We start from the raw sequence: 72,089 nt of genomic DNA, 5'->3' as shown, positions 1-72,089 counted from the left end.
TGGGGGGGGGGGGTGGTTGGGGGGAGGGGTGGGGGGGCGGGTTGGGGGGGGAGGTGGAGAAAGCTACAAAACAGGTATACTCTCAAACTGTCACCGAATTTCAGACTTTTCCAAGTGTAGGAATAGAAGTTGAGGGATATTGACAGAGAGTGGAAGAATGTAGAAGAGAGTGAGATGGTACAGAGAGACAAAGGGAGACAAATATATAAGCATACGAAGGTAGACACTGAAAACAGAAGCTCTCCATTCAACGTTGTTGCTCATGGACAGAAAGGAGAAGATAAAGGTAATGAGTAAGGCCAGACTTTCACTAACGCAGGAGAACAGCAACAGCATTACAGCCGATATGACATTTTTCATTTTACAGATGACGTATGTCAGCTAATGAGAGATTCTGATATGTATACTGATTCGTGAAGTGAAACTGGCAATTAGCCTGGAAGTAAAACAATAAAATGCACAAGTAACCTGATTCTGTCGATAGGAAAAAATAAATCTTTTTGTCTCCACGGATGCTTTCAGGCCGGCTGAATTTGTCTGTCAATTCCTGTTGTTGATTCAGATTTCCAGGATTCACACTTATTTGTTTTACGTCAGTCTGAATCGTGTTTGTGACAAAACTCCATCAATTGCCAGCACCATACAACATTCCCTGCTTTGGGAAGGCTGTCAACAAGATAACCGGTCAGAGGAAATCTCCCATTGCCACAGCAGTAAGAGTACTGAATCCTTACCACGAGACTTCCAGGGAAATTGAAATATGGTGCTGTATGTTTCCTTAATGAATCCCCTTTTATTTTTTCATTTGTGATCATTTTAGCTGCACATCAATTTCCTTCTTTCTTCCATTTCTTTCAGCGTGGAAAAGGCCTTTCCGCCTATCTGCAGTGCAAGAGACTGGATATTCATCTACTCTAGTCCCAGTTTCCATGATGAGGCACTTAACCTTACATGTTCTGATGTTTCCAGCGTAAATTTCAATGAGATACTCCCTGTGCTTTAAATGATACAATCATAGGACTGAACTTTGACGTGGTCACACTGTATGGTAATCGCCCTGAGGAAATCATCCTCATTTTCATCCACACAGGTGGACAGACAGACAAATCCCGCGAGAGCAGGAGAGATGTCAGGATGAGACCAGTTTAACGTGCTTCATATCTGCCAGTTTCTCTGACCACCACACCGCAGCATGTCAAAGATTTCTGCAGCACAGAAAATGCACTTCAGCTGAACAAGTTTGCACCATTCGAACACAAGTCCCTGACTGTTCTCGTCTCATTTTCCAACAGTTGCCTCACAGCTTCAAACGCAGTTGGTGGTAGAAGTGTACATATCAATGCGTCTCAAATTTCTCTAGAAATTGCTGCTTGCTGCACCCTGACAGGCAGTGGGTTGCAGATTCCCACCATGCCCAATTTGCCTGTTTTTGTTGTTAAGCTGACTATTCCAGTCGAAGTCCGGGAGCAATTTCCCTTCGCAATTATTGGCATTTCTCCATCAACATCAGTAGGATTCGAGACTGCATAGTTTAAGCCATATGTATTTCAATTCCATTGCCTTAACCACTCCTCCAGGACGACAGGACGACACTGTGCAATTCACTTTCCAGGTCTCTTTCCTAGTGGAGATTACGAAGAGTAAATCATTATTGGGTTTGTTTGAATCCAATCATTTCACAGCTTCCAAACGTGTAAAATTTCGGTGCGTGGTGAGGCTGGCTGCATCATCCTGATGGATGGAATGGGCATTCAGTTAAAATAAAAACAGAACTTGCAAGAGAACCTCAGCAGGTCTAGCAGCATTTCTGGAGAGACATTAAGAGGCAATGTTTCAGAACGTCATCAGCGCTGTGTTTTCTCCCACAGGTCCTCCCAAATTGGCTTGTTTCTGCAGCAGTTTCTTTTTGGTTTCAGATTCCCACAAGTTACAGTTCTTGACATTAATCTTGACAGAAATGCTGAAATGTCATTGTGGTTAGTCACACGATAGTGTTTCCATTTGGAGAATACCTGTTGACCTCATTAGAAATTGAAACAGTGCAGCAAAGCAAACAGATGCATTAAGGGCAGCAATCGCTGTCGCCCGCGGGGCTCTTGAATCAGCTATCTTTCATTCAGCAGACTAATGCGCTGACATGTGCAATCGAGCACATCACACGATCCTCCAAAGTAGGCGGTTACTGAATCTCAACTTCAGTCTGCCCTTCCCAGAATGACAACTGTCCTCTATCAGATGCATTTTTCCAAAATAAAGCCTGGGGCGCCCAATATGGAGACCTAGGAACAGTCTGATCCCACTCACTGCAGGCGTACCCATGTCACTGGGAAGCCTCTCACCCACAATCGGGACAGTCTGGGTTCCAGCCTCTCAGTGTTTGTCTGGCCCGAGCTTTTTCAATGTCCTGGAGTCCTCATATACAAAAACGAGAAATCTTTCAATGTCTCAGATCAGTTCGTGTCCAGAGAACATCAGAGTTAATGTCCCGTCCCCTTAAAGAGGGGGAAGCTGTCCTGACAGTTTCTGCTCAGTCCGACAGTTCACCCTTGCTCATTGCCCTCCGATTCCACTTCCCAAAAAGTTCCTGAAGATCTACAAAGCTGGAGACTGGTTTCCATATTTTGCCTCCTTAACATCGTTTCGCTCTCAAATGTCAATATTTCCCCAAAATCTCTTCACTATCCTCTGTCTTTCACCATGTCCGGGGATGAGAATTCCCTTTATGAGGAGAGAGTCCAGAGGCTGGTAAGTTTCACTTTGGAGCGAAGAAGATGAACCAGCGATTTCCTGCGGCAGTTTATAATGATGTGGGAGGCAGCGGTGGCGATGGGCCCTTTGACGAACAGGAAGAAATCTTGCCACCGTCCAGGGTCAGGACATGGAGGACTGTGATTAACGGAATCGAATGTAAAGTTGCACTTTTGCACAGTACATTCAGAGTATACTGCAAAAACTCAATGAATCCAGCAGTATCCGTGGGAAGAGAAACGGTCAAGGTTTTGATCGTGGCACAGTTCTGATTAAGAACTCGAGGTTACAAAATCAAATCGAACAACTGGCATGGTTTGTTGAGATTGTTCTTTTTTCAAGTTTGAGCGCGAAATCGTCCTTTCGGAATCATTGAAAACGTCGTCGGCAGAATTCGAAACTGCGTGGGGAAGTCCCAATGGATATCTAACCCATCACCTTTCCCACTCGGACCCGACTACACATTTAACTCCTGTGCTTAATACATCTCATGAAATGAATTTTTCCAACCTGAAACACCAGTATTTGGCTTGCCCTGTCCGCGGCCTGACCCCAGTATTCGCTGTCCCCCTCTCTTGGTTCAGAACGGAGTAGGATGCTGGGAGATCTAGTTGAATTACACGCGTTGATGAGAGATAATTGTGGCTCAGCAGTTAGCACTGCTGCCTCGCACCACCATGGTCCCAGGTTTGCTTCCAACGTCGGGCCACTGTCTGTGTGCTGTTTGCACATTCTCCCCCTGTCTGCGTGGGTTTCCTTCCACAGTCCAAACATGTGTTCGTCAGGTGAATTTGCCGTGGTAAATTGCCCATAGTGTTTGGTACATTACTCACAGGGAAAGGAGTCTGGGTGTGTTAATCTTCAGAGGGTCAGTGTGGACTGGTAGGGCCAAAGGGCCAGACTGGAGGGAATGTAATCCATTAAAGTGGATGGGAAGGATCCATTTTCATGTGCAGAGAGATTAAAAAAACATAGCAATGGATCAAAAAAATAAAAAACGTTGTTGTATTGGTCCAATGCTTTCATCGCCAGCTGAGTTACTGAGGGTTACCTCAGATTACAACAGGATCTGTACCAGATGGGTCAATTGGCTGAGAAGTAGCAGCAGGAATTTAATTGAGATAAATGCGAGGTGCTGTATTTTGGGAAAGCAAATCTTAGCAGGACTTATGCCATTAATGGTAAGATCCTAGGGAGTGTTGCTGAACAAAGAGACCTTCGAATGCAGGTTCGTAGCTCCTTGAAAGTGGAGTCGCAGGTAGGTAGAATAGTGAACAAGGCGTCTGATATGCTTTCCTTTATTGGTCAGAGTCCTGAGTTCAGGAGTTGGGAGGTCGTGTTGCGGCTGTAAAGGACATTGTTTAAGCCAATGTTGGAATATTGCGTGCAATTTTGTTCACCTTCCTATCGGACAGATGTTGTGAAGTTTGAAAGTGCTCAGAATAGATTTACAAGGATGTTACCAGGGTTGGAGAATCTGAGCTGCAGGGAGAGGCTGATCAGGCTGGGGCTATTTTCCCTGCTGCGTCGGAGGCTGAGGGGTGACCTTCTCGAGGTTTACAAAATTATGAGGGGCATGGATCGGATTAATCGACAAAGTCTTTTTCCTGGGGTCGGGGAGTCCATAACTAGAGGGTTTAGGGTTAGAGGTGAAAGATATAGAAGAGACCTATGGAGCAATGTTTTCACGCAGAGGATAGTACGTGTATAGAATAAGCTGCCAGAGAATATGGTGGATGCCGGTATAATAGCAACATTTAAGAGGCATTTTGATGGGCAAATGAATGGAAAGCGTTTGTAGGGATGTGGGCCGGGTGCTGGCAGGTGTGACTAGATTGGGTTGGGATATCTGGTCGGCATGGACGGGTTGGACTGAAGTGTCTGTTTCCATGATGTATATCTCTATAACTCTATGATTCTATGTGATCTTGAAGAAGATTCGCTTTTGGCAAATCTAATGTGCAATTCATGTCTGTTTGTGTCATCTGAGGTCAAGATATGAAAATGTGCCAAATACTCACAGCTGGTTCTGCATAGTGAAGACCGATCTTCCGCTGTTTATTCTGCTCTGATTTACACCTGGGAAGATGTGGGACCAGTGGGCCTTATCACAGCAGATGGGGTCAAACATGTAAGACTGACGTGAGGAAAATATTCTCTCTTTCGGAGGATAGCAAGTCTGTGGAAATGCATCCAAAAGAGGTCTGTCAAGAATGAGTACATTCAAGGCTGAGGTAGACAGTTACTCAGTCAGCCCGCAATCAAGGGCCACGGAGATAAGGCTGAAAAGTGGAGTTGAGGATTATACAAATAAGCCGAGATATCATTGGAAGCTGTCGCTGACTTGATGGACTAAATTGCTTCTATCTGCTCTAATGTCTTTGCTGTCATTTGGAAAATGCTAGACGCCATTTAAAATGAGTAAAAACACACCGTTAGGAAGACATGTTTGCACTCAAACTGAGTCAACATTATTTATTGAAAGGAAAATCACACTTGCCAATTTGCCGGATTTCTTTGCTACCATGACCAGCGGAGCTGATCAAGGGAGCTGTTCGGTATAGTCCTTTCGAATTTCTGTCAAATAATCAATTAGGAGCGATATAATAGATCATTGCACATTGAGAGAGCTCACGGTGTTGGGTAATAAATCAGCATTAACTGTCCACTGTCTACTCACAAGAAGTCACCGAATCGGGATTATTGAACAGTTTTCAAGTTGAAAACATATAATTAGTGAAATCCAAAATGGTCAGTCATCGGGCTTCAATGATTTATCTGTCTTAATGACTTGAAGGAAGTGGCAGAGTGAAATGTGTCCCGTTCTGCTATCGATAGACAACCAGTGAGCGGGCTTATTTTGATGAGGACGTGCAAAACTGCAAAAAGATAATGATAGTATGAGTGAATGGAGAAATCTTGCAGTTTCATGTGAGTGTGAGGTCATGCACTTTGTTAGGAATAATCAAAAGACAGACTAATATTAATATGGAAAGAAACCCAATAAAAGTGTGGTTCAGATGGTTTCCAAGAAAAGACGGAAACTAAGTCGCCTGTAAAGTAATCGATGACCAAGATATGGCTCGTCTTGGTCTATGGGCGATACATATTTTATTGATTATTGTTCTCCAAACATTCTTTACAATAGAACCGGGAGTGGGAGAGGGGAAATTAAGATCACCCATGATTACTGCCATTTTAGCACTCACACACACTACTTTTTCTTGAACGTCTTATTTCTCACTCTGGTTACTGCTTGTCAACTACACCTGCTGCTGACTTCTTTTGTCACTGTTCCTTATCTCGACACAAAACACATTTTACATCCTTATTTCCTGAATCAAAGCTCTAATCATTGCATAAATATCACTAAAATCTCGGCATTTCGCAAGCCTCTGAATGTCATCTTCCAATATTAATTGATTCTTTACTGTGTTGTAATTGCACATGATAAGAGAAAGACAAAAAAGACATTGGTGGACCTGGGCTTCACACGCGCGTTATTGAAGTTAAAACGCAGATTATTGCCCACAATACGATCATAGAAGCACTCACTTAATCTTCTGGAAGCACAGAATAAGTACAGTGTTGTAGGGCATGTCAAGAGTAGCACCAGAAACACAACAGAAATACTGCTCTGGGCTACTATTTTGTATGTATTTCTCAATGAGCAATAGACTTTTACATGTGTTCCATCAGGAGGTACTTCACACAAGGAAGTAACCAGTGCTGCAGACGGTCATATAATCCCAGTTCCAACTCCCGGGATCAGAGATACTCAGTGTCCTGCATATCGATATGAGGAACAGCTGTCCGTGGCATTTACGGGCTAGATGAACTTTATGAATGCGGCTCGCACGTTGTCAGCCTCTTTCTCCTATATATTGTTTCGTGCAGTCCCTTGGTGGAATCTCGTCAAATACTTTGTCCTGCACTTGATGGGTCTTAGGTCTTGTGTTCTCAAACCCCAACAATCGGAAGCAGAAACTATTGATTGAAACTAATTCAATTCATAACACTCACAGGACCGCAGCGTTTCACATGAGCTTCAGCAGCGCTGAGAATGTCATCGAGAAAAGGAAGGAAAAGGCTGGAAACCTTCTTCACAGCTCAGCTGAAAATTCCAACAACAACTCCGAGGACCGGAGCTTCACATCTTTCTGCTCCAAAACTCTATGGTTTTCTGCCGCAGAGAATTGCACCCTCAACTCCCGCGTGCAAGGTGAGGATACCAAGCCCTACACTATCAAGGATGGTAGTTAGAGCGAGGGCAACACCGGTCACTATCATATGGACAGCCACAAACAAACTCTTTGCATATGGAAGTCCATTCCTTCACTCTCTCTTCATGTTACCATCATCCCAGAGATTATTCTGATAAAACAGCTTTGCACCGCCTCTGTGACAAGGAGACCATTGATTTATAAAGGTCAGAAAGTCTGTCCATAATAGCCGAAATACTGCCTCAACAACACTCCACAACTCCTACACATGATTCATTTTGTAATGAAGGCTGACATTTCATTTCCTGTCCTGGTTAATGGATGCCCTGCATGAATTCTGTTCGTGACGTGTGACCAAGGACATTCCGGTCCTGTTTGATAAAAGCACTTCCCAACCTCTCACCTTCTAATAAATACAACATGAAAAGGAATGTATAAGTTAACAAAAAAGAACAAAGGAAATTTACAGCCCAGGAACAGGCCCTTCGCCCTCCAAACTTGAACCGATCCAAATGTACTGTCTAAACCTGTCGGTTAATTCCCAAGCATCTGTATGCCTCTGCTCTCCATCTACTACATCTGTCCACACGCATCTTAAATGAATCTACCGTGCCTGCCTCTACCACCTCTGCTGGCAACGCCTTCCAAACGGCCACCACCCTCTGTGTGAAGTACTTGCCGCGTGTATCCCCTTAATCTTTCCACCTCTCACCTTGAAAGCGTGACCTCTCGTTATTGAATCCTTCACCCTGGGAAAAAGCTTGTCTCTATCCACCCTGTCTATACCCTTCACGATTTTGTAAACCTCAATCAGGTCCCCCCTCAATCTCCTTTTTATTAATGAAAATAGACCTAACCTACTCAACCTTTCTTCATAGCTAACACCTTCCATCCTCGTAAACCTTCTTTGCACCCTTCAAAAGGCGTCCATATCCTTTTGATAATGTGGCGACCAGAACTGTATACAGATTTCTAAGTGCGGCTGAACCAATGTCTTGTACAATGTTAACATGACTTGCCAGCTCGTATACTCAATACGCCATTCAATGAAGGCAAGCAAACCATATGCCTTCTTGACTACTCTATCCACCTGTGCAGCAACCTTCAGGGTACAATGGACCTGCACTCCCAGATCTCTCTGCCCAACAACTTCTCTCAGGGCTCTTCCGTTCATTGTATAATTCGCTCTAGAATTAGTCTTGCCTACATGCATTACCTCACATTTGTCTGGATTGAAAACCATCTGCCACTTTCCGCCCAAATCTCCAGTTCCTCTATATCCTCCTGCATTCTCTGACAGTCCCTTATGCTTACTGCTACTCCAACAATCTTCGTGTCATCTGCAATCTTGCTGATCATACCAACAGTGTCCTCTTCCAGATCATTTATTTCTTCACAAACAACAGTTGCCCCAACACTGACCCCTGTGGATCACCACTGATCACTTTTCACCATTTCGAGAAACGCCCTTCAAATACTCCTCTCTGTCTCCTGTTTCTCAACCAGTTCTTTATCCACCTAGCTAGAATACCCTGCACACCATATGACTTCAATTTCTCCATTAGTCTACCATGGGGAATCTTATCAAACGCCTTACTAAAGTCCATGTATATGACATGTACAGCCCTTCTTTCATCTCTCAAATTGCTCACTTCCTCAAAGAGCTCAATTAAGTTGGTAAGGCACGATCTCCGCTGCACAAAACCAATTTGCCTATCACTGTAAACCCATTCATTTCTAAATATAAGTAGATCCTATCCCTCAGTACCTTCTCCAGCAACTTTCCCACCACTGACGTCATGCACACTCGTCTTTGGTTACCCAGAATATTCCTACTTCCCTTCTTGTACAGGGGGTCAACATAAGCTACCCTCCAATCCTCCGGCACCTCTCCTGCATTTAAAGATTCCATAAAGATATCTGTGTGGGCCCCAGCTATTTCCCCTCTCGCCTCCCTCAGCAACTTGGGATAGATCCTATCCGGTCCTGGGGATTTGTCCACTTTAATAACCTCTAGCCTACCCAACACATTTTCGTTACTTATGTCAGCATGATCAAGACTAATCAAACTTCTATCTCTAATCTCAACATTCATCATGTTCCTCTCCTCAGTGAACACTGATGCAAAGTAATCATTCAGAATCTCACCCATTCTCTCAGGTTCGACACACAGCCTTCCTTCGTTATCCTTTAGTGGACCAATCCTTTCTCTAGTTACCCTCTTGCTTCTTGTATAAAAATAAAATGCTTAGTGATTCTCCTTAATTCTGCTCGCTAAAGTTATTTCATAACCCGTTTAAGCTCGCTAGATTCCTCGTTTAAGACTTGTCCTACTTTTCCAATATTCTTCCAGGGCTCGTTCTGTTCTTAGCTGCCCAGACCTTATGTATGCTTCACTTTTCCTCTTGGCTAGTCGTAGAATTTCTCCTGTCATCCACAGTTCACGAATGTTGCACTTCCTATTCTTTGCCTTCAACATGCCTATCCTGCACTATCCTTAAGCTACCTTTCAAAGCATCCCACGTCTCAAATGTGGACTTCCCTTCAAATAGCTGTGTCCATTCCACATTTCCGAGCTTCTGCCGAATTTTGATATAATTGGTCTTGGCTCAGTTTAGTACTCTTCCCTTAGGACCACTCTCTTCTGTATCCATGAGTATTCTAAAACTTACAGAATTGTGGTCACCGTTCGCAAAGAAATCCCCCACCGCAACTTCTACCACCTGCCCTGGCTTGTTCCCCAGTACCAGGTCCAATATGACCCTTCCCTCGTCGGACTATTGACATACTGCAGTAGAAAACTCTCCTGGACATTTCTTACAAATTCCACCCCATCCAGACCTCTGACGCTAAGTATATCCCAGTCAATGTTGGGAAAATTAAAATCTCTCATCACCACTACCCTGTTGCCTTTACATATTTCTAAAATCTGTTTACCTATTTGTTCTTCTACCACATGCTCACTGTTGGGAGGCCTGTAATACAGCCCCAACAGTGTAACTGCACTCTTCTAATTTCTCTGCTCCACCCATAAGGCCTCACTAACCAAGACCTCCACAGTGTGCTCCTTTCGCACAGCCGTGATATCATCCTTGACCAGCAATGCAACTCCACCCCTTCATTTTACTTCCCTCCCTGTCCTGTCTGAAGCGTCTATATCCAGGAATGTTTAATTGCCAATCTTCATGCCATTACTTCAACCAAGCCTCTGTGATTGCAATGACATGATACTCCCAGGCACCAATCCAAGCCCTAAGTTCATCTGCCTTTCACACTATACTCCTTGAATTAAAGCAGACGCATTTTAGGCTCCCAGTTTTTTTGTGCTCATCTACTCTCTGTCTACTCTTCCCTTTATGAATGCAATCTTCATAATTCTTACAGTCTCCGGTTTCCACATCACTGCCTACTTGTTTTCTCTTCTGGTTCCCAGTCTCCTGCCACATTAGTTTAAATATTCCCAAATGCATTAGCAAAAAACCCACTAAGGACATTGGTTCCAGTCTGGTTCAGATGTAGACCGTCCATTTTGTAATAGTCCCACCTGCCCCAGAACCGGTCCCAATGTCCAACAAATTGAGCCCCTCCCTTCTCCACCATCTCTCAAGCCATGTGTTCAACCTGTCTTTTTTTTTAAATTTCTACGCTGGCTAGCACGTGGCACTGGTAGTAATCCCGAGATCACTACCTTTGAGGTCCTCCTCTTTAACTTCTCTCCTAGCTCCCTGAATTCTTCTTTGAGTTCCTCATCTCATTTTCTACTTGTATCGTTGGTGTCCATAAGCACCAAGACAACTGGCTGTTCACCCTCCCCTTTTAGAACGCTCTGCAGCTGATCGGTGGCATACCTGACCTGAGCACCTGTGAGGCAACATACCATCCAGAAGTCCCATTCCAGCACAGAACCGCTTATCTACTCCCTTCACAAGAGAATTCCCTGTGACAATGGTCCTACGAGTCGTTTTACCGCCCTTCTGAACAGCAGTGCCTGCCACGATGCCATGAACCATGCAACTGCTGCCCTCCCCTGGTAAGTAATCTCCACCAACAGTATGCAAAACGGTATACCTGTTTTGGAGGGAGATGACGGCAGGGGACACCTGCACTGTCTTCTTACTCTTTTTCTGTCTTTTGGTTACCCATTTACTGTCTCCCTCAGCAATTATAAACTGTGTTGTGACCAGCTCACTAAACGTGCTATCCACGGCATCCTCAGCATTACAAATGCTCCACGTTGAGTCCATCCGCAGCTCCAAAGTCATCATGCGGTCAAATAAGAGTTGCAGCTAGATACACTTCTTGCAAGTGTAAGAGTCTGGAGCGTCAGCCACGTTCCTAAGCTCCCACATCAAGCAAGAGGCACAGGCCACGGGTCTGAGACAAACATTGTTGTTTTGCTAAAAGGTTGACATAATACAGTGGAAGTTTATAGTATCCATTTGCCTAACAGACATCCTTATCCATGGTGTGTCTGTATATGTGTGTGTGTGTGTGTTTGTGTGTGTGTGCTTGTGTGTGTGAGAGAGAGTGACAGAGAGAGAGGGGTGCTGACAAGAATCCTATTGTTATTTTGGTATACTCTAATTATATTCAGGGGTTCAGCCTTTTTTACATGAATGTTCATTACTTCGGTGTTTGTTTGGAACTGAGAATTAACCGGAGTTCAGAATGGTTAGGATCATATAAGTTGAGCAGCTATTTAAAACAAATCTGTATCTGCTCAAATCTTCCAATTATTGACTCACAGTCCATGACTCACGAAGGAATTAATATAAAGCTGACATGACAAAGAAAGGCTAAAAAATAACTTCAGAAGACATTGGGGCGCTATAGAGAAATATAGGTTCAGTGAGTAGTCAAAGGCCTGACAAATAGAGCATTACGTGGATAAAAGTGAAGTTGTCCATTTTGACTGGAAGAAAAGCATTCTGTTTTGATAGAGGGAGATTCCATAGTTCTGACATGCAGTGGGATCAGAGTGTAACATTACCTGAATCACAAAGTGCTAGCAGTACGTAATTAGGACAGTGAATAAATGTTTTCCATTTATCATGGGGGAATTTCATGGGGGAACACAAAAGTAGAGAGCACTGTTGAGCTTGTGTCTTGAATGCTCTAATTCTTATCGGTCACCTTGTTTATGGAAGGAAGTGAATACGTTGGAGGCAATTCGGAGAAAGCTGACCAGAACAATACTTACAGAATGACTTGCCATACAAAGGGAATCCGGATAGTCTAGGCTTTCTGTCAGTTTGTGGTTAGGAGAGGAAGAGGCAAATTAATTGAAACAAGACGTTTCCTCTGACAGAAGGGACGCGAATGAAGGATTGCTGTCTAAATGTCAGTGGTTGCCCATTTAAAACACATCCAGATGATTTGTTTTCTCTCAAAATGTGGACACTCTGGCACGCTATTAAAGCAGACTTATGGAATATTTTAAAGGCAAACATAAACAGTTTATTGTTGAGAGAGAGATGGCGAAAGGTTTTCAGGGTAGGCAGGAATGTGGATTTAAAGTTACAATTAATGAGACATATTCATGTTGAATATCTAACTCATCCCTGTTTGTATGGGATGTGGCAGGTTGATTAAACTGATAAATTGGAGTTTCAATGTAAAGATCCAACAAACAAGTTTATAATGCTGAAATCCTCCATCTTCAGAGCTTTTTCAATGGTTGAATTTTTCAAGTGTTTGTTTAAAATCACTTAATTTGTGCTGTAACACCAATTGCCGATATGGAAACTGTGACACTTCCAAGGCAGAAGAGATTCCAGTAATGAATGCAGTGATCACAAATAAAGTTTTAGTCCAATGCGTGACTTAATTCAGATTCATCTAGAACACAACAATGTGAAAGAAAATTAGTGCCACTTCCTGTAAGTTCTATGGAGGGGCTTCTGTCTTAGTAATGCCACAGCAATGCAACAACACCAACCTACGGCAGTCACATTAACAAAGTTGCTTTAATATGTCTACAATGTTTGCATTTTTCTGAGAGATTAGAGATTTTGTTTGCTTAAAAAATAGTTGCATCAATACAAAACCTTCAAAATTGGTCAGTGGAAAATTGCTTGCCCATACAACATTCAGATTCCAATTTATATTCGAACATTTAGATAGCTGAACTCTGAAGAAAGAATAAATATATTGAACAATTAGGTTTCCTATATCCTCTGCTCCCCTCATTCTGCCTGTGATGACTTTCAAAGCCCCTATGAAAGTTTTAAAGAAAGAAACCTACTGTTTTCCATTGTCCCATTAACTCTGGAAGTTGATCTACTTAATAAATACAGTTGATCAAATAATATAATACTGAATCCCTGAGCATCCAGCAATTTTATACCAGCCATCAGCCAATTGTGCACACAAGACCTAGCTTAACATGTCTTATTTCATGACTAATTTCAGCTGCGTATACTGTGAAAAACCGGGAAATCTAATTTCCCCAGCGACAGTTGCAGAAAATAAGTTTGCTCCAGTTTGTGTGTAAATGATAATTGATTCAGAAATCAAAGATGTGAAAGGATATTGCTGGAGAGCTGCTGTTTAGATTGTTCAGGGGCTTCCTCTTGAAAGCATGTGACAGCAGTGCAACAAACACCTTTGCAGACCAGACCACAGCAATCGCACTAAATTTGCATCCCTAATGCTTGCTTTGTTCATACTGATTGATGCTCTTATTTAACTAGAACAACAGAAAGCATTCAAATAAAACTCGAAAGAACTGCGAATGCTGTAAATCAGAAAGAAAAACAGAGTTGCTGGAAAAGCCATTGCTTTAAAACATCCAAATCTCTTCAGTGAAACGTTTCCCCTTCATCAGCCGGATCCTGAACGTTTTACCTTCCATTGACCTCTCTGGTCTATACTGCAAGGAAAAATTCCATCTCCCCGACATTCTCTGCCTCTCCCCCTACCTGTGCTCTGACTTCTTGCAAACCAGTTATGTAAGTTTGACAAAACAAATCACCAACACATGCAGTCATCCTTCTGCAGTGTGAGCAGTTTTTTTTAAAAAAAAAACAGCTGAATAAGTGCTGTAATACTGAATCCAGATCCTTCAGCCGTTCCAGCAGCTGGCACACAATTGTATATGCAGACAAATGCTGATTTCAGTGACTAAACTTGCCTGTTCAATTGCAAGCCTGGTAAACGTGACAGCCTAAACTGTGATGGAGATGGAAAACCGTACCTTCCAAATCTAAGGCGGTCTCGAAAAAGTATATTTGATACGATATGTGACCATGATTTTGCTTCATTCAGAGTACAAGAAAGTGAAAGTAAGTTGCTGGTGGGCAGGCAGTTATGGTAAGGTAACGTACAGACCCCTCATGAAAACACCACACAGCAGTGCAGAGATTGCCATTCCCGACCATAGCAATCACATACTGCCTCTCCATTACCCACATTGTTCTTTGGGTTGGAGAGTTCTTTTCAAAACAAAAAGTTTTAGGAGAGGACATCAAGGAAGCTTGAATTCAAAATTGCTTGCAAATTTGGGTTACTTATTCCTGATCATTTTAGTCTCTTAAAATGAATATATTCAAAAAATATGTATCCCATCACACACTCACCCTTATCACTAGCTGTAGTGTCCTATGAAAGGGGTTGAAGAATAAAATCAGTATTTGATTGCAGTATCCGTCTGGATTGTAAGAAGTTTAACAAAAGCAGCTGAACTCAAGCTGCAAAAATGAATCTTCAGAGTCTTCAGCCATTCAAGCAGCGAGATTAGATTAGATTACTTACAGTGTGGAAACAGGACCTTCGGCCCAACCAGTCCACACCGCCCCGCCGAAGCGCAACCCACCCATACCCCTAACCTAACTCTACGGACAATTTAGCATGGCCAATTCACCTGACCTGCACGTCTTTGGACTGTGGGAGGAAACCGGAGCACCCGGAGGAGACCCGTGCAGACACGGGTGCAAACTCCACACAGTCAGTCGCCTGAGGCGGGAATTGAACTCAGGTCTCTGGCGCTGTGGGGCAGCAGTGCTCACCACTGTGCCACGTTCTGCACATCAATCATACACAATAGCTGGCACTCAATAGTAGCTGGAGGCAAATGCTAACATAAGGACTTAATTTATCTTGTCTGTCCAGTTACAGGCATGGCAAGTTTGACAATTCAAACTGCTTGGGATATGGAAAATATAGTTCTCCAGGATTGTTTGCAATAAGTACAAAATATGTTTGATCTTTTATGTAATTCGTGCTTCATTTGATATTATATTCTCCATGGCAATTACTGGAGAACAAACAGTTCCTGTGAAGTTATGTAGATATTTCCTTCTGCATCCAGGAACCATGTGGCAGGTCCTAGTTACCACACTCAGTTTAACCCGCAAAATATGTATTACATCCTGAAGTTGGAATTTGGTGTTCTTTCTTACACAAGACCTTTGCAATCATAATTTTATGAATTCTGGTGAAGCCTGCTGATTGAACTGAGAGCTGGATTATAACGCGATGGTTGGCAGTGCCAAGGGTGGCATGGTAATGACCGTAGCTAATACAGAAGTTGCTGCCTGGTCACAAACCATTATTGAAATGGCATGATTCCAGGAGCTAACAGCAATAACAGAGTGAAGGCAGGGCAACGACGTTTCCTTTGCTGCCATTAGTGATGGGTATTGCTGAGCCTGTACTAAAGAGATTTGCAGGCAAAAGCTCACTGTGGGAGATGAGGAGCTCTATTATTCACAACATAGACAGACATGAGTGGTTCTCAAATGGTGCCTTCATTTGCCCACCACTGACAAGATAATATAATGGTGCAGAAGGGATTGGGCTTTGCTCCTGAACTCCCCTCCACTTGGCCTGACTCATCAGAATCTTGGCAAGAGCAAATTGTCGTGGAAAATTCAGCCCTGTATGTCGAGACAGTACCAAAGGTCCTCATTGGAGACATTGGAAAATTGGTTGCCTCGTCTCCATTTGGGCCTGGAGCTCTTTAGTTGAGATATTTTGAGACGTTTCAACAAGTATAAAGTATTGAAGAGATGAATTGGTTGCATCGTATCTCCATTTCTTTGCTCCCACACTCCAGCCTCATTACCTTGTCTTGCAAACAGCCAGTGAGGGTTTTGGGGTAATAAATCACCATCTACTGTAATTGTGCCTTGAACTAGTTTTACAAAACTAGCTGTCCATGGCTTGAAATACTTACTCAATGTTTCAGGTTAATAATGATGATTTTATTGTGGATGTAGATGTACGCTTAAAATGACCGAATAGCACTTTTCTGACTATAAGCAGACCACCTGACAGTCCATAGTACAAGTTCGATGGAAAACTGTACACTCCAAAATCTATCACGAAGAAAGTAAGTTTGAAAACAATATGTGATTAATGTTTTGTTTCATTCAGAGTACACAAAATAGAAAGGAAATTACTTTTCAGGTACTTTTCAGGTAACATGACACAGCAGCGCAGGGAACACCACTCCAGGCAAGAGCATTTGCATTACTGTCTCTCTGTTATCTGCATTAGAATTAGGGATTCAGAATTTTGGTTCAAAAATATTGTATCAGGAGAGGACATCAAAGACACTTCATTGTAAGTTTGCTTGCATTTTGTTATTGAAGTTTCTAAATTCACCATCTATTGCAGTCACCCATCTGGAGTGTGACCGGTTTCACTCAAACGGCTGAATGCAGGCTGCAGTCCTGAATCCAGAATCTTCAGTCTTTCAAACAGCTGGCACACAATTGTGGGATGGAGGCAAATGCTTATTTAAATAACTTCATTTATCTTAATGATGAATTGCAGGCATGGTAAGTGCGACAATCCAAACTGCGCTGGAAATGAAACCTATAGTCCGTCAGGAACAACTGAAGAAATTAAAGAGTCAGTTTGATCCAAAGTGCAATTTAATTCCTGATTAATATTGTATTTGGAATAAAGGTTCTTGCTGGAGAACCAACAATTCCTGTGAAGTTATGTAGATGTTTCCTTCTGCATACATCCGAGAACAATGTCAAATACGCTATTCCAGGCCATAGTTAGCACATGACGGAAACTGCTGGGCTCTGCCTCCCAAGTGTGTATTTATTCTAGAAGTTAGATTGTGGTGGTTTTTCTTAAAAACAAGCCATTTGCAGTAATAGTGTTGTGAATTGTGGTGGAGCCCTGCTGCTTGGACTGAGAGCTGGACCCAGCGCTGCTGTGAATGATGGTACCACTAATGTTGGCATGCTGCTGATGTGGAATGTTGCTGGGTCACTATCCCAAGAAGGAAACGGCCAAATCTAAAGAGCTGATGGATCAATTGGAGCAATAGCAGAGTGGCAAACCTTTCTGTGCCACTATTAATGTTTGCAATTGCTGAGGCAATACCCATTGATGAGGAAAAGTCAATCCTGTATGTAGAACCAGAATCCAAAGCTCTTAAGTGGAGAAATTGTACAGTTAGTTGCCCTTCACTAATTGCCTTAAGCTCTTTATTTGAGACTTTTCTAGACTGTGCAACACGTGTAAAGTATTGAAGAAATGGGTTTGTCACATCCTTCATTTCCATGTTCCAGCCTAACTGTCAGTGGCTTGTAATCCTGACTCTCCTATTCAAGTTTCTAAAAATGTTTTTAATCTGAACGTTAATGTTTGCTTCAATTGACTTAATGGCACTTGATGACCATTTGCAGCTCTGAAAACATCAACTGCTGAAAGTTCAAGGGAGCTGGTGTTTCTGCTTCTCCAGAAACTAAGAAGGTCATTGAAAAGTAAGCTGAACACAATGTGTGACTGTCTACTAACAGCTAGCAGATCTGGCTGCATTTGTGGAGTGAAAGCAGAGTTAATGTTTTTCGTTGAATGACGCATGTTCACAACTTCAGATCTCTCTGAAGAAGGGTCACTTGACTCCAGATGAACTCTGCTTTCTCTCCACAGATGCTGCAAAATATGTTGAGTTTCTCCAGCAACTTCTGCATTTCTTTCAGATTGTCAACTTCCACAGTTTGTTATTTTACATTAAATAAATTATTGACTGGCATGTAATCCTTGCTCTATCGTTAGTCTTGTAAAAAAAACATTTTAGGTGAAGCTTGCAGTGAATGCTGCAGACCTGATGCTGGGAATGAAACCTGGAGGTTTTGGCGTATGCTAAGGATGGTATATTGCCAGCAGTGACCAATGAAGAGATTCTTCATTGATGAAGGGCTTTTACCCGAAACGGCGATTTTCCTGCTCCTCAGATGCTGCCTGACCTGCTGTGCTTTTCCAGCACCATTCTAATCTAAAATGAAGAGATTCTTGCCAGGGTTACTCATCAGTTGACAGCGCAGCTTAGTTTCAAGAGTTGCTACTCCAGTAAGAGGGAGGACAGATCAACACATTTCTGAGCCCTACTGTTCATAATGATCATTGCTGAGGCTGCAAAGGTGGGCACAATCAGGGAAATGAGGGAGGCAGGCTTGAGATATCATGGAGAGTCAAGATGTCAAAGAGAATTCGTCTATGTCAGCATGGCTTAGCAATGAGAAGGTGCCAGAGTCCCGACCTGCCATTTTCTAAATCCTACCACCTCCCAGTTAAAAGCCAGTGAATAATTGAGCATGCATTCACACAAAGTCGTTCAATAATCATTTCCAGACCTTCAATGTTCAGGCCTTCAGTTGTTCACTTCAAAGCACTGGACTGTGCAATGAGGCTAAACATATTGAAAACACATTGACGACCTAACTCTCTGCTTCCCAATAATATTACATCGGCCACCTCCCCTCACCCCATCTCTTCAAAAAGAACTGACCATGGTTGAAGTTGAAAAAAAGGCAACATATATTGCAGTCATAGCTTTTGAAAGTGGCCTTTTTTAACAGAATGTAATGTGCACATTTGTTTCTGGAAAGCAGGAATTTCTGTAAGATTCCTCTTGACAACATCTCCCAGTGCTATCGCAAACACACCATTCTAGACTACAGCCCCTCCCTATTTTTGCATTACTCCTGGTGAGTAGAGTGATTCCTCTTTTAAAAAAAATGCTGTATCAGCTCAATAGAGCCTTTTGATCTCCAGGGTTTATTTCCAAATGTTTGCAAGTTGTTTATAGGTGTAAGCCTTTTGCTTAATTTGTGCTTCATTTTGACGGACCCGATTGTCAGGAGATGGGAATCAAAGTTTGCCAGACGTGAGGGCAACCCTGAGGAAGAAAGCTTGATTTGATCTGATTTTGATGTGGTTTAATTATGCTTCATTTGGAATACAACAATGTGAAAAGGGAATGTTGGAGAACCACTGATTCCTTTGAAATGTTTTGTGCAACGCGACGAATGCCAGTTCAGATAACAACAGCTACATTAAAGAGGCTGATAGACTGCCTCCCAAGGAATTTAATATTAGTGACAGAGTTGTCTTAAACAGTAGTACCACCACCCTAAATGCTGAGAAGGGAAATTACTTGCTGATCAATATTGAGGTTCTGTTTCTGGCCATTGGAGCTATAGTGAAAATACTGAAGAATTGGGTTCCTCTCCTTCACCCCACCTCATCGCTTCTCTTTGTTTCTCTTTCCCCCTCACTCCCCCACCCACCATTCCACATTCCCTCCAAAATCATTGCCATGGCCTCCAGACTTTGGTGACATTTGATGAAATATGGCTATGGATTGGGACCAGCTCCTGGTCTCCTCGCCTTGTCTATCTCCCATACAATGTCGCCATTGAATGCTTCGCACTTTGTATAATTTAAGTTGACCAGAGGCCATGTGTATCCACGGAGTCAGGCACATTCCCTAGTAATAGTTATTTGTTTGAATCAAACTTAGAAAATGCTTTCATGGTGAATTCAATACAGGCAGCATCACATCCACACCGTTTCACTGATGTCATCAATTAATCGAAGCCTAAATACTGAGGTCATTACACTGCTCTGGGTCAGAGACCTGTAATTACTTCTGGGTTTATTATGGTCAGATCTTGCAGTAAACTCCGAATGGATGAAGGAGCAGAAAAGGAAAAGGAATAAAATTTTCTTTTCAACAAACAGGCAATACTGACTAATATGACATGAACCTTCAGTGAATTTGAAAAATGAGAAATTACTATATTCGGATTCTGAATCAAACAAATTGTGACTGTAAGGGTTAAATTAGCAATAGTATGTGAAGAGCTTGAGTTTCTTTTTCTAAGATCAGGAAGTTAAACTTAAATCCTTGCATTTGGGATGTTTTTTCCTCTGTCCTCATGCAGAAAGTCTTTATTTGACCTCTTTACTACCCAACCACCAGCTCCTGCCCTCACAGCCAAAACTCTCGATGATGATAAGAAGTGCCAAATATTAACTTGGTGATCATGCACATATTTAAAATGATCTAACTGGTACTTTATGATGAGTTGCAGCTGTGAAAATGTTGACACCTCATACTGTGAATTAGGTGGAAACTTAAGAATGTCAGAAACAAAAGGAAACAGATTGGCAAGTAAGTCTGGTATAATGTCAGATTTAAATCTGCAATGTTAGGGATCCAATATTGTGAAAGGGAAGAGCTGGCAGTTGTTGTAAGATTATGTCAGGGTTGACTCACGAAGGCATCCAATGGCAGTGTGGTGAACACTAACAGAGATGAGAACAATCACAGAAAACAACTGCTTGACTGGTTCAGAAATGCTTGGCTTATTTTGAGAGACCAATCTTGAATCAGCATAAAACATCCAAAGTTTTTCAATGGTCTGTTGAATATTGCTTGATTTTTAATATGAAGGTCTTGCATAACCCAGAAATGACTATAAACAATGGTGACATACTAAATAAATGATTCTCTCTTCTTTTCACCCTGTACTGTCTCTTCCACACCCCAACCCCAGCATTCCCTCAGTGTGGTGTGCTGTAGACATCCTGTGGAAGTTAAAAGAACCACTACCAACATGACCATGATGGTTCATGATGCATCTTGAAAACAAATAAAGTCCAAGTAACATTTTCCAGATCATAGGACAGCATTGCCAATACACTCCAGGGGGATGGGCGGTGAACGCAGCAATAACTAACAACATTAGCAAGATTACAAGACTGGGATTCAAGGTATACTGCTTTGTCATTACTCCCCCCCCCCCCGATTAACTTCACCATTACAAGGCTAAAATCGGGAGCATTGGAATCTTCACTGCTCACCTGGTGATTGGTTTAATTGCGACAATAGTCAGGAAGCTCAATATCATCAAAGAGAGAGCAGTTTGATTGACTGGCAAAAGAACTAACGTACCTAACTGCCACTCCCTTAACCATCACTGAGCTACAATGTTGGGCTACCTTGCACTTACACTCCACGGAATGGACTACAGCAACTCATTAGACTTACACTGAAAGGATATTTCCTGAGTATAATCTCTATTTCTGAAGAGAACAACGATCAGCTAAAGGCCTGTTACACCTGATTCTCACTTTGCATGGATATCTCTGTTCTTTTATCATCACTATGGCAAAATAATGTGATTTATTAAAATTTCACAGTCATTGACTAACTTAAGAAAACTAGTCTATCAGGCTTGGAATATTGAATCTCAAGTCTGCGATTTTTTTTTTTGTTAAATTGCTTTGGACTTAATTCTGGATAAGGTTACTGATGTTAAATGACTGAATTTTTGCTCTTTGGTGAATTGCAGTTCTGGAAACATTGTCAGTGCAAACAGTGAGGGAAATCGGAATGCAGGTTCTCCAAGATCAAGTGAAGTAATTGCAAATTAATTTTAGTTGCAGGCATGACTAAGTTAGTCATTATATCAGAATATGACAAACCATTAGGAAATAACTGGTGAGCTGGTAGTTTGTGCAATGTTATACAACGATCAATGGTAACAGATCGGACGCAATGTTTTGATCAGCTCTCACAGAGGAAGTTGCCTATGTTCACTCCCAAGTCCTTTTACTATGTGATACTGCAAAACCTCTCCTTATGAAAATTGTAGATTCCTTTTGAAGACCTCAGTTGAATCTGCCTCCTCCACTATACCATTAGGCAGAACATTCCAATTTCCGAACTATGCTGTTTTTTTTAAAGTATTCCTTGTCACCATTGTTTTATTTTGCTGATCATCTTATGTCAGTGCCCTTTTCTTCTCAAGCCTTTTTTAAATAGAATCCACACAGTATGGAAACAGGGCACTTGGCACAGTATGGAAACAGGGCACCAACCCTCCACAGAGTAACCAATCCAAATGCATTCTCCTACCCTTTACTCTACTCTATGCAAATCCCTCATGATTTTGAACACGTGTAAAATATCTTATTTATCTTCAGTTCTCCAAAAAGAGCAGCCCGAGCTTCTTCAAACTATCCACATAGTTGTCCAGTTACTCAACTCTGGTACCATTCTTGTGTACCTTTTGTGCACAATCTCAAATCCCTTCCTGAAGTGTGCTGCATAAATTCTAGACATAAGGGAAAAGCAGAACTGTTTATAACCATTTGTCATAATTTCCTTATTTTGCATGCCACGGTCCTATTTATAATGTTCAGAATCCTAATGATATCTTCAATCTGCACTGCCAACTTCATAATTTGTGTGCATACACATAATATGTATAAAATGCATTAAATATTAGACTGGGATCATTTAAGGAAGCATTAATACTTATATCGAAAGAATTTAGCTTGTGTATAAAATGAACAAGGAACAATCCAGAAAAGTTCTGAGTTGGCGGAGGGCTGAATTCAATGGGCCAAGATGGCATTTGAGTACAAATCTGGCAATGTTTAGCTTCAGCTGTACAGTACAGCTTAACATTTCCACAAGCAGGAAATGATGGCAAAAACAATACTCTCATTCCCTGCATGATGTTGCAAAGAATATGGATTATTGTTAACCCCAGTGAGAACCATACTAAATATAGACAGTTCAGAGGGGAAATAAAGATTAAGGGAGACTGACAGCTAACTTTAAAACAGAATCTAAAAGTCATCATTAGTCACAAACAGTGAAAGGGTGGCAAAAGAATGAGTGGGGCCAATTATCATGAATCCCCTGTTGAAAATTCACAGATGCAGGGGCCTGGCTGAGGTATTGTGAAGAGGAAGTTCATGCCCAGTTCATGGTGAAAAAAAGTAGTTGAGACTTGGATGAGATGAAGTTTGACAGAATTTTAGATAGGCTAAAATAAATCAAAATTGCAGATGCTGGAAATCTGAAACAAAAATGAAACTGCTGGAGAATCTCAGCAGGTTTGGCAGCATCTGTGGCGGGAAAGCAGAGTTAATGTTTTTGAGTATTGTGACACTTGAGCATCTCCAGCTATTTCTGCTTCAATTAGAAAGGCTAATTGTCATTGAGTGTTGGTAAATGACAACAACTGAATTGGAGACACCTGAGGATACAGAGAAGAGGAGCATTGAAGCTGCAGCGGTAATATCCACAACAACCTAATCCTGTTCAAATAGAGGCATAGAATCAGAGACTGGAGAATCACAACATTTAAAATATTTTTGTTCAAAATTGTCTGGATAAATCCAGCAACCAGATTCATCTTAGTGGTGGGAAAGCTTCTAATGAACTGTAATCTCAGCCTGAAGCAACAATACTGGGAGATCATATAGACTAACTTTATATGCTGACTAAAAAATCTAATGTGTACCCTGTTTACCTAAATCATCTGATGACGGCTTATAATTCTGAATCTTCAGTTTTCTTGGGTATTTAAGCCGGTTTAGAAACGTAGAAAATAGGAGCAGGAGGAGGCCATGCAATCTTTCGAGCTTGCTCTGCCATTCATCACGATCGTGGCTGATTGTCCAACTCCATAGCCTAATCATGCTTTCTCCCCATGACATTCGATCCCATTTGCCCCAAGTGCTATATCAAGCTGCCTCTTTATTTGTAGTTGAAAGTGCTTGCTTGAAGTGTCTTAATTTGTCCTTACGTTCAATTGAAGCTGAGAAACAAACATGGAGTCCAAACTCTGTCCAAATTCTGAGGAAGTTGACAATTTAAGTTCACGAGAAAAGAAAGTGACAGTCAAAAAGTAAGTTTGATCCAATGTACGACCATGTTATGCTTCAGCATGTGTTCAGTCTCTTTCTGAACCTGTGCCAATCTTCAAAGTTTAAGTCTGTAGGATGTTGCTTGATTGGAACAGCATTTCCTCAATCAATATTATGTGTAGTGAGATTAGTAATTGCCAGGTTATTACCACATACCCATGGATTATACCAACTCTTTCAGGTCATTTCGATTTTCATCTGTTTATCCCAGTTTTCCAGAACGTTCTCATTGTTCAATTTAATTTGAGGAATGTCTAATTCACAATCATCTTGATTAGCTTTTGAACAAAATACATCTCTTCAAGCCACATAATGGTCACACAAATAGGTGGAGCAGTAAGCCATTCAGCCCCTTTAGCATGCGCTGCTGTTCAAAATGATGATGGCTGATTGTCCAACTCAGTCCTCTGTTCCATCATTCTTTGATCCCTTTAGTCCGAAAAAAATCTATTATGTTTTGGACTCAAACAATTTCTATGACAGTGAATTCCAAAGAGTCACCACTGTCAGGGTGAAGAAAAGTTTCCTCATCCCAGTCCAAAATGCCCGAGCCAGTCTCCTTAGACCGTGAGGCCTGGTTCGGGACTCCCCAGCCGTGGAGAACATCCTTCCTGGTTATCTAATTCTGGACAGAAACACTGGCTTGTGCTGCATCTTGTGATCTTCGCCTGGGTCATGTATGGGGAGGGTTGTTCTCTGTATTGCCACATTTTGACAGTGCAAGTTAACCTCTTGCTGATAGCAAGCTGGAAGCAAGGTAGCCATTTGTTGCTAAAAAAGAGATAGGACTGAGTGCTCACTACCCATATTCAAAAGGGAAGAATGACCTACTGAGGAGAGATATTAGAGAACTTTTGGTAGCTTTAACGGTGGACACTGACAGAAATTGCTGACTCCCGTAGAACACACAGGGAATCAGCAAAGGTGACGCAAAGTGCTGATTCCTAATTACATATGTTGCACTTTCCAAATGACAACAGCCCATTTTCCTTTTTTAAAAATTAAAATGTTCAGCGATGTATGACACACCTCTAGAGTAGGTGAGACAGGAATCCAAGTCTACTAAATCCAATTTAGGAACTAAAGCCTACTGACCAAGGGTAGGGAGAGGATCATTCTATCATCAGAGGTCCGTTTTGCATCTCATGCACAATTGATGCAATTGCCGTTAATTGCTTCATTAATCCCTGGGGATGTAAATAATAAGCCACTTGTCAGAGCATTGTGTGCTGCTCAGGTGCCACTGAGTATAATGCTGATCGTTGAGTCGGAGTGGTCAAGATCTACCTTCGGGTTTAGAATACACTAACTGATACTGCCACGGCAGTGCAATCCAGAGATAATCCTGCACACCAGACGTGTATGAGGCATTAAACCAAAGCAACTCTGCCCTCTAATGGGACCCTTATTATTGTGAATTAAAGTGAGATTATATCTGGTGTTCCGGCCAATATTTATCTCTCAATCCCGATGAGCAGACCATCTGATCATCATCTCCTTTCTTCTTTTCTCACGGTACACAAATTAGATATCACATTTCTGACATGTGACTACATGATCAAAAGTACTTCGGTTGTTGTATAGAACATCTCTGATTGAAAATTGGCTTTGTCAGAACCTGCATGTATTATTACTCAACTTGGCCGTTCATTTTTCACTCTCTTGACCCTCTGTTGTAAGAAAGCACTCCTTTCCAACTTCCACCAAAGGAGAATGAGACAAAGCTCAGTGCCGTATATTTTACTTTATACTAACATCTGGATCAAACTGAAATACCATTCAATGCAAATATAAAACGAACTGAACCAGTTTTAAAGGATTAAAACAAATCATATTTGTCACCAAAGGAGTGTAGTGAAATATTTCAATAGTTCTCATTGTGTCAAGTACAAGCAAACAGTGGAGTCTGTTGCAATCTATTTTATCTTGTCTAAAGAATAGGCTGAGGAAAAGCATTGGAAGCTCTTTAAATTCGAGAATGAGGAAAGTAGTACAGAGTGGAACAGTGACTAACAGCAGGAAAAATATTCTTCAGATTAGAATAGATATGTAGTAGAATATACGAAAATGATAGAATGAGAGAAGCTAAAGTGGGATATTGTCAGCGGAATGTTTTATAAGCTTGTTAATATCGGGTCAGTGAGGATCTTATTGAATGGAGGAACAGGCTCGAAGCGCCAAGTGACATATTCTCATTTACTGTTCATACCTCGAAAAAATTCTGTTAGTTACTCGAACGGAGGTGTTAAACACATTTTAAACTGTTACATGGGCACATGCTGATATTTCCGTCTATGATTCCCTGGGTTTCCTAGTATGTTGTTGACAGTGGCCCCAGGGGTTCTGCACTTGTGTCAGAGATCTGGAAAGAGATGTTTAGGATACTCTGAGGTGGTATTAAGATGTTATATAAATGCGCAGCTTTTCTACTCTGCTGGGTTAGAGAGGGTTTTGCTCTATATCAAACCTGTGCATCATTTGACTTCAATCTGCTTTTCTTTGTTGCATTATTGTATGGAGTTTATTCTCTTAAGTCAATAGCCTGGGATTTGCCAAAGTTTAAGTGGTTTTTACTCACATTGGTGAGTTTCTGTATCACATGAGGTAGATTCATTGCAATCAGTAATGGGAAATATAGCAGATCAAATATAATGTTGTTAATTGTTATTACATCTTTTAACATGGATAACTATGTGCTGTTCTATGAACCTCAGGATTTAAAAGCCTTTTCAGTGGAGCCACTGCTGATTTACCCAATGCGCTCTACTGGTGAACTCACTGATACTGAAACCTCTATAATCTGGGACAATGATGAAATAGAAACTGACTGGAACTGCAACTTATCAAGAAAACTAGGGATCAGCAAGAGGTTGAGGCTGAAGCTCAGAATACAGAGGTACTGCAAACCCAAACACCCACTGACACAGTTTCTCAAGATGAATTATGATGTGGTTCTGCATTATTCGGTTCTGATCTCTGTGGTTTGTGGAAAAATATGATATCTGCTAGAAGACAACTACAAAGCTCTCTTGCGATAATGTGACACAGAATCAAGTGAAATTTGGAGTTCTCCTTATGGGGCTTCTTTCATCCTTTCAATTGGCAGCTGAATTTGGTGATCAGGTATCAGTTACTATCAAATTGGATGAAATCTTGATAGTGATTCCTTTATTTACATTTCCCTATCTCTGAGGTTTGCCCCATTTCTTTATTAAAGAGCCAATGTGTGTGAGATCTCTTTAGTGTTGTCCATAGGATAGCCGTGCTGCTGCCACTGTGCAACTTCATATTGATATCTGCCTTTAAAAACAATCTGAATCTATGGTCAAATACTGGTGTTGGAACTAACCGGGATTCATAATAGAATGACTAATTCTTCAACTGCTGCAAACCAATATGGGCTAGATTTTCAAACTGTCATTATCACAAAGGTGCTTTTGGTGCCACATTCAGTATTTAGAATGACAATTAGGTTTTCTGTTAGTGCAGAATTTCTCTCTATTACTTTAAATAATAGTGTGCTGTGTGTATGTGCATGTGGTTTGTTTCTATTTATTTCTGTTCCTCAATGGCTTTGAAATTGTTGTTGTATAGGATCAAAGGCAAAGTAATGTCTCCACAAGGACATTGTTGCTGGTTTTCCTCTGAGACCAGAGCAGAACTTTACCAGTTCATTGTAGGCCTGATACATTATAGTTAAGTTTCACCTCTGCCAGCTGGTACAACATGGAAATTTGAGTATTGATGAAAATAAGTTTTTTTATTTAAGTCTTTAATATTGTACTTGGCAGGACACTCTCAAGAATTCCAATGGAAAGGGAGAAAGCATTTAATCTATCTGGGTAATGAGTGCTGATTGTTAAAGGCATGGGGAGTGGACCAGGTGATGGTTGGCAGTTAATTGCCAATGCTTGTTGTGATTCGACTAAATTTGTGATGGCCATTCTCTGCCTCATTTGGCATGACAATACCTTGACTACTTAGGCAACCTGCCAATTGAAAACATAATAAAGTTCAGCTGTCAACTGTCCATCACCATCTGACTAGTCCATTTTTCCATTGGGAACATCTCGATCAATAATTGTGCACTTTCCAAAGCATCAGAACTCTTTTCTTGTTCAGTATAAAATGTTATTTTCCTTTATGTCAAAATATTTCTGTATTTGCAAACAATCGTTTGAATTTGGGAACCTTTTGTTAACGGAGTATCCAATATCCAGCTGATATGATTAAAATGGAATCTAGTTTTCGAATTTGAAATGATTTAACCCCCTGACAAGCCCACTTTGTTCATGAAGATCCTCTTTGAATATTGTATCAGCCTGGCTGTTGAAAGACAGCTTTGGAAAGTTGTTTACTTTGGTCAATTTCTATTTAATGAATTGCTGAAACGGTGAAAAATGCATTCTATTGCATTTACAAAACTAAGATATCTTGTGAAATCAGGAGATGTGCACAGTGCAAATAAAAATCCAATTTACTGCTGGCCTGGACAAGACTGGTAAACTTAAACTTGTGCTTATAGAGAAAGGACTGAGATCTTAACTGGCTCATTTTCATCTAATGTATTGAGTTTAAACTTATGTCTATCTCTAAATTCTTCAAAGCCTTGATCCATGCTGTCTCTTGTACTCCTTATGTACACACTCTGTTCTTTGGTTCTCTGATTGCTTTATATCTTTTTGTCCATGAGTATGACCAAGCCCCCTTAATTAGCTGGACTTTACTGATAAACTTCCTCAGATGCCCTCTGGTACTCATTCTCTCTTTGAAAGCCTGCTTAAAAGCCGGTTTCATGTTTTTGGTCTTGGTCCTTACTCTTCTGATACATGCCAATAAACTTCCCCTGTTTGGCATTTGGTGCATCCTTTTCTAGTTTGGAAGGTCGGACTCGAATAAATATAGGGTTAAAGACAGGATTGGCAGTGTGGAGGAACAGAAGGATTTGGGTGTGCAGTGCATAGATCCCTCAAAATTGCCACACAAATGAATAGGGTTTTTAAGAAAGCATTTGGTGTTTTGGCTTTCATTAACAGGGGGATCGAGTTTGAGAGCCGCGAGGTTTTGCGACAGCTCTACAAGTCCCTGGTGAGACCACACTTGGAATATTGTGTCCAGTTCTGGTCGCCCTACTGTAAGAAAGATGTAGAGGCTTTGGAGAGCATTCAAAGAAGGTTTACCAGAATGCTGTCTGGACTGGAGGGCTTGCCTTATGAAGAAAGGTGGAATAAGCTCAGACGTTTCTCTCTGGAGAGAAGGAGGAAAAGAGGAGACCTGATTGAGGTATACAAGATAATGAGAGGAATAGATAAAGTCAATAGCGAGACACTTTTACCCAGGGCAGGATTGACTGGTACAAGGGGTCATATTTTTAAGATATTAGTAGAAAGGTATAGAGGAGACGTCAGAGGTAGGTTCTTTACGTAGAGAGTTGTGAATGCATGGAATGCATTGCCAGTGGTGGTGGTGGAAGCAGAGTCATTAGGGACTTATAAGCGACTGCTGGACATGCCACATGTTTAGCAGTGAGTTGAGGGGTGTGTAGGTTGTTATTATATTTTACATTAGGATTAAACCTCGGCACACCATCGTGGGCCAAAGGGCCTGTTCTGTGCTGTACTTTTCTATGTTCTATGTTAATGCATCTCATAGATGTGAGTATTTAATGTCCACTTTGGCAGATTTAATTGATTCTAATTGGAATGTATCTGCCAAAGCTTTAGCAAAACTGAATCAGCAACAGCTTCAAACTGTGCACACATCCATCATATAACATTGCTGCTCCACATTAACGTTTCAAATGCACTGCTCCATTCCAAATAGCGGACCACCCGTTCCCATTCATAGAAATTTGTTTCTGTTGGATGGAAGTGTTTGTTTCGGTACTTCTGCCATTTTTACTGAACTCATCTCAAGTTACACTTTAGAATTTAACACTCAGGACAAGACTGTTTGTGTTAAGCTTTATCAGTTTTGACCAGTTTGCCAGCTCTTCATGTTCTTGAATATTGGAATGGGACTGGGTTCTATCAGCCCACTAGGGACAGGCTGCAGGTCATTAGGTGGATAATAATAAGGGAAGGAAGGAGTTTCAGTGGCTCTCATATTTCCACCTCCATAGTATTTTATTGATCCCAAATTAGGGAAAGGATGGCCACTCAGGTGGTCAATATAGAGACTGTTCCCGCCAATGCTGGCAGTTTGTTAGCAGTAGTTGGGGCCTCCATTGTGTGGGAGACCTCCTCCTGCATCCTTGAGACACGCCTGCAGGATGTCCCTCCCATTGAAGTACCTTGTGGCTCACAACAGGGTATTCCATCTGCATACTGGAACAGTCTCCTGTCCATGGTGGCGATCATTACGGGAACTGGAAATCAGAGTAAGTGAGTGAAAGAAGCCGTGAGGGCTAGAGTGTTCACAACATTCCCAGGACCAGGTTGGCAGGTCCTACTGAGACCAATAATAATTCATTAAGATCCCCTAATTGGTGCGTGGACACTGGGTTACTCCTACTCCTAGTAAGAGTACTGTGATTACTGCTGTTTCAGTGCTATCAAGCAAATAGTGAAGTGTGGCCATGTAATAAAATCATTTACATTCAGTGCTGAATACTTGAGACTTTTTTGTGAGAAACTTTATAATTCTTCTCGATGTTCTTAATACACTTTTTGTTTCATACAATGGTGATTTTCTACATAGGATTACAGAGGAAATACAGACCATTTGGCACAATCAGTTCATGCCAGCGCTTATGTTCCACTCAAGATGTTTCACATCTTTCCTCATCTAAATGGCCCATTGTAATTCTCGATTCCCATCCCTTCAAAGTGTTCGCCTTGAAATACATCTAAACAATTGATTTCTTCTATTCCGTCTGGTCACATATTCCCCGTTCTCATCATTCTTTCAGTGAAGAGGTTTCTTCTGAATTCCCTTTTGGATTTCTTGAGGTACTGTCTTCTTTTGACAGTCTCTAGTTACGTTCTACCCAGTAGTGAAATGTTTTCTCTGTACCTTCTCTTTTCAAAACCTTTCATAATTTTAGAACTGTCATCCTTCTTTTCAAGAAAGAAGTGAACAGCGCAACAATTCTTCCTTGATATACACAACCAGAAACTTGTGTAGTATTCTTATAAATCTTCTCTTCACTCTCTCTCATACATTCTATAATATGTCAACTCGAACTGCAGGCAATACTCTTAATTATAGTCAACCAAATTTCTATAGTGACCCTACTTTCAAATCTATCCCTTTAGAGATAAAGCTTAGAGCCGTGTTTGCATTTTTATGGCCTTTGGAACCTGTGGTGAAATTGTTAGTGACGGATGTAATTGTCTGAAATCCTTTTGTTTCTCTCCCTCACTTAGACATGCATCTATGGATAAATGACCTGCACATTATTCCTACCAAGATCTAACACCTTACGTTTATCTGTGTGGATCTTCATTTGCTAATTATTTGAACATGCCGTAAATTAATTAATGATCTCTTGCAACTTCTTGTAGTCCTCCGAATTGGCTACATTTCAACATTCCTTTCCAATTTGGTGTCATTGAATTGCTAATTATTTTTCTCGTAATTAGATACAATATTAATTTGCAGTTTTACTTTATGTTGTTTTGAATTTTTAGAGAGTTGCAGTAATCCACACGGTAACTATAACAACTAAATGTAGAATGACAGATAGATGAAAATTATTACACACACAGGACTAATTAATACACTCTATTAACTTCAAGGTCAAAACAGGGAATTATTTTTTACACGAATGATATGGTGAGATTATCCGTAGTGCAATAACTTTTTGTCCATTTCTTTTTTGTTGCAGTTTATTTCCCCAGGTCTTTCTGTGCTACTGGTATGAAATTGAAAAGGCACCCCTCCTCCATTTTAAACTAAATGATAATACAAAAACAGCGTTTGTATAAAATGTAACATGATTTATGAAACCATCCCTCTAGGCTTATACATATTCACAGCCATGTAGAGTTATATAGGGAGAGGCTAAATGAGCTGGAGCTGATTTCCCTTGAGCATTGGAGGCTGAGGGGTGACTTTATAAAGGTTTATAAAATCATAAGAGGCATGGATACAGTTAATAGACAAGGCTTTTTCCTTGGGGTGGGTGGAGTCTCATCTGTACCTATACTCGTGAGTATAGTTTTAGAGTGAGAGGGGAAAAAGTTGAAAGTACCTAAGGAGTAACTTTTTCATGCAGGGGATGGTGTGTATGGAATGAACTGCCACAGGAAGCAGTGGAGGCTGGTGCAATTTCAACATTTAAAAGGCATCTGAGTGTGTAGACGAATAGGAGGGTTTAGATGGATATGGGCCAAGTACTGGCAAATGGGACGAGATTAGTTTAGGATATCTGGTCAGCATGGGCAAGTGAGACTGAAAGATCTGTTTCCAAGTTGTACATCTCTATGACTCTATGACCTACCCCTTTGCTCTTAATGTACAAGTCAAATCTCTTTGGATTATCTTTAACATTATCTCCCAAGGTTATCTCATTTTCCTTTCTTGCCCTCCTCATTTCCCTCTTTACAATGTCCCTGCACCCCTTGTACTCTTCGGGATTCACTTGATCTCATTTCTCTATATCTAAGATACGATTCATTCTTAATCTGAACCAGAGCCTCAATATCTTTATTCCTCCAGTGTTCCCTCCTCTTACCAGCCTTATCTTCACACTAACAGGAACATCACGCCTCCGAACTCTTGTTATCTCACTTCTGAAAGCCTCACTCTTGCCGGCCGTCCCTTGAGCTGCAAACAGTCTACTCCAATCAACTCTTGAATGTTTTTGTCTCATCCTATCAAAATTTGCCCTCGTCCAATTAAGAACTTTAACTTATATATAATGCCAATCCTTTCCATAAATATTTTACAACTAATCGAATTATGACCCCGGCCCCAAAAAGCTCCTCTACTAACCATTCAGTCACTTGCCCTCCCTTATAACACAAGAGTAGGTCAGGTTTGCTCCTTCTGTGATAGTTACATCTGCATATTAATGAAGAAAATTGACTTTAGCACTTACCAAATTCCTCACCATCCAAGCTCTTAAGACCATGGCTGTCCCACTTTATGTTCGGAAGGTTGAAAATTGCTATTATTACAATCCTATTATTTTAACGTATAAATAAGATCTTTCGACATATTTGCTACTCAATTTCACTCTGACTACTGGGGGGACTATTACAATCGCATCAAAGTAATCATGCTTTTCTTATTTCTGAGTTCCATCCACACAGCTTCACTAGACCATCCCTCAGAAATCCCTTGTGTTAGAACAGTAGTAATGTTTCACCACAAGAAAAATTGACTCCAATCTCCTTTTAGCTCTTCCTACTTCTGCCGTACCTTTGATGATGGGAGGGGCTTTGAACATAAATTATTCAACTTACTGGTGATGGTTAGTAGCTGAAAATAAAAATACTATTGGTGACTTGGGTGATGGGAAATAAAAGGTTACATTGTGTGGAAGGAAAATTCTGGATAGAAACAAGAATTTTAAAAAACGAACTCCATTCAGTGTTTGGAGTCCTTGTTGGTTCAACCTGTGCTTTGGTCTATAATGCAAAATTACAGAAAAATATTAAAGCAATTTAAAATAAAATGTTAGGATATTGGAAGAACAGCTAAGTGCTTCAAAGCTTGACAGACGGCTTGTGGGAAAGGACATGGAAAGCAACAGGGTTTCCAGAACTTCTCATCTCTGCCTTCCCTGATCGAAATCAACCTGTGATTTATAATTGTTGAGGATTGTTATTCATTAATATCGGTGTGTCAGATAGATCTCAGTCTCAGGGAGGGGTGACCTGCTTCTTTGTTTTGTGATGAACTCAGGGGAACATACAATAGTAAGGGGGTAAACGCAAAGGGTTGCAGGAGCAGAGGATCCCCCGTGTGTATGTGCACAAATCAGGGAATGTACCATGACACATGGACAGAAGAGCAAATAAACCCGACTTCATCACCCTACGCTGTAGAGAACAAACACACAGCAATTATGTTAAACTGAAATAAAACAGTCTCTTGTCTCACCTGGAATGTTGCATCTAGTTTCAGGTGCCACGTTTTTGAAAAAAATGCAAAGTTATGAGATTGGGTGCGTGACTGATTCACAACACTATTCCCGGGATGATACACCTCACCAACGCTGAGAAATTGGGACTGTTCTCCTCTGCTGATAGTTTCCAGACTCTGTGACCAGTTGCTGTGATTGGTTCCCAATTCCGTCTTGCGTCATATAGATCTTAATGGCTGAATATTTCAGGTACTCATGAGCTGTGCCTTGCCTGATCACAGCGACCTCTGATTTATTATTTTTGAGGGTTGCTGTTCAGTAATACCCCTGTATCAGACAGATCTCAGTCTCATTCCCTGGGATTTGACAGGTGTGGTGTGTCAAGTAGATCCCAGGAATTGTTTTCCATGAGATTTATGTGTGAGAAAAACTCGAGTTTTGAGAATCTGCCCTTGGATTGTGCACGTGTTGTGTCTGAAAACCTGACTGAACGTTGACTTTTTTGGCTGATGAATGTTTCGTTGGGCGCTTTAGGTGGCGATTTCTGCATTACTAACCCAGGCTGCCCTGACATTGGGAGTACTTTTAGTTTAAACAGTATAGAGTAAACTTTCAAACTCCGTTGTCTGCTTTTTTTCGGCTTCTGGTGGAACCTATAAAATTATCATGAGGTGACCCGAGGCCGTGACCCTTGGTGCATAAGTGGAAATGTTCTCTCATCATTCTGCCTGTGGAGTGTTCCATCAGGCATATCGTATGAAAGATGTATTTACATTAGTGGGCTGCATGGTAGAGCAGCATTAAACTAAATGACTGGATAAAATACAATCAAACAGAACACGTGAAAGTATTTGGTTGGGAAAGGAGTAGGATGTGGGTAAATGTATTATGACTGACTGGCCTTGAAGAAAGAATTAAGCAAACTCAAGATTAGTGCATATTCATTCGAGATTTATTAACCATTTCAGAAAGCATTTTTATCCAAAAGATTGATGTAAAATCTAACAGAAGTGAATATAATGGCTGGATGCCACATTGAGACGAGAACACATGCGCTGTGAGCTGGGAATTTTCTGTACATCAGTAACAGTCACAAGAAAGGGAATACAAAGGCTCATCAGAAAGGGTAGGCAACCATTCTGAGTAAGGAACAAATAAAAACAAAACAAACGGGCTTCAAACAACTGGGAAGCTACAAATTCTTCCAACCACAACCATCTCAAAGATATCAAAGTAAAAAGGAAAATCCATCAATAATTGTCTCAGTTACACGCTGATAAACTGAAGTCATCTCACTGTTAGAGTCAGCAACAGGACAGATTGGAGATTGGGAATTCAGAGACCTTGATAAGCAGATCAGGAAAATCAAAGGGGTCCACAACTCATTCACTTAACCTGGAAAAGAGAGAGAAAGCAATGACGCAGATGTTTATGATCAGGGACTTTCAGATTTAATGTTTATTCAATGTCACACTTCGAGATTTCACACAACATATTGGGCTGATTGGCGTGAGAAAGATGTGATTATTCTCACCTTCACCAGAGTGACGGCAGCGCTGTAGAAAATACTCAGGAAGAACAAGGTGATGAACGTGGAAGCAGTTGTCCAGATGTTGCTGTTACCATCCTCATAGTCTTCAATCCAAGTGCGATCTATTGAATCTATGAATATAAAGCCGAGAGGACGCATTTAGATTGTTTATTGATCCAGATCGATCTATCTGCATCCAAGTCATGTAATTGGAGACCATTACATCTTCATAAAGCAGTCAGGGATTTCTCAAGTGTGACTCTTATCTGTATCTATTAGTGCATTATTGACTCAGCAAGAAATTACAAATACTAAGTGCACATGTTCTTTCTTCATTGTCCATGTCAGAACGTTTTAAATTATTTTTCTTTTCATCTATTATTTAAGGATATTATAATTTGAAGAATGCTTATTACGAATGATGATTTTAATTATATCATTATATTTTAAATATAGGCTGTGACAGCACTTTATTTGAAAATTGTGGCCAGCACTGAATAAAAGTTCAAATGTGATTCTCATCTTTTGTATTGGTGACCAATTGCTTGGCAAATCATGAATATAAGTGACATCACAGTCAGGACATTGCTTCATATTTTTGTTTGAAGGATCTGTATATTTAGGAATAAGTTTTTGTACGTGTGTCCCTTAATTTATTTGATCTACTGCTTGGTGTGTTTGGTTTCTCTTTAATGTTTGTGTATGTGGTTATGAGAGTCTCTTACTTCACTCTAGCCCATGTTGGAGTCTGTGCATGAATAAACATATTCCTGTTCCTTTACTGCTGGTGTGCTCATGTGTTTGTGCACCTTAATTTTGGTCTTTTCACATTGTGTAAGATCATCATGCTAATATGCCACTTCGTTGCTGCCTATGCTTATCTTGTAATGTCTTTGTGAGTGTTCACTTTTAATTAGTGCTATCTAAAACGTGTGCTTCTGTGCCTGTTTCAGATCCTACCTACACTGGGTTATTTTCATGTTTATGCTTAATAAATGTTAGCATGCAATGTTATGTTTTGATGGATGTTTATATTTATATGATGATGATTGCTTGTGTGGCAATCTTTCCCAAACCATCTCCTGATCAGCTTGTTTGTACTATTGTTTGTGGATGCTTGCTGATCCTTGTGCCCATTACCCTTATTTAATAAACGCCCCTCTATTTGTTCATCTATGCACTTGTGTGTCTGCATGTGAGACTCTGAATTTGTGTGTGCGTGTGATATTGTATACATGCTGATCAATGTGGTTTAAAAATAACTAATTAAGCTGCCTCTGTCATCGTATGTTTGTGATTCTGAAAATGGGAAAATAATGATATTAATGGTTATCTCTGTGCACTTACGTGCCTGTGTGAGTTGACATGTGGGAGGACATTTTTCAGATTTTGTATCTGTGTGTTCATGTGTGTATGTCTGTACGCATTGTGCTGGATGAATGTATATGTATTCATGCCCATTTGTGTGTTACCGTGTGTCGATGTTTCTCATGGTTATGTGTGAGTACTCCTGTTCATTTGTGCAAATGATTTTCTTTCGGTGTATGTGAGTTTTTGTATGAGCTTAGGTGAGTGTTCAAGTACCACTTGCATGTGTGGCTCTGTGTGAGTATGCATGTGTGACATCTTATCTATATGCACATTTGAGTGTGCACATAAATATGTGTCTTTAGGTGAGAGCCCGTATATGTGTCATTCCGTGTGTATTTGCGATCATCTCTCTGTATCTGTTCTTATACCAGACTGCAATTTTTATTATTCTAATTTATTGTTCTAATTTTAATGCATTGCCCATAATTAGATTTTGACCTTGGTGTTGCAGGAAACATTTCCCATCGTTGTGCAGAGATAAGCGTTTTATGAGCAACTCCTCTGTTGCAGTGATAGAACTTCTGTCTCTGAGAGAAAAGGCGTGTGTTCAAATCCCCACTGTCCCAGAGATAACATTTCTGAATATGTTTATTAGAAAATGTCTACTTGTGTTCTGTCTGTGAAACAAAATGATATCAGGTATTCGAATACCAGAATTGATCCCATGTGTTCCAGAAAACTGAGACAAAACTATGGAATTCAAACTGGGACGATGCAAACACCAGTTTCGGATTATGGGAATCAATGTTAATCATTTGTTAACAGAGCCAAGCGTGTCTAACATGCTTCAAAGGTATTGTTTTGCATGGAAATGTTAAATCTTTGGACAGTAAGCAAGAAGTTGACTGTCCCTGTTAGCAACTGGGTTACATTACAGAGGACATGCACCATGAAACCTCTGCACAGGGAGCAAGAGGACAGACCATTCATCGTTCCCCTCCCCTCTGCTCCACAACAACTTATCTGTTGATTCTCTTTGGTGTGAAAGTGAAGATACATTCTGTCAACTCATGCGCTGGCGCAAGATCCCTGGCAGTTCCCCAGAAACAAAGGTTACATTCAAACTGTTCTGCACTCTTTACGATTGGTATGTTCCAATCAAATTTAATTTTAAAGTGTCTTAAATTTACATTTCCAATTGGTGCAATTTGGCAGTTTAAAACTGACATGAAGTTTGTAAGAATGTCCAATCGGGGGAATCAAAAACACCAAGTTCAAAACTCGTGCCCTACCCTTGACATAAAATGGACATTGTCAGATTGTGTCACAGAGGGATTTAGGATGGATAAGGTACTTGGTGGAATCCTGCAATGAGTGAGCTTTACTCTGTCTCTGACCCAGGGTGTATCTGAGCAGAGAACATTAACTGCACAAGACACTTGTTACAGACCTGTTAATAGTACACTTTAACTACACAGATGGAATGTAAGTCAGAGTGGGAAACAACTAATTCAGTATTTAACTCACAACTGGAGGAAAAAAAACACTTCATTACTTCTGTTGAATTATTAAATGCAACTTTGAGATTTTTATTGACATGAATTAACGGGTGTCCATCAGTGCAAGTGAAATGTTTACAAAACTCGGTTTACCGCTGGATTTATCGACTGTTCTGTTGATGATCTTCAATGGAATCGCTTCATGTCCCACCACACAGGAGTAAGAAGCACCGCTGGCCCACTCCTCCGCTGTAATGGATAACAGGCTGTAGATGAAGAAGGAAGTGTTGTCGCTCTCCGCCATCACCTCAGTGTTCTTGTAGTTACTGGGATTCACCGGCTTGTCATTGTTTGTCCACTTGACGAAGATCTCTCGGGGGGAGAAACCTCTCACTAAACAGGTGAGGGAGAGAAACCTCTGAGCGGAGATTTCTTCTGTTGGTGGCAGGAGGACCGACACTGATGGCTCCAGCGGATTAATCACTGCAGAATATTTGAGACAAATATAAATCAATCAAAAAAATCCTGAACCAATATCACAATTTCACTAAATATTAAAATACGCCATGTTTAATTTGGGATTTATTTAATTTCGTTTTCTAAAGGAGCAGAATGGTACGCATACTGTTCATTAAAAAAAGGAAAGTTTCATGTGAAGGTTGCCTCCATGTTTCCAGCCCACAACGAGGACATTCTGTCCATTTGTCATTGCTGATGGTGGCGTCCCATCCCAGGCTTCTTCCCACCTTATCTGATTTAATCAGAATACAATATCCTTTGGTCCATCTTTTTCTTAATCAGCTACTTAGCTATCCTGCCTTCAGATGCATCATTAATGCTCCTAACGGTGTTTGCTCATTACCAATCAAAGCCTGTCATTGATGTAACTGGATCTGGATTACACGTGGGATCCTTTGTGCTTTAATCTCACCGCTCACCTTTCTCCTTGTGGATGGAGTCTCTCAGCGGAGTCGGTAGATTCTGATGGTACACCACACATTCAAAAGTAACGCCACTCAGCCAGGCTTCAGTAGAAATGTCTAATTTGCTGATCACGCTGTCGGGATTCTGTCCAGGCTGCTCAGCAATCTCTGATTTCAGAGGCTTCTTTTCTTGTTTCCAGGTCGCATTGACTCCAGAAGGAAGATTGGACACAACGCAGGTTAACGTCACCGTCGCCTCCAGTAAGACTTGTTCTACTGGCGGTGGGAGGATTTTAACGGTGTTAGGGTGGCACTCGGTATCTTCTATGAAACAAAAATCAAAGTCAATGAAAATGCCCCTTTCTGATACAAACAGCCAATCTTCAGATTACTCCTTCACAGGGTGAAGACACCACCTTCAAAATGGCAACTCCAACTATTGCTGAAACGATGCTTACTATTGTTGATGTATTTTGATCTGTGAAACATTTGTGATTACCTATAACATACCCTGTGTAATTATTCCGAAAGAACACTGGCTTTGTAACAAGTGAAACCTGTGAAAAAAGTAAAATCATCGAAGATACCATCATGTAACCCATGGAATTACCTTTCTTTCGGAGTTTGTCTCTCACTTAAGACCATCCATTGATACTTGTGACAAGAGTAATCTGAATATAATGAGTTCATTTCCATGTTCATAACCTTTCGGTGCAAGTGCTGCTGGTCACACTGACTGCCAAATCACATCCCAAATTTTGGACAGATTATAATAAATAATTATTATTCTCTTTGCAGAGTTCTAAAGTGTTACAGGAGCAGTGAACAGCCATGGAAATTCTGTTCATTATATTTAACATGATTAAAAATACTTTGCGTTATTGGTGTGATGTCATTCTCTAATTTATGTCATTGTTCCTCGTGGGCTGTGTTTGGAATAGATCTGAAAACAAGACATCGAGTACAGCATTGGATATCGAGAAGGACACCCATCTCCTTAAGTCTTTCCCTCCATTCAGTTAGTTCATAACTGGTCTGTACTTTCACTTTATTTACCAAGCTGCATTTTTTAATTTCTTCATAGAGCAGGAGAGAAAAAAAAACAAACAAAAGCGTCTTAAATTAATCTACAAACGCGATGGAAATGTCACTAATTTTATAGACATCCACTACTCACTGTGTAAACATCGCCACCGCAAACCAGGCTAAATCAGCCTGTCTCGAGTTCCTAGTTCATTCATCCCTATTGTAGCATTCCCACCAGAATTTATTCTCCTGCCTCATCCACTAATTACAGAGAGCATCTTAAAGAAGCTTAGTGAGATCACGTTTATCCCAGTTCATCAAATGTGATAGCCACTTGGTCTGTGGTCTGATCCCATAAATGAAGTTAAAGAGCTCAGTACCAGATAAAAATCGATGTCGTACAATGTCCAACCAACAGGTCATTCCTGAGCAGGGAATGAAGCATTGAACGCATTTTTGATTTATTTTCAAGTAAGGGTCACTGCATATTTTAACCACGTCAATTTGATAGAGGATCAGAATAAGGCTGTTCGGCCAATCCAGAGTTTAGATCAGAATGATGCTGGAAAAGCACAGCAGGTCAGGCAGCATCCGACGAGCAGGAAAATCGAGATTTCGGGCTGAAGCCATTCTCCTGCCTTCTCCCCATACTAAACAAGAGCCGATCTATCTCTGGCTTGAATACACACAATGGCCTGGCCTCCACAGCCCTCTGCAGCAACATGTTCCACAGACTCATCACCCTCTGGCTGAAGAAATTCCTCCCCATCTCAGTTCTAAACGGTGCCCCTTTGACCCTGAGACTGTGCCTTTGGGTCCTAGTCTCGCCTACCAGTCAAAGCATCTATTCCACATTCACTCGACCTCAGTCTCTCAGTATTTTCTATGTTTCAATCACATTTGTTCGGCACAACATCGTGGGCCCAAGGGCCTGTTCTGTGCTGTATTGTTCTATGTTCTATGTTCTATCTCTCCAATATCCCCCCTCTACCCCCAAACTTACCCTTGAAGCGGCTACCAGGCAAGTATTCAGCACTCTGAATGCCTCTCCCAGCATGGTCAGGCAACAAACTATTTAACAAAGCTCACTGTCTATATATCTATCTTCAACAGAGAGGAAACATGCTTTTCTGACTTGCCAAAAGGTTGAATTATGAGCAATGCTAATGTAACACTCAAACTGAAATGAGATACGTGGCATGTTGGGAAACGAGAAGCTGTACCGTGCTGTTTACTACGCCTGATAAATTAGTGTGTTTGATTCACGTCAGAGTTCAGAGTGATTTGTAGCTCTCTCAGTCTGTGTCTCTTACCCTGGAGTGCGGTGATGTTTTTACTTTGAGTGTTCTCTCCATGAGTGACCTGGCAGGTATAGACCGCACTGTTGTACCATTCACCATAAGGGACCATCAGCCGACTCGTCACCGAGAAGTTCCCGTTCGCCTCACACACGGGAGACGTGAAGAAGCCAGAATCCAAGCGTCGGCCATTTTTCAACCAACTCACGGAGATTGACTTCGGACGGAACTCGATGATTGAACAGACGACGGTTGCAAACTTGCTGCTTGCGATGTCTTCACTGGAGCTCACAGTTAGGAGAAGAGTTGGTGGGAGAATGTCTGGACCTTTAGGAAACACATCGCATACATTATCCGACGAATTTCAGAACAAATACAATCAGTTCTCATATATCAAGGTTTCTTGTGGTTAATGGATACAGGAATCATAATTGTGCAGAGTGCTGGAGAAGCTGGGATCCACACAGAAAGATCAGCAGGACAATGTGAAAGTCTAAAATTATAGGACACTGCAAGTGAGTCAAAGAGGTCTAGAAACTATAGGCCGGTTAAATCAGAAGGGAGATAGCAACAATGGATGGTATTCGTTTTAATGACAGAGTCTGATGAACAAGGCAGACGAATTACTGGCATAAATGAAGATATGATGCCGTTGCTATCACGGAGACATATTGAGAGCCGGGCAGGAGTGGCTATTCAATATTCCAGGATTTAGTGCCTTCAGGCGAGACAGGGAAAGACAGAAAATTATGGGGGCGGGGGTGTGCGGTACAGAATGTTGTTTCTGTTGCAATTCTGACAAGAGTATTTTAGGCTGTAAAGAGAAATCAAATCATGGATATCTCCTTGAACAAAGGCAAATGGACAGTACTTCAAAACCAAAACACAGCAAACATAACTATTGGGAGAGCACGATAGACCTTATTGTTGGTCCAAAAGACCAAGTGCAAATACATGGGCAAATTTCAGAGACATGTAAATTAAATAGGGGAATGAGAAAAGAGGTTTTTCACTTCCTCTGCATAGGCTTGGATATTCATTTTGTCAAAAATTTAGTGGGAGCACAATTCTGAAAATGCCCCCAGGAGAATATTTGAACAAAGTATGTGTTTAATACAGAGAATTTTAATCCAGACCTTGCAAGAGAGGGGTGAACCGGAACTTAACTTTAGGGAATGAAGTCGACCCAGTGGGTAAAACACCAATGGTGGAGCACTTTGCAGACAGTGATGGTAAATCAGTTGGATTTCAGATTGTACTGCAAAGGAATAGAAATTGGTCCAAAGTTCTGAAAAGGGAAGGACAGTTTTAGTAAGATCAGGTAATGACTTGACCAGAGTGGACTGGAAGCTGACACTTCTTGGTAAATCTGAGTCAGAGCAGTGTGACACATTTAAGAAAGAGATAGGAAAATCCCAGGAAGCCACTGCGTGGTACCAAGAATGCAGCGGGCTCTGGACACCAAAGGGCATGGAGAGGGAGATAAAGAGAAACAAGGGAGGCTTCCGGTCTATACTGAAATCTCAAAACAATAGAAACTAATATGGAGTACAGAACGTGCAAGGGGGAGTTTGAAAGACAAAGGAATCATAATTGTGCAGAGTTAGAAGAGCAAAAGGGACCATGAGAAAATAATAGCAGTCAAAATAAAGGAAAATATTTTTAAAAGTTACAGGCTCATTCATAATAAAAGAATTATTCGGGAAACAGTAATGCCCATTAAGTGTTATTATTGGAGTGGAGCCGGAGGATTAGTTTGTGGTCAAAACGAATGTGTTGTGTCAGTGTTCACTAGTAATAGTGACAATGTGGGGACAGAAATCATGGAGGGGTGTTGTGATGTACTTTCAGAAATTAGGACACATGACGTGATGTTCTGTGTTGTCTTGCTGAATGAAAAGTGGTTATATTTCCAGGGCAGATGAAAAGTATACCAAGCGGTTGAGCGATGCAAAGGATGAAATAGTTGGGTTGCTGACAATAATTTAGAATTCCTGTCGGGCCACAGCAGTTGTGCCAAGTGAGTGTAGATCAGCTAACGTTGCACTGTTATGCAGGACGAAAGAAGGGATAAATAATGAAAACACAGATCTGTCAAGCTCGTCTCAGTGGTAAGGAAACTATTGAGAAGTGAAATTAGTCTTCATTTGGAAGATAAATCAACAATTTTTAACACGGTTTTATTGAGAGGAAGTCATGTGTAACAATTTGATAGTAGTTTTCATAGAGATAACTCGATGTCCAGATGATAGCAATAATCAGAGCCAATGGGATCCGAGTTAATTTGACAGATTGGATCTAGAACTGGCTGAGTGATGGGAGCAGGGGATAATAGTCATCGGGTGTCTGCGTGACTGTTAATCTATGTCTCCTGGTGTTCTGTAGGGATTGGTGTTGATTTCCGTGCTATTTCACTTACATACCAATGATTGAGACTCAAATTTAGGAGGATTAACCAGTGAATTCACAGATGAAATGAAAACTGTCATGTTGGTAAGTCATGAGCATAATGGCTTTAGATTGCGGGAGGATATAAAAGGGTTGGTTGTATGTGAAGAGAAAAGTTGCAAATGGAAATTATTCTGAATAAATGTAAGGTGATGTAATTCGGCAGAAGAATCTGTGAGGTATGACGTTTTGAATGGTGGAACCCTGGAAAGGCCTGAGGATCTTTGGTGCATGTACCCACCGATCCCCTATAGTACTGTGTCGTCTGGATAAAGGGTCTAAGAAGGTGGGAGGATATTTGCTTTTATTAGCCTAGACATTGACAATGAAGAGTGGTGAGATGATACTGGAACTTAATAAAACACTGGTTAGGCCATACTGAAGCGTTGTGTGCATGTTATGGAAGGAATGTGATTACACTGAAGGCAGTATTGATGAGATTTGTCAGCGTCTTGCCTGGGTTGGAGGGTTTTAGTTATGAAACTAGTTTAGATAGACAGGGGTTTTCCTTGGAGCAGAGGAGAATTAGGAAGAAGATTATCATAATGTCTAGAATTATTTTAGGCATAGACAGGGTAAACTGGATGAAACCTTTCCCCTTGATGGAGAGATCAATGCCTCAGGGGCACAGGGTGAAGGTAAGGCCAGGAGGTTCCAAGTGGATCTCAGGGGAAAACAAAATCAAACAGAGGGTGGTGTTAGCCTGGAGCTCAGCACCTATAAGTCATGTAGAGACTGAGCCCCTCATTATAAGTATGAAGTATCCTTGCAAGGGCAAGTCACACAAGGCTGGCACATGAGACTGGAATAGTTAGGTGGCTGTTATTGATAGGCGTGAATTGGGTGGATCAAAGGGCCTTTTTCCTGTGCTGTATAAGGTGAGTCTGTGAAAACGGTTATAAATAATGCCTTATTCATGTTAATCACAGATGATCTGTTTATCTCAGTTCCTACAACACGTACCTGGACATGGCATTTCTTTGCTCTTGTGTGTCCCGCTGTGTTGAACCTCACAGGAGATTTTGCTGGGGCAATCTACCGCTGACCCGGGCAGGGTTAACTGGCTGCTCAGGGTGTAGGTTCCCTTCTTGTTTCTCACTGATGGGTAAGTCTTCAATCCAGTCGTGATTAGCTCCCCACCTTTCTTCCAGGTTACCTTGGTGACGTCAGGGGAATAGTCCATCGCCAAACAACCAAAGATCACAGAACCGGTGTTGTGCTCCTGACAGGAGGAGACCAGGCCATAAAGCGTGGGGGGAGACGGTGTCTCTACAATAGAATGACCAATTGAGCATGTTAGTTTCTGTAAATTTGACCTTATCAGTTACTCAAATGTATCCTCAGCTGTAAACGTTTGCCAGTATGCTCCCGCTGAAGTCGACAGCATAACTGGGGTTTATTTTTGTTTCCTACCAGTTGCTGATCATGATCATTGGTTCACTCTTTAGAAACATGCCCTCGACCTTGACCATTACCATATAATTTAGGAAGAAGAACATCCTGATCCCACCCCAGTAACTGTTTGAAGATCTCACCAACTGACACTTTCACTGGATTGCTGTGAAGAGCAGAGACGTTTCACAAACTACAAACCAAGGAAATGCAGATTCATCGAAATTCTACAGTGTTTGCAAACAGGCCATTTGGCCCAACAAGTCCACATCCACCCTCTGAAAAGTAACGCATCCAGACCCATTCCCCTACCCTATTATGCTACAGTTAACCCTGACTAATGCACCTAAACTCCCAATCACTGAACACAACATTTGCAATTCCCCCAGCTTGCACATCTTTGGACTGTGGGAGGAAACGCACACAGACATGGGGAGAAAGTGCCAACTCCACACAGACAGTTACCCGAGGCTGGAATGGAACCCGAGTCCCTAGCACTGTGAGGCAGCAGCACTAACCACAGAACCAGCGTGCTGCCCCACGAGGTGCCATGCTGCTGGAAATACCCAACAGCTGGCAGTACCCCAGGAGAGAAGTCAGAGTGAATCATAGAACATAGAACATTACAGCGCAGTACAGGCCCTTCGGCCCTAGATGTTGCGCTGCTCTGTCATACTAATCTGAAGCCCATCCCACCTACACTATCCCATGTACGTCCATATGTTAGCCCAATGACGACTTAAATGTACTTAAACTTGGCGAATCTACTACTGTTGCAGGCAAAGCATTCCATACCCTTATTACTCAATGAGTAAAGAAACTACCTCTGACATCTGTCTTCTACCTATCTCCCCTCACTTTAAAGTTGTGTCCCCTCGTGTTTGCCGTCCCCATACTTGGAAATCAGGTCCAGTGAGCCTTCCTCACTTATCAATGCAAGGCAGAATGTTCTCTCTGGGAGGAAGGTCACTGCAGCAGCAGCACAGGCAGGAGCTGAGCACTGGGATGGGGAGGATGGCTGTCACGGCTGAACTCATGCCAATTGTCTGGAAGTTGAAACATCTCATTTACAATTATCTGAATTCTGGAGGCCTCTGAAAAATGGAGGACTATTATGGTTCAGAGACTTTGGAGTGTTACAGCTGAGTATTTACGTAAATATGATTTGAGAGATGAACAAGTAATCTTTAACTTTAATAACTATCAAACTGACACACAGTTCACCACCAAACCTCATGTCTCAGACTAACCACTGCACTTACTCTGTCTAGACCTAAATTCACACTCACATTGACAACACCTACCCTGCTATACACCCATTCATGCCCGGAACACACTGCCCCTATCACACGAAACACATCCAAGGCAATCCATATTGGTAGTGTAGCTGAGCAGAGAGATCTCGGTGTCCATGTACATAGATCCCTAAAAGTTGCCAGCCAGTTTGATAGAGTTGTTAAGAAGACATACTTTGTGTTGGCTTTCATCGATAGAGGGAATGAGTTTCAGAACCACGAGGTTAGGCTGCGGCTGTACAAAACTCTGGTGTGGCTGCACTTGGGAGTATTGTGTACTGTTCTGGTCACCACATTATGGGGAGAATGTGGAAGCTTTGGAAGAGTTCAGAGGAGGTTTACCAGGATGTTGCTTGGTATGGTGGGAAGGTTTAATGAGGAAAGGATGAGGGTCTTGAGGCTGTTTTTATTTGAGAGAAGAAGGTTGAGAGGTTACTTAATTGAGACATAAAAGGTAAACAGAGGGTGGACAGTGAAAGTCTTTTTCCTTGAATAGTGATGGCTAGCAGGAGAGGACATAGATGACAGATGTCAGAGGTTGTTTCTTTACTCAGAGAGTAGTAGGGCCATGGAACGCACTGCCTGCAACAATAGTACACTCACCAACTTTAAGGGCATTTAAAAGGTCATTGGATAAACATATGGATGAAAATGGAATCGTGTAGGATAGATAGGCTTCGGATTGGTTCCACAGGTCAGCGCAACATCGAGGGCTGAAGGGCCTGTACTGCACTGTAATGTTCTATATTCCAGATGGACATATGATCTCAATTCCTTTCACTCATTTACACTCCTGCCGCCCTGCACCTGGCCCATGGTGAATCTGGCCCTGACAGGACCTGGCACCATCATTTTCACAACCTCGGACAAAAGCCCACTACCCAAGACATGACCTCAGCCCTTGATCACTGACCTCTCACCTTACCCAAGTCAACCTGTGCACATTGCATCCCAGCTCCTTTCACATCTGTCCTTTACCACCCACCATTTTGCCAGACTCCGAGCTTTGCATTTTGACAACACGTCCCCCTGTCACTTCATTACAGTAACCTTCCACCCCCGAAACATCCTGGCACTCTGCCCACCTCTGCACTAACCAGCCTGGCACACTGCCCACCTCTGCACTAACCAGCCTGGTACACTGCCCACCTCTGCACTAACCAGCCTGGTACACTGCCCACCTCTACACTAACCAGCCTGGCACTCTGCCCACCTCTACACTAACCAGCCTGGCATCCTTCCCACCTCTCCATAAACTAGCCTGGCAAAGACAGACCTCTTGCATTTCAGCTCAAACTACCCCTCACCTATCAAGCACAATTCGACCAAATTATCCTGTGACCATTACCATTTACCTTGACGCCACCTTGCCAGACAGAGTGCATGCAAGCTTACCCAGCAGCCAGCTAACACCTCACAGCCTACCAGCGCAAACTCTCCCACATGCCTAATCTAGCCTTTCACTTGCTCACCACCTTCCAACTTTGAGCCTACTCCACCATAAAGTCAGTGAGTCATAAAGTCGTACAGCACAGAAACAGTTCCTTTGGTCCAGCTCATCCATGCTGACCAGAGTTCCCAAATTAAACTAATTCCACTTGCCTGCCTTTGGCCCATATCCATCCAGACCGATCCAGTTCCTGGAGCTGTTCAAATGTCTTCTAAATGTTGGACCTATCTCTGCATTTACCACTTCCCCTGGCAGTTCATTCCAATGTTTTGGACATGTACAACATGTAGCTCCAACTCCTGCACTCAGTGCTCTGACCAATGAAGGTACATGTGCCAAACACCTGCAACACACGAGCTACTTGAGACAACGCTTTCAAGAATCTATGAGTCTGGACCCTCAGGGTCCTGTGTTCAACATCACTATCCAGTGCCCTACCATTAACTCTGTAAGTTGTGACCTGATTTGTCTTCTCAAAAAGCAACACGTCGTATTCATTTAAATTACACTCCATCTGCCACTCCTTAGCCCATTGGCCCAGCTGATCAAGATCTCATTGTACGTTTAGATAACTTTCACTGCCAATTATATCACCAATGTTGGTGTTATGTGCAAACTTACAAACCATGCCCCATTCAATGTTTTCATGGCTTTCAACCAATATTGTACCCTGTTTGCCTTTCTCCCACATATCCGGAGCATTTATTTAAGGATTAAAGGAATCTATCTCCTTATTGAAATCATTTAATGTTTTGTCCTGAATCAATTTCTGTGGTGGAGAATTCCAAAGTTTCACCATTCTTTTGCTGGACAGTAAACAATCAGGTTCAATGTTATCGGTGTGTTGGGAAGACTGGTGAGCAGCAAGATTAATGATGATCCCATGAATGGAATAGCATTCTAGAGGGTCCGAGGGGCCTTCTTCAGCTTCCAGTTTGCATGCTGACATGTCCCTTCAGCAGCATGTTCCAAAACTGTGATCCTTGAGGATAAGGGCGCACATGCATGTAAATGCTTCACCTGAAAGCTCTCCTCCAATTTAGACTTCAACTTGACTCTCAATTATTTCTCTGCCGTTTCCTCTTCCTCAATCACAGCCATGGGACTCACTTCCTAACAGCGCTGTGAATGTGCTAATACCACACAAACTTAAGCAATTCAAATAGACTGATGATAACTGGTTTCTCAAGGCGATATAAAAAGTCTGACACTTCCACACCTGTCTAGAGATTCAAACAACCACTGGAAGAATTGAAAATTATTTGAGGCACTTGTGTGTCTACACAAGATGACATGGTTTCCTTTTGTGTGATTTGACTGTGTTTTCACTGAATGAACAGAGCTATTTCTTAATTATATAATAGGAATGAAGCTTCCCTCATTTTTAGCAACGCAATCACACATTATATTTCCTTATTCCAGGGAAGTATAGTGTTAAATTAATGAAATATGGTGATTGGGATGTTTCAATTGGAAATTGTCAGAGATTGAAAGTTTACTTTCATCAGCAATTAATTCCAGCCTCATTGTGTCACAGTACTCACAGGAATGTCTTTCAGAAATGGTGTCTCCCTTTGTTACGGGCAGTCGAATCAGTAAATCTGGGATAATTTTTGCTTGTTAATCAAAGGTGTTAAAGAGTTTTAGCCAAAAGGAGACCAGTGGATTTAGCTCACAGATGCTCCATGATCTAAGTAAGTGGTGGAACAGCTCGAGGGGCTGAGTGCCCTCCTCTTGCTCCTACCTTCCTATCATTGTGTCATTCATTAAGCTAGCACTGGCGGTGAACACTTTTTATTAAAATATTTCAACAAATTAACTGTTTCACACATGCTGTAAAAAAATCTTCAGTTGATTATTTGGAAGGGGATCATTGACATTCTCTATCTGAGTGATCAAAATAACTTCCACCCAATTACAGCAGCCACTGCGCTCTGGAGTGTGTTGTTACTTCATCATAGTTTCTTGTGAAACTACAGCTAGAGATCAGGGCGCTCCAATTCAATGATTCTCTAATATTTAATATCTCTGAACATTCACAATTTGTTCAAATGCATCTTTTCTCTGAAGAACGTGCTTCATCGAACACAACTTTTTTCAATGAAACAACAAACTTTAAATGCTAGAAAACCAAAATAAAGACAGAAATTTCTGAAGAAACTCAGCAGGTCTAGCAGCTCCTGGGGAGAGAAGGCAAGGTTAACCTTTCGCATCCAGAGACCCCCTTCCCGCCTTCACCAAATTGTTTTCATGTTTTTGGCACAAGAGCTCACACCTGTTGAGATAAACAGTGATTACATTGGCTTGACTCCTGTTGGAAAAATAATTCTTAGCAGAGGTACTGGACGGTCTGAGATAGCAATTGAAGACCAACTGAAAAGCTTTCACCATCTGCTGCAAGTGTTGGATTCAGCGGAACTCCCACCGTACTGAACAATCAAATTCAGCTCCAGCACTGGTTTAATATAAAGTAAACCAGCCTAAGCATAATCTCATCAAATATGCTTCGAAAATGATTCATTCTGGATTAGTTATAAATGATATTGTCATAACAGCAAGTCAAAAGCTGGGATTTCTTTGAGCACTTACTCCATTAACACCATCTAGCGATGCCCAAAAGCTTGTGAACAAATATTGATCTGGAAAAAGCTGCTAACCACCAAACTTCTGTTTAATATCTAAGAGACACAAGTCAGGACAGCGATTGAATAGATTTCATTGGCCTCTGTGAGTGGAATTCCAACAAACACCCAGACATGTCAATCTGCTTTCTTGCACTGAAGTAACCTGATAAGAGATTGTGTTACATACCTCTCTAACAGGTTGTAAGTGAACACAGGCCCCCCGGCACAGAATCAGGGACTCTACTACAACATCACAACAGACCTGAACACAATGAGCTTGACACTATCACGGAGAACACAGCCCACATGTTTTGACAGTACATAAACCATGTTAGTTATTATCACCTTCCAACAACCAGGGATTGTTCCAGAATGTTTGTATAATTAAAGTAACATTTCAACATTTATCGAAGAATGCTTTGACAGCAGCTCCAAATTGTTCAAACTCTATGGGAACTACAGAGGAATAAATCTAGGAATTGCATTGCCATCAATTCACTGTCACTGGATTCCAACCTAGAACTCCCTTCCTCTTTCCCTGTGAATGTTGCTGCACCAGACGGTCTATTTAGTTTGGTAAAGATTAAAATGTTTTGAAGTGTAATATGACCGTTTCCAGTGACATTAAAAGCTGATAATAGGTCTTCAAATAATAAGATGCAAAAAAAATCTGATTCTACATTGTGCCACAAAACATGTCCTGCATAACTGAGGCACAAAGAAAATATACAGCATATTTCCCTTTGCCTCGCTCAATCAAATATCTCTTGTTGCCAACAACCAATTTCAAAACTCTTGCTATCTGCCTTTTGTTCCTGAAACGTTCGTTCTGATTGGAACAACTTAGTCAGGGCTCTCAATTCTGAGGCACCTAATCGAATATTGTATTTCTGGCAGATAAAAGTGGTTTTGAAGCTCAAGATAAAATTGAACTGTCTGAGATTCAGGTATCCAAACTGGACAATTTACAAATGGTCAGGACCATTGACAAGTTAGTGAGAGATAGCACTTAAACAAACTGCACAACAGACTTAATCCTAGAGGATACATTGCTCAACTCCTCACGTCAAATATATTCACTGTAATTGAACATTCATCAGAGGAACTAACCAGAGGATTAATGTGAACAAGAATTTGTTCACAATGAACATAAATAACCACTGAGTTAATAAACTTAATAAGTCATTGTATTAAACAAAATTATTGAGGTGGGAAATATCGCCAATTAAAGCACAGATGTGGAGGAAATGGATTATTCTCTAAATTGTTTTTACATATTCTTAAAATGTTCCTTGAACTGTGGAGATTTTGCATGCACTGCATAAAGTCAATACTGCATTCCAGTGTGGAAAGCATTTCTGTTGAAGGAATTAGGGCAAGGTCATTTTTTTGTTAACTGCTTTTAATGAACGAAAATGTTTAAAAACGTATGAATTGAAAATATGCTTCTGTCTGGAGTTGCCCGCTTTAGCGGATGTCTAAGTAAATGTGGGCACTGCTGCCTCACAGATCCAGGTACCCAGGCTCGGTTCCAGCCTCGGGTGGCTGCCTATGTGGAGTTTACACAATCTCCCCTGTGTCTGTGTGGGTTTCCTCCCACAATCCAAAGATGTGCAGGTCAGGTGAACTGGTCATGCTGTATCGTCCATCGTGTTAGGTGCATTAGTCAGGGGTAAATATAGGGTAGGGGAATGGGTCTGGGTGGGTTACTCTTCAGAGGGTCGGTGTGGACTTGTTGGGCCAAATGGCCCGATACATACTGCAGGAAATCTAATCTAAATGATTGCCACACTTAACTAATGTGAGCAGATTCCTTCCGATCGCGACATTGCAATAAATCGGTCAAGTATATTAATTAAAATAAATATTACTCAATTTTCAGTGTCTGAATAAATCATGTGCTCTGTTATCCTCTAGTTCATGTCTTCTGCAAATTTGTGAACACTGCATCTGTCTGAACACATCGATGTAAAATGAATTCTCTGCGTTTGCAGCAAGCACTCCCATGGTTTTAAGAGTAGGGTTCCTACAGTATAGAAACAGGCCATTTGGCCCAACAATTCCACACTGACCCTCTGAACAATAAGTAGTCCAGCCAGACTCATTCCCCCTAATTTATATTTACCCCTGACTAATGCACCCTAACCTACACATCCTGAACACTATGTGCAATTTAGCACAGCCAATTACCTGACATGCACATCTTTTGGACTGTGGTAGGAAACCAGAGTGCCCGAAGGAAACCCACGCAGACACAGGGAGAATGTGCAAACTCCACACAGGCAGTCACCCGAGGGTGGGATCGAATTTGGGACCCTGGCACTGTGAGGCAGCAGTGCCAACCACTGAGCCCCATGCTGCCCTGCGAGGTCATGAATGGATTATTTTAATTAATTTGAAATTTGGCCTTGGTCACATAATTCACTATAGCAGTTGTTTCCAAAAGAATGACTCTTCAGTTGATATTTTGTTGTAAAATGTAACTATTTATTTAAAATGCACAGATTGGGAACACCTAAAGCACTGTGCAGATTAAATAATTCAGTTAATGTTTTATTTTATCCAGTAAATCCAGTTTAATCAGGGACACAACAATTAATTAACTCAAGTTACATGTGAAACTGATCAAAGCAGTGAAACTGACCTGTTCTTCATAGAATTGAGCAGAATTTCCAAATGGTCTTTGCCAATGATCTTTTCCAGCCAGAAAAATATGTATGTAGTATACAACGGAATTGAAAGGTGTTTGTCGATCAATTATCACACAGTCATGGCATTTTTGCTCAAGAGCAAGAACTATTAGAACATTAGACTTTTGGAATTCTATTTATATTTCTCTATGACTTGTAAACTGTTAAAAAACACACCTTGTGATTGAACTAGATAGTGGAGTTCTGAATTTGGATTGTAAAGCATGGATTAGATTAATCCTTAATTATTACTTTTAAGTAAAAATGGCGCCCGAAGGTATCTGTTTTCCCTTCATTTCTAAAACCTTTGCGATTTGCCTTTCACTTAATAATTGGCTTTATGAAATTTCATCTCGCATGCTGATTGCAGTGAATGGGGAACCTGGAGCGGTTCACTGTCACCAACCATGTTAACATTGCAAAAACAATGTAGAAACCAGAAACGGTTTCCCAAATATAACATAGTTAATGTTACCCAAGCATAGTCCCTCCTCAACAGATCAACGATCACCAGATAACAACACGGTGAGTTTGCAGCAGAACTAGCTCTGCAAACATTTTCAACAGAACCAAGAACATGATGTAACCTCACAAAAAAAACAAATTGAAGTCTAACAAACCTGCTCAGAATCCAGCAAACTAATGATTAAATAGCATAGAAATAACAAGTCATAACAGCAGCCTTGTTTGTGAGGGGACTTAACACTTAAAGCTGTAACGTTTCTGGCAACAGTTCAATTTATTTCCAACCTGTACACCCTTCCTGATCATGTCAATCTTGTGCAGCACACAGTAGAGCGGTTGAAGGCATATATTGATTAATCACTTCATGGTCAAAACAAAATTACTGAATGGACAAATATTACCACATTATAATTTTAAGTTAGTTTCAATTACATAATCTGACCAATTCTGCAGTTTCAGATTTTAGTCCCAAATTTTATTTTGAATGAGGCTACTCAAAACAAAATTCAGTTAGTTTACAATTAGAACTGAGTTTTTTTTTAAAAAGTCAATGCATTAGAAACTCGTTTTTTTCATTTCTCACACTTCCGGGTTTCTGCCTTAAGTTGTTTTTCAGACCGTTACAAATGGATGTAATGTTTTCAATCAAGCAGAGAAAAATGTGTCATATAAGTTTAACAAATGCAGAAATGATTCATGAAAAACCAAAGAACTTCACAAATATTGGTAATGAAAAGTAATTCAGAGAGTCAATCTCCTCACCAGAGAGAAAACACCGATTACAGAAAGCATAAAAACGCTGATCAATTTCACAAACTGAATAAGATCGAATCAACTCAATTCAACAGAATCAAGGAAAATAAAATCAGAATCCAATCAACTCAAAACAACATATTTGAATGAAACATAATCAGAATCCAAACAATTCAATTCAATAGAATCAAATAAAACAATTTCAAAAGCCAATCAACACAATTCAACAAAACCAAGTAAAAACAAAGTCAGAATCCAATCAACACAGTTCAACCGAATCAACTAAAACAAAGCCAAAATCCAATCAACTCAATTCAACAGAATCAAGTAAAACAAACTCAGAATCTAATCAACAGAATGCAATATAGCACCGCAAGAAAATTTTATGACAGTTTCTAACCTGCTTGTCATCAACTAATTAACAAAATAAATGCGAAAATATAATCAGGGTAAGAACATATATTCAAGAAATTAATAATGATATTTTAGCATATTTTAATCATGTTTAGTAATGTCTCGAACATCTTTGATTTCTTAGCGTTTGTTGTTGAAAATAAAACTCACAGTCAGGGTGTCACTGACATTAAACATTATTTATAGCTGACTGATTAAGAGACATTAGGTGTTTCAAGTAACCCAGCCACACAGAATGCCCATTTGATCAAAAAAAGAGATACACTGAGTAACTGACTCCATCATCCCCACTGTAACTATTTGCTGAGCCTTAACTGAAGTCTGTAATCAGTCTGAACAAAAATCAAGCGCAGAATCTGAGTTTCATTTAATTCAGAAATTAGTCACATGAATAGAAAGTTTTTAAAAAGTCACGAAGAAAGTTCAAGGGTCTTACCTGAAGTCACTGTCACCATGGTCCCTTAGCCCCAGTAATCAAGATAGTCACAGTGTTACATTATCTGGACTGGGTCACACAATAACTAGCTCTGTATAAAACAAATCAAAAATCTGCCATCATTTTAAATTTTCAGAACCACAGACAAAATAAAGTCACGATAAATCTTCATCACATAATTGCGCTAGTGAATTCTGATCATTCTTGATAAATTTTAATACTGTTTTATACTTCACAGAGTAACACATGAGCTGATTCTCAAAATCCCCAACTGGTGTATCGATAATTACCCAACACTTTTACAAATTAAATAGTGATACTGGCATTAAACCGCACAGAACTAATACTGCACTGCAAGTTAAGACGGTTTGTAGAAGTAATCACTGACTAGTTTCAAACAATGGAGGCTGAATAGGTTTTTGTATTGATCATAATTGCAGTGTCACCCCAGTTATATGACTGTGAGACACGTTGTGTCAAATACTATAACAGACTGTAAACTGTAAAATGCAGAAAATTTCTTCACTTCCTAGAAAGCAGTGATTCAGACTCCTCTAAAAATGATTTGGTGCATTATTCCAGCTTTTACTATCCATTGTATTTTGAAAGCTTGGAATACTTTTCCAGGTTTGGTCTGCATTTAACTTGACAATCAACACGAAGAAGGTAGAAAAAATTATACATTTGTACAAACTAGCACTACTGGATTGCGTTTAAATTGCATCTCACATTATTTCTCGCTCCTGCCATGGTAGAAATCACCAATTTGAGATAAACACTTGTTAGTGGTTTTTGTATGAGGATGTCGCTGTGCACAACACTGTGACCCACTGTAGTATCACAATGATGTAGACCAGTAAACTCGTTCTCTGTTCTTTACTCGAGGTCTCAATTTTCATTTGAAAGAGCCATTTAGTACTGGTCATGTTTAGAATGAATGCCATAGTTGACATAACAATTAGCGGTGATTTCCTGAGCTGTCAGATATATTAAAACGAACATTTTGTCCGAGCATTTAATTGATGGAAGTGTTAGCGTACATATGACATGCCCAAAACATTGTCCCATTGTGTCACCAGTTTGCTAGTTTAAATTGTACATTTCCTCTTTGATAGATTTGTAAGAGGCAGCCTGAGGTCTGCTTCAGATTGCAGTTGGTAGAATTGCATTTAAAACTCGTACTGACCGTCAGTTTATGATGGAATTGACAAAATGTTCCCTCGAGCTGTTTTTGAACGGGTCCAGCCCTGGTTCCTCCCGCTGTGGTCTCTTGCACAGTAATAGATGGCGGTGTCTTCGATCTTCAGGTTCCCCATATCCAACGCGAAAATGTTGTTTGAAGTGTCTTTGGACGCAGTAAATCGACCCTTAATCGCTGGTGCATAGTTACTGCTGGATGAACTATAGTAGTACAGCAGCCACTCCAGACCCTGTCCGGGAACCTGTCGGACCCAGTTCATGCCGTAGCTGCCAAGATTGAACCCGCTGGTTTTACAGGTCAGTTCCAGGCTGCCTGAGGGACGCCCAGTCTCTGCCTCTGGCTGGGTCAAAACAACCTCCGACTGGACACGTTTAAAAAAGAAAACAAATAAACCATGAGCATTAATGCTGATGAAATGATGGCTGAGTCTTTTATATTCCTGCGGTAGACTAACATTGAGACAGTCACAAAGAGAGACTTGAACAAAAAACACTCACATGATAAGAAAGTCAGTAACAAACTGAGAAAAAGTGTCGACACAATCATTCTGACAACTTGTGGGAAGCGGTTCTGCTAAGATCTTTCTAAACAGATCCGACCCAGGAGTGTTGAATTACGGTCCAGTGCCCAGGATTTATATGGCCATCGGAAGGGGCAGGCTGACAGCTTCCGCATGTTGGTTTCCTGCTGGAGGCTCAGACTGGATCCTGGTATCAGCTTGTACAGCCCGAACACATGGGATCATGTCTTTACATGAGGTTTTGCTTACACACGGACACATGCACATCTTGGGATATTTCTTTTGCTGAATAGCTTCTTTGGAAGTAAATTTGAGTAGCTTCAGGTCTGTTTCACATGATAGTTGCATGTATTTTGTTTATAAAAACAAATTCAACTGGAAGTTAGCTCCCTTTATTTCTACATTCATTCACAAGCAGATAAAACTAAAATTAAAGTTCAAACATATTACTAGCTAATAAAACAGTTGAGCTTTTCTTCCCTGGATACTGCAAGTCTCTGTCGCACTAAAAAATAACGTAATTCATACTAAACATTTCAAAATTCAATTTAGGCAACTGAATACAGAGCGTGTCCAAAGTGATTATATTTAGAATATTCAATTAGAAATTAACTCCCTTTAATCCCACATTCCACCACAAGCAGATAAAGCTAAAAAGAACTTCAATAATATTATTAGCCAACAAAATGAATGACTTTATTTTTGCTGTCACTCAAAGTCTCTCTCACATTACAAAATAACATACCATTTCTAATCTGCGTTTCTAAATTCAGTTTCGGTAACCTAATATGGAGCATGTCTAAAGTGATTATGTTCAGAATGTGAGTGTATGTCACTAATCAGTTTGGACCCGGAGATTAGAAGCACCTCCTTACATTGCAGAATGTCTCTCCCTGCATCTTTTTTTCAAATTGCTCCGTCACTAAAATGCACAGTAAAGGAAAGCTGTGTGCTTGAGAAACAAAATGTGAGTCCGCAGCGACACATAACACCTAGGTAAACTTTTGAAAGAGCATCAAATGAACTAGAACAAGACAGGTCATAACTTTTTTTTTAAACCCTCAACGTCTAAACTATTGCAGGTAACAGTCTGGGGTACATCAGGAATGTTTGGTTAAGTTAGAGAGTATTACAGTAATAATTACCACGAATGTAGGTTATAAACAGTACATTTCTCTGCTCACTGATAGCTCTGACAGGGCAGTTAACTCATAAAAATCAGCAAAAATTCGCTGTTACAGTACACCAGTGTTAACCATGTATAAAGGGCCCACTCAGTTTTAATGAGATGCATGAATCAGAGAATGGTGTAACAAGTGATGTGAGTTTGAACCAATTCAAATTTGTTAATTTACTTTGAGATGATAACAAATGTTACTGCAATGTGGGATTTTGGATCCATTAACTTCATTTTCAGGAGCTTTACAGATACTCAATAAACAGGCTGAACTAACCAGAACGTCACTGCATTGAATGTCCTGTTTTCTGATAGTCATACAGTGAATGCTGTATTCAGTGACTTTCCTTTTAAAGGGAGAAATGCCAAGTGAAATGTGTCCATTGTGAGTAAATGGGAAAAAATAGTTTGTTTGGTAGGATTTTACTTTAGTTGATTCATTTCCCTTTAATCGGCCAGATCCAATAGTTGGCAGCAATTAAGCTGACTGCAGAAAAGGTCCTTGAGTTCCCAGTTTCATTTACTGGAAGCAGGTGGAGTTTCTGCAGTGGGTCAAAGATATTTTGTCTCACGGTTGACCAGTTGGTGGAAAGCCAACTGCAAAATATAACCACCGCCTCCGCAGAAACAAAACGACTCAGCAACAATGCTGGAGAAAATTTTATTTTCAGTTGTGTAACTCGGAGAACTAGTCACTCCTCTCATTGAACGTAATATTCGCAGAGTCTCAGACACAACTTACCATCAACAGTTCATTCAAGGATCACTGTAGCACTGTTTAGTGTTGAGAAAAATTGATAAATAGTCAGAGAGTCATGGAGTAATGCAGCATGGAAACAGACCCCTCGGTCCAACCAGTCCATGCCAGTCCTCATCCCAAACTAAACTAATCCCACCTGTGTGTACTTGGCCCATATCCTTCCAAACATTTGATATTCATTTACTGATCCAAATGTCTTCTAAAGGTTGTGAGTATCCACCACCCAATCATCCCACACACAAACCATTCTCTGTGTAAAAGGTTGTCTCTGATATCCTGTTTACAATTTTTCTCCTCTCATTGGAAAAACATGTTCCTATTGTTGAAATCCCCCACCATAGGGAAAATACACCAATGTCTGGGTCCAAAATTGAAAACAATCCCAGCTCCAAACATTTACAAAATATCACTATGGATCTTCCTCGAATCCAAAAAAGATTGTCCCCTTTGATCAATGATTTATAAAATTTACTCGCGTATCTACTGTGATAGACGTTTTCAAACAACTTCTTAAGTGCAAATGGTTCACATCAATCGGATTAAAGTAACATTTCGTGCGCTACCCCCCCCCCCCCCCCCCACACACACACACACACACAAAAACAAGTTTGTTGACACGAATTGCTCTGAGGAAGTCTACGATGGATTCTTTCATCAAACAAAATCATTTCCAATGTTGTGAGCGCTCGTCTATCTTCTGTGCAATGGTCTGAATTTTAAGTTGTGTCTGACTGCAGATGAAATTGGCTGATCTGGGTAAAAGTACAGTTTGTGCCTTTCACATTGTGAATGTACATTGCTGACTTTAGTTGAATAAAGAGATGCTGTCCCAGGCATCGTCTGGCACCATTAATTAGACCATTAATTTCCACATCACTAGCCAGACTATCAGGTGGAGTGTATTGATCTCATTGAAACGAATGCTTGGAATATTTCCGGTATGAATCATGTGAATTAGAGTCTCTGAACGAGACATAGAACATAGAACAATACTGCACAGAACAGGCCCTTCGGCCCACGATGTTTTGCCGACTATTTGTCCTAGCTTAAACACCTATCCATGTACCTATCCAATTGCCACTTAAAGGTCACCAATGATTCTGACTCTGCCACTCCCACAGGCAGCGCATTACATGCCCCCACCACTCTCTGGGTAAAGAACCTACCCCTGACATCTCCCTTATACTTCCACCCTTCACCTTAAATTTATGTCCCTTTGTAACACTCTGTTGTACCCGGGGAAAAAGTCTCTGTCTATCTATTCCCCTGATCATCTTATAAACCTCTATCAAGTCACCCCTCTTTTTTCGCCTTTCCAATGAGAAAAGGCCTAGCACTCTCAACCTATCCTCGTACGACCTATTCTCCATTCCAGGCAACATCCTGGAGACAAAGTAGGAAAGATGAATTTCGAGTAGTAGGAAGTTTTCACGACAGAGCGAGATCACTTCGCCCATCGCACCTGTATCACGTGAAGACAGAGCCTTCCAGCCAACACCCACTTTATAGCATGTTGTCCATAACCATGCAGGTGATAGCACTGTAAACATTCGGGAACATTGTGTAGGGCCTAACTCATTATCAACATAGATATGATCTCCAATGCTGTAAATCCTGGCTTATGGGGAAAAAGGAGGGGCAGAACTGTATCAATATTCAAACAGTTGGTACAGCCCTGAGGAGCTAATAGGTCCTCAGGATATTTTGACTATTCTTGACTTAATATCATTGTAAACTGACATGAAAAAAATGCAGACATGCTCCCCAGAAATGCTGACATCAACATACCTTTATTCAGCCAAGATCAGCAACATGAATTAAGAAAGTCTTTAAAAAAACTTTCTTTTAACTGATTATTGACAACACGGATTTCACAAAGTGCAAAGTACAGAGGGGGAAGGGTGGAGGGGTGGCGGTGGGTGATATTCACTATTCCCTGATGTCTGGTTGCGTTTGTGAGCAACAGATGAACCTGCGAACCAGATTCAGGATGGTACTGCAGGCATTTCAGCAGATACTGTGTACACGGAATTCTCCCATAAATCAGCAATGACATGAACATTTATTTTTATGGTGTTTGAAGCCAACTAAAATTGAACAACATGGTGGGAGAAGTTCCTTTCATTTCTTTGAGCTAGTAACAAGGGATGCTCTTTGTGGACCTGAGGTGGCAGGAGGGAATGTGAGGGAACAGAATCAGAATGTGAGGGAACAGAATCATGTTGGAAATCCAGATAGACTGGAACTTGTTTCCTTGGAGGGTGAGAGTTCGGGGGGGGAGGGGGGGGGTGACCTCATACAAGTTTATAAAGCCATGAGTGGTAAGGTGAATGGCTCTAATTGACATGATTCATACTGGAAATGTACGAAGGTTTCGTTTCAAAAATATCACATATCAATACAATCCACTTCACCCTAGTGATGTGGAAATTAATGGTCTAATTAATGGTGCCAGACGATGCCTGGGACAACATCACTTTATTCAACTAAAGTCAGCAATATACATTAACAATGTGAAAGGCACAAGCTGTACTTTTACCCAGATCAGCCAGTTTCATCTGCAGTCAGACACAACTTAAGATTCAGATCATTGCACAGAAGATAGATGAGCGCTCACAACATTGGAAATGATTTTGTTTGATAAAACAGTCGATCATAGACTTGCTGAGAGCAACTCGTGAATATTGCTTGATTTCTTTTTGTGTGGGGTAACACATGAAATGTTACTGTATTCCGACTGATGTGAACCATTTGCACTTCAAGTTATTTGAAAACTTCCTTCACAACAGATATGTGAGTAAATTTTAGAAATCATTGATCAAAGGGACAATCTTTTTTGGATTCCAGGAAGATCCATAGTGATATTTTGTAAATGTTTGGAGGTGTGATTGCTTTAAATTATTAACTAAGACATTGGCAGACAGTGCACAACTTCACAATTTGCTGTAACATGAAACTCGCAACCACTGTGAACCTGGAAGGCGATGGTTCAGAATTTAACAAGGACCTCGCAAGGTTCGTGGAATGGACCAACAAATGATTCATGAAATTTAACAAAGGCATTTCTGAAATGATTAATTTAGCTAGGAAGAATGTCGAGACACAAATTCACATCTCTGTTTGCATTTCAATATACTATAAATTACTTTTCTATTATATCATAAAATACTTGTGTCTTTGTTCATATTTAATACACTCTATCTTGTTCCGGAGCTAACACTTTTTCTTTATTTATTTCACTCAAGACTGTATGCTGTATTTTTGCCTCAGTATTGACCAAACTCGGTTTGGTGCCAGCTTATACCACTTGAGCTGCTTTTTCAGGAAGTGAATCTTTCCACCTGTTTTGTCAAAATAATCTGTTCATGTTTAGATCAAAATAAATCCTGTTAATATCATCCCAAATTCAGGCTCGGTTATTTTGTATTTATTCATTGGAAATGAACAGAATATGACCGGCCTGTTCTTAGTGGAGTGGGAGAGGGAGTTAAAGTGGTCAGCCACGGGGCCGTGGGGTTGGTTGGCACGGGTGTCCCAGAGATGTTCTCTGAAATGATCCGCAAGTTAGTGTCCTGTCTCCCTGATGTAGAGGAGACCACAGCAGGTGGAACAGACACAGTGGATGACATTTGTGGAAGTATAGATAAATTTCTCCGGGATGTGGTGGGATCATTTGGGGCCTTGTCGGAGGTGAGGGGGGATGTGTGGGCTGGTGGAGGGGCATGGACCTGACGAGGGAGTCGCGGAGGGAATGGTGTCTCCGGAATGCAGATAGGGGTAGGGAGGGAAATATACCCCGAGTGATGGTGTCTGTTTACAGGTGGTGGAAGCAGTGGAGGATGATATGATGTATGCGAGGTTGGTGCGGTGGAAGAGGGCCAGGAGGGCTCCCTGTTGCGATTGGAGGGTTGGGGTTCAAGGGCATCGTCGACTACATGGGAGGGGAAATGCAGTCTTTGAAAAAGGAGGTTATCCGGGATGTTTTATGGTGGAACTGGTCCTCCTGGGAGCAGGTGCGGTGGAGGCAGAGGAATTTACAATAAGGAATGGCATTTTTACAGGAGGTTGGGTGGGAGGAGTGTAGCCCAGGTAGCTGTGGGAGTCAGTGGGCTTGCAGTAAATGTTTAGTCGGTCACTGGTGATAGAGGTGGAGAGGTCTAGGAAAGGGAGGGAGGTGTCCGAGATGGTCCCTGTGAAGTTTAGGTCAGGGTGGAAGGCTTTAGTAAAGTTGATGAACTGTTCAATCTCCTTGTGCTAGCATGAGGTGGCGTTGATACAGTCATCAATGTCGCAGTGGTAAAGATGGGCAATGATACCGGTGTAGCTGTGGAAGATTGACTGTTCCACATATCTGACGAAGAGGCAGGCATAGCTGGGGTCCATACAGGTGTCCATGGCTACCCCTTTGGTTTGGAGGAAGTGGGAGGATTTAAAGGAAATGTAGTTGAGGTTGAGCATGTACTGCTTGGGTTGGCGTGACAGGAAGAAACGGAGGGCTTCGAGGCCTACATCATGGCGTTTGGGTGTGTACAGGGCCTGACATTCTGTTCTCTCTGGGGCTTATCAATAGCTTGCAGTTATTATGGAACTGCAAGTGCAATGGCTGGGAACTCGGAGAAACCAATGTTTAAGTCTTCTGCTTGAAGCAAATGTTGACCAGAACATTTAAACACCACAAAGCTCACTGTAGGAAATGCCAGGGCTGCAACTTTTAATAATATTTGAAACTTTGTTAAAAATAGAGATTTTTAGTCACAGTTTGTGAAATAATCAAGAAAATAATTAACAGTTAGAACAAGCTCTTTCAAAGAGAGAGGATTTGCAAAGTTTGAAACCATACAGTACTGTGCTTTATTTGACTTCAATGTCGGTCAGAGTTAGATACAGCCAAGGTGATCTCTCCATATATTGATTCTGTTAATCTGACACACCGACATACCTGTCTGTACAAAACTGTATTATTTGTTTAGTTCATCAAAATATAGGAAACAGATCAAACAGAATGTATTTGGCTGGGAAGGTGATGAATACAGAAGACAGAATCAAAAACTGGGAACATTAAATCTGAAGAAAGAGTAACAAGTAGTACAAGATCAAAGACATGACAAGGTGCATGTCGATATGTCCCAGAACTTAGTGAATCGAATGAGCTTGTTAGATGGTCGAGAGACTCGCCCAATGATGTCCTGGAATCAGACCGCGAAACAGCAATCGAAAGGTCGATTTGCAAATGTCACTTCAATGTGATCACTTCACACTCTGTGTCCTGATATAGGCCACATTGGCAGATGTTTCGGCCAGATTGCATCCCCTGGGTTTATTTTCTGATCAGAAGTGAGATGTGTGGCTTGCTGCTGGCACATACAAACAGGAAGTTGCGCGCCAGCTGAGAATGAGACATCAGGCGCTACTTTCCGTATTATCAGCACAAACAGTCTTCCTGCCTCTGAGGGTGAACACACACTGACAGTGTTAAGAACAAACAGGTTGTTGTTGGTCTCAACATTGTATTCAATTCCATTCCCATTTCCCAGAATGAAACAGAAGAGACACAAGATTATTTCAGCTAGAGTAAATTATCTGTCAGAGAGATAAGAAGAGTTATCATCGGGTGAAAGGAGCTAAATGACAATGTATAGTTTCACTCATAAACCTATGTTTAAAAGTAGAAAGCTTGAGGGAAGTTAATAAGTAAGGCTAAGAGACAGCATTCATTAAAAGTAGGAATTGTAAGGTTTAAGCAATAAAATTCAGCATGACTTTGGTGGAAATTATATCATATCGGAAGTGGTTGATTCTGTTTTCCGGAGAGGCAATGAGATGTGACATCGGGTGTAAAAAGTGGGTGTAATGCTTCTTGACTTCAATCAGGTTTTTGACCAGATCTTGCATCTTTAATATGGTAAGGGTTCATGGTATCTGGTGCAGTTTGGCAAATGCATCGAATGTTTATTTATTGGCAGAAGGTAATGGTCGAAGGTAGTCATTGTGAAGACATCTTGTGTCCAGTGGCTTACTATATGACTTGGTGCTGGATCCTTTGATGTTTGCAGCGTATATGAACGATCTAGTCAAGAATGTAGCAATTTTGATCAGTAAGTTCAAAGGTGAGGTGAAAAATGTTTGGTTTTGCAATTAGTGAGGAGGAAAGCCAGTGTGACATCGATGACATTGCCTGTCGGAGAGAAGATTTGAAAACAGAACATTATATCCTAAAGTCTGTGAAGTAAAGCATTTTCGAGACTAACAATTTAAGCGAATATACGATGCATTGTTGGAATCTACACAATACAAAGGATAAGCAATCTTCTGTTGTGAATATCCACATCATGGTGTGGGGGTTGGAGTTATAGTCTGGAGATATTGTGGCTAGACCATTAATTCAGGAAACAGGGGTCTGAGCCCACAGTGCTGCCACATCAAGTCGTGAATTAAAGTTGATAATTAAACAACTCATTGAAGGAATAAGCTCCACAGATATTCCCTTGCTCTGCTTTTGGAGAGCACAACACATCAGCGCAAAAGTTAAGGCTGAAGCATTCACAGCAATCTTCAGCCAGACGTGCCAATTGTCTGATCCATCTCGGCATATTCCATAGATCAGCAATATCACAGATACCCGTCAGCAGGGAATTCGCTTCTCTCCATGTGAAATCAAGGCACTGTTGGGCAGGGGTAGGGGGTCAGGGGTTACTGCAAATGCTATGGAGCCTGACAAAATTCTGGCAATAATACTGATGACTTGTGCTAGCCAAGCAATCCCGGTACAGCTAAAACACTGGCATGGACAATGTGGAAAATAGGCCAGGCACGTCCTGTGCACAGAAAATAGGTGAAACAACCCTAGCGAATTACTGCCCCATCAGTCCATGCTCAATCATGAGTTAGATGTCGGAAGGTGCTATCAAGCAGCACTAGCTCAGCAATAACCTGCGTAAATGTGGGTTACTCAAGGCCTACTCAGCTCATGTCTGATTACAGACTTGATTTAAACATGGACAAAGAACTGAATTCCAGAAATGAGGTGAGAGTGACAGCCCTTGACATTAAGTTCACATTCGACAGAGTGTGATATTATGGAGTCGTAGCAAAACTGGATTCAATGGGCCTTAGGCGACAAACTCATTGCTGCCTGCAGCCATAACTCACACATTCGAAGATGGCTTTGCTTGTTAGAGGTCAGTCGTCTCAGTCAAAGCAAATCTCCAATTGGAGTTCCGAAAGAAAGCGTTCTTGGCCTAATCATGTTCAGCTGCTTCAGCAATGGCCTTCACTCCATCAGAAGGTCAGATTTGAAATCTGCATTAATCTAGCAATTTTTTGCGACTCCTCAGTCCACATTCAAACGCAACAAAATCTGGACAATATCCAGACTTGAGCTGACAAGTGGCACATAGCATTCACACCACAAAGCTGCAAGACAATGACCAATGACAATAAGAGACAATCTAACCAAAACCCCTTGACATTCAATCGTGTTACCATCACTGAATCCCTCACCATCAACACCCTGGGTTTTATTGTTCATTAGAAATTGAGCTGGACACTCCACATAAATAGAATGATTGTACAAGCAGGCCAGAGGTTAGGAATAGGACAGCGAGTAACTCACCCTCCTGACTCGCAAAGCCAATTGACTGTCGAAGAGACAGAGGTCAGGAGGCTAATAGCACAGCTCGCCCCTTGACTGGATAGGAGCAACTTCAACTGCTCTCAAGAAGCTTGGCATTGTCCAGGACAAAGCATCCCACTTGATCAGTAGCACATCCACAAGCGTCCATTGCCTCCAAATCTGATTCTTAGTACCTGCCATATGCACTCTCTAAAATCCTACACTGCAGTAACTTAGCCACTTCCTGAGACATTACCTTCCCACTACCACTTGCATCTCGAAGGACAGGAGCAGCAGATACAAGGGAACAGCACCACTGTAAGCTCCTCTCTAAAACACTCGGCATCCTGACATGGAAATATTCACCGATCCTTTACTGTAATTGGGTCAAAATCTGGAATTCCTTCCTCAGGCCATTTTGAAACATGTTATTTCAGAAAGATAGCTTACTGCCATCTGCTGAAGGACATCTACGGACAACTAAAAGCAACCACCATGTTCCATGAGTCAATAAAAAACATCGTTGAAGCTAACATGACAGTTTGATAAAGTGGTTGAGGAGGCATTATGAGTATGTAATAAGCAATCAAAAGGTTTGGAGTAAAGTTCCAAAATCAGTCCCTACCATGGTAGCTTCAATGAATAAAAGAGTATGAAATGAAAATGCTGGGATAGTGGCAGACCTACCAAAGGTTTGAAGCATGTTACATGGTTCAGTATTGTCCTTCAGAGGAGGTCGTCTGACCTTCCTACCTGGCCTGCACTACCCGTTCAACAATAAGGTGATGGTCCTTTCCTGTGCCGAACCTGACCAAGAAACCCATCAGGAGAAAGTGAGGACTGCAGGTGCTGGAGATCAGAGTTGAGAGTGTAGTGCTGGAAAAGCACAGCAGGTCAGGCAGGATCCGAGGAGCAGGAAAATCAACGTTCCAGGCATAACTCCTTCCTCATGTATCCTAATGAAGGCCTCATGCCCGAAACGTCGATTCTCCTGCTCCTCGGACGCTGCCTGACCTGCTGTGCTTTTCCAGCACTACAGTCTCGACTGAGAAGCCATTTGGTTGTAATAAAGCTTCTTAAGAAAGATCAACCGTAATTAGCCGAGCAAGATGGCAGGCCTTCAAAAAGGTAGCTGATGACCACCTTCTTGGGATATGTGACTAACGTTTTCATTAGTCAGTGAAGAATTCAAAAAATGCAAATTACAGTGACTTAGGCTCTTCAGACAGAGTCCGGTACACAGTTTAGATTGATGACTGGATGCAAAGTCTCCTGTGACGTTGCTGTGAACAGCAGGAGAGTTCTTGCCAGTATTGCACTCCAATATTTGTTCATGATGTAAAGTGTCAGATTTATTGCATTTATGGTTGTGACCGCTTTCTGTGCATTCCCAATATTAGGATCACAGCGGTGATATCATGACACCAGTATTCCCAAACTCCAGTTTGATGTTGAATGGACGGGGCTTGGAATACCATCGTTTGCCCAGAGTGAAATTTGAATTCAAGGAAAGTCTGGAATCGTAAAGAAAGCCAAATGGTGACCATGTTACCCGAGTCAATGGGAAAATACAAAGACAGCTGGTTCTCGAATGACAAGGCATCTGTCACCTTTCCATGGTCTGGCCGACATGAGATTCCAGACCCATTGGGAAGTAATTGACTGTGTTCTGAGTGGCTTTAGCAAGCTATTCAATGGGCAATTGGGGATAGGGACTCATTGCTGACTCTAACCAGAAAGTAATACATGCAATAAAACCTCACAACAACGATATCAATTAAATGTAATTGTTGCGGCAGTTCCTGATGTCATTTCAAGTATTTCACGTGAATATTCTAAAACGCACTTTGAGTGATGTTGCACCATCTAAACGGACTACAATATAAATTAGTGGGACATTCAGAGTAGATCCAGTTCAACATTGAAGTTTAATTGCAGAATTTTCAGCACTGAATTTTTAACCTAAATAAAAGTTTAAAATTGTGTTTATTGTCCAGAAATAAATAAAATCTGTTGCAATTCGTCTTCATAAATTTGTATTCACTTATGAAAAAAGTCAACATTCTTAAAATAAACTTGTTTCGATTTGAATCTTACCAACAAATCACTTATTTCATCTGGCTTTGCTGTTACCATCACTTCCTTGAAACCAATTAAGCATTTATGCAAATAAACACAGAAACAGAATTCTCAGAATAAATTACAGAACAGCAAGACCCCAATTTATATTTCCCCACAAGCACAGCACACGAATTGTGGAAAAAATGCAAATAACTCAATGGATTCCAATACTAATTGATGTTAGGATTTTTAATACATAAGTTGTATGATTGTTGAATGACAGAGGTATCAATTGTCATGTTTAGTAAAAAAAAACTATAATTAAGAGATACATTGGCACCGCTAATATTTCTCTCTCTTTTTCTCTCTTCCCCTCCTGCCTTCCCCCTTTTTCTCTTTCTATCTGATGCCTTTTTTTGCCTCTCCACAATCGGACAATGTTTTCCTTAATAACATGAAGCCAACACCTCACCAATATATGCTCTCAGCCAAATTCATCCATTTATTCTGAGAGATTTGAGTCAATACAGCCAGATTTTCTCAAAAATCTGTCTGAGTATTGAGTGATCTGGAAATGCTTGATCGAAATGAGGCTGCAAGACTTTACTGTGATTGTGTTTTCATTGTAACTCAGCAGTATTATTCTCGGCTGAGGAATGTTTAATGGTTCAGTGCAATGCATATTTAGTCTCTAAATAACTTTTACTGCACATCTCATAGAATGTTTAATATTGTAGAGGGTGATTTATTCTGTGTCGACTCTGTGTTGTACCTGCTCTGGGAGGGTTTTTTTTAGGGAACCCTGGATGCAGCTCTACACTGTGTCTAAACCAAAATGTATTTGACATGTTTGCATTGGACAGCACAATATAGAGGGAGATTTACCCAGCACATTACATGAGCTGTACAATCACAGAAAACATTTGATGTAGCCGTGTAAAGGGGCTTGAACTCCGACCCACTGTCTTTCTGATTTTGAAATGCTTGATTCCCGAATAAAAAGGGAACAACACTTTGCATCGAAACTTTGTTATACAAGTAGATTATCATCTACAGGCACAGACATACATACACACATAAGCATATCATTTATGAACAACCCTTACAGTGTTTAATGGATGAGTGCTGAGAGTGCTTTAATATGCAATGTGTGTATTACATGCAACACATGCCGACAGTGAGTTTGATATGGTAGTTTAAATGTAGTTTTCATCTGTCTTTAATCTTTTCTGTGACAGCCGTGGTTGTGTTTGACGAATATTCAACAGAACTGGAGGACTATAAATGCAGTCACTGCATTAGAGGCAGAATGCAATGCCATCAAACAGGAGAAAGGCGATCCCTGTGTATTTTCATGATGAGGAGGGATTGAAGCAGCTGGGCTTCAAACATGAAATGGAGGTTAATTTAACTGAGGCCTATATAATTCTGAAAAGACTAACTGAGAGCAAAGGTCAATGATAGGGAACCAGAAGCAGCCTGTTCAGCCAATGGGGTTTGGTCTTCCAAACAATGACATCATAGCTGAGCTGATAATCCTCACCTCCACTTTCCAGCGTTTTAACTGTCAGCATTGATTCAATTACCAAATCCAAATCTGTCCATTTCAGCATTCAAAATACTGAATGACCCAACCTCGACAGTCTTCTGTGGTAAAGAATTCCACAAATTCTCTACATTCTGGGTGACAAAATTCTCTTCTGCCCGAAATTTGTGACCTCTAATTCAAAGATTCTACTCCCTGGTCCGAAACTCTCCAACAAGGGGAAACAACATTTCTGCATTTACACCATCAAGGTACCTGAAAATAATAGATGTTTCAGAATGTCAGTACTGAATCTTCTATGTTCTAATGAGTACAGCCCCAAACGACTCAATCTCTACTCTCAAGACAGTCCCTCCATCTTCAGGATCAGTCGATTAAACCTCATGTGGATTGTCTCACATTCCAGTGTACCTTTTCTTTGTGATATGAGTCCCAAGAACAATTCACAGTATTCCAGCTGTGGTAAGAATAGAGATTCTTTTCAGTTTTAACAAACATTATAGTCATACAAATATCCAGCACAGAAACAGACACTTCGGTCCAACTGCACTGACCAGATATGCCAATCTGACTGATTACCATTTGCCAAACATTTGGCCAATCTTCCTCTAAATGTTACCTGTTCATACACCCATCCAGCCTTTTAAATGCAGTAATTGAACCCGCCTCCACCACTACCGCTGGCAGCTTTTTCCACACATACACATGAAAAGGTTACCCCTCAGGTTCTTTTCAAACGTATCTCCTCTCACGTTAAAACGCTGCCCTCTAGTTTTAGACTCTCCTGCTCGAGGAAAAAGGCCTTGGCTCTTCACCATATCAATGACCTGCATGATTTTATAAGTCTTGTTCAGGCCACTCCTTAGCCTCCTTTTCTCTCACTTCAGGGAAAAGAGAAGCCCCAGCCTATTCAGCTTCACCTTATACCTTAAACACTCCAGTTCCAGCATCATTCTTGGAAATCTTTTCTACACCCTCTCAAGTTGCACAAAATCCTTCATAGAAACGGTCAGCCAGATTTGTCTGTAACAATTCTAAACGTGGCCTCACAAATGTTCTGTACAGCTGAGACATGACATCTCGACTCCTACACTTAACATTATGACCAATGAATGAAAGCGTGCCAAACACCTTATTCCCCACCCTGTCTCCCTGCAACTCCACTTTCAAGGAATGATGCATCTGCACCCTTTGGTTTCTTTGCTCAGCAACACCCGCCAAGGCCCAGCCATTAATTGTATAAGGCCTGTCCTGGTTTGCCTTACAAAAATGCATCATCTACACTTATTTAATGAAACATGGGTTCATGAAAGGCAGGTCATGTTTAACTGATTTATTGGAATTCTTTGAGGTTATAATGAGTGTGGTAGACAACGGGGAACTGGTGAACGTGGTGTATCTGGATTTCCAAAAGGCATTCAGCAAGGTGCTGCACAAAAGGCTGCTGCATAAGATAAAGATGCACAGTGTTACGGGCAATGCATTAGCATGGACAGAAGATTGGTTAACTAACAGAACGCAAAAATTGGGGATAAATGGGTGTTTTTCTGGTTGACAATCAGTGGGTAGTGATGTGTCTCAGGGATCAGTGTTGAGACTGCAATTGGTTGCAATTGTTGGGATTGCAGTTGTTTACAATGCTTCGAGATTGCTTCGAGTTAGAGACCAAGTGTCGT

At 41.1% G+C, this 72,089-nt stretch overlaps 1 gene segment (V, D, J or C); it reads right to left on the bottom strand.

The window, feature by feature from the left end:
* Positions 1-34,988: 34,988 nt before the first annotated feature.
* Positions 34,989-55,596, bottom strand: LOC148138015 (Ig heavy chain C region, membrane-bound form-like). The segment is given in 7 exon segments: positions 34,989-35,376; positions 35,516-35,643; positions 38,476-38,805; positions 39,261-39,569; positions 41,585-41,896; positions 44,981-45,286; positions 55,537-55,596. Coding segments are annotated over 7 exon segments (1,413 nt in total).
* Positions 55,597-72,089: the final 16,493 nt, after the last annotated feature.

The sequence above is a fragment of the Chiloscyllium plagiosum genome, unplaced genomic scaffold (genome assembly GCF_037043375.1).
Source record: "Chiloscyllium plagiosum isolate Xiang-an unplaced genomic scaffold, Cpla_swu_hap1 HiC_scaffold_42, whole genome shotgun sequence".
Classification (NCBI taxonomy): domain Eukaryota; kingdom Metazoa; phylum Chordata; class Chondrichthyes; order Orectolobiformes; family Hemiscylliidae; genus Chiloscyllium; species Chiloscyllium plagiosum.
The sequence above is the reverse complement of the archived record's forward strand: the minus strand, read 5'-3'. Positions and strand labels throughout refer to the sequence as shown.